This window comes from Bufo gargarizans, chromosome 3 (assembly GCF_014858855.1).
Source record: "Bufo gargarizans isolate SCDJY-AF-19 chromosome 3, ASM1485885v1, whole genome shotgun sequence".
Lineage (NCBI taxonomy): Eukaryota > Metazoa > Chordata > Amphibia > Anura > Bufonidae > Bufo > Bufo gargarizans.
Window position 1 is genome coordinate 503903023 of NC_058082.1, and position 72089 is coordinate 503975111.

Genomic DNA, 72089 nt, shown 5'->3' on the forward strand with positions numbered 1-72089 from the left:
AGGACCCGCTGATCCTTATTAGCTATTTCAAACAAACGGCAACCTCCATCGGATACCAGCTGTGGTTGGTATTGCAGCTGCACCTAGGGCCATGTAACCTATGACCGTGACGTCACTGGCCTAGGAAGAGACTGTGGCCTCTTCAAACGGGTGATCAGGGGGAGGGGTCCCAGGAGCCGAACCCCCAAGGATCAGGTACTGATTACCTATTCTAAAGATAGATCATCAGTATTAGACACTCAGACAACTCCTTTAAGTTAGATTTTTCTGGTTGTGTTGCTTTCAAATGCACATATACTACTGAAATGACCAAATATAAAATGTTTTTTTAATAAATATAAAAAACATGCGACAATAACAACCCATACACAGAGAAATGAGAATTTAACAGCTTTTTTGTTCTCTGAAAGGGGTCGTCCTCCTGAGTTAGAATAGATGTGAGTTTATGTATAGCAGAGCACTCATATACATTCATGAGCTCAAGTGGACACACTTATACACTGACATGTAAAATACATGTAGTCCAGTATAGATTACAGAGTTCACAATTGTGCCCATAAGACCATACTGATGTTACATTTTCAGGCATTTTGTCCATATTTATGTATGAAAACATGTTAGGATAAATATACTTTTTATAAAATGTATACTTTACAGGTAAAATTATTAAAAATATGGTTAAAAGATACATGAGCATATTTAACCCCTTGATATTTTGAATCACATTTTGTGCAGATTACAAAAAGGAGACTTTAAAGCAGGCATGTCCAAACTGCGGCACTGTAGTTTTGCAACAGCTGGAGGGCCGCAGTTTGGACATGCCTGCTTTAAAGAAACCTGCCACTATGAATCTGCAGGCAGCATGTTATAGAGCAGGAGGAGCTGAGCAGATTGATGTATAGTTTTATAGGAAAAGATTTAGTATAACTTATATTCCATTCATTTATGTTCCTGCTTATTCTGGGCTTTGAGGTCAAGAAGGCGGTCCTATCAGTGATTGACAGTTATCCCTATATACACAATCATAAAGGGAAGGTTATACTGAATCGTTTTCCACAATGCTATAATATTGCTATATATCAATCTGCTCAGCTCCTCCTGCTCTATAATATGCTGCCTGCAGCTCGGACCCCATGTTCAACAGGACAGGTTCTCTTCAATCTACTGCACCTGTGACTATAATAAACTATGTAAAATAAATAACTATACAAGCAGTCATCCCTTTAAATAAAATGTACCAAATGATTTGGGGAATGTTCAGACAGCAAAAATGCTCTTTGGAAAAACCTGACGTGTTTCTCCCGTGGAATCCACAGTAGAAATCCTTGGATGGATTTCTGCCATGGTTCTGCAGTTTGCACTGCTGTGGAATCTGCATGTGGGTTAGCTCCATTCAATGAGACTAATTCAACGCTGTTTCTACATTAGAAAATTTTGTTCTGTACGTGGAAAAGAAATATGCCGTATGCACTAACAGCGCGGATTCCCATTTAAATCATGGGCCGAATATTATAAGTGTTTTAGCAGGAATCTCGGCGTGGAAAAGAAATCTGCGTAAAAAAAAAAAAATCACAATGAACACATACGCTTAGGAGTCCCAACTCCAGATCGGCACCAGTACTGCGTCTTCTGACTCACACGTCAAGTAAAGTCCATCTTGTGTGACCGTTTTATCACCAGACATGTTACAGCGACACGTCAGAAGATTACAACTCTGGAAACCACAAGTGCTGTGGCTTTATAAAGCACCTAGGCAAGATTTAGAATCTCTAAGGGGTTTGGGTGATTTATAACTTGGTCCAAACTCCTGGACTCTACAGCCATTATCTTCTGATACATCTCTATGACTTGAAGGTGAATTTTGGGCAAGTTCCTTTTTAAGAACACACCTTGCAAAAGGCAACCTTTGGACAACTTGTATGTAGATTACAGAGCCCCAGTGATATGTGGAAAAGAGCTGCACATCAGGCGTTCAAGCTGTTGACTGCTCGAGTTGTAATGTTTTAGTGGCACTCAAGATGTCCTTCGGAAGGCTCTCTCTAGCCTGTTGCATTCGTCTTCTTGCTCTCTGGAAAGCATCTACAAGACATTGAACATTGTGTTAATATAACTGGAAATATACTGTACGTGCGACACCAAGCTCACTGTCACTGAAAGCCCTGGAGGACCTTTAGCAATACATATCACAATAAGGGTCCATTCACACGTCACAAGTGTTTTGTGGATCCGCAAAACACAGACACCGGCAATGTGTATTCCACAATTTGAGGGCCGCACATCACCGGCACTATATAGAAAATGCCTAATCTTGTCCGCAATCGCGGTCAAAAATAGGACATGTTCTATTTTTTTTGCGGAAACGGAAGCATGGATGCGGAACTGAGGATCCGCAAATGCGGACAACATATTCCGGCCCCATTCAAAATGAATAGGTCCACACCCGTTCCGCATAATTGCGGAATGGATGCGGACCCATTTTGCGGACGTGTGAATGGACCCTAAGACTTCATCAAGGTAATCCACAGTAAAGTGTGATGCAGTGTTTAGATAATGTAATATTCTGCTAGCAGCAGCCCTCCATCTTCTGCAGAGGTTTATATCATCTAACTGGGTCCATAACTGGAGAAGTGGAGACTTACGGATATCGTTCATGGAAAACTCCTTGAACTAAACAAGCATACTTTCAGAAATGTTGATTATAAATGAAGGAGTAGTGAGAAAGGAAATGCAAGAACGAAGGAGTAATTGGAGTAAAGGAGCAGGGACATTGGTATTGACACAGAAGGCATGAAGCCTAAAATGGAAGAGAACGGGATAACAGATCAAGAGAAGGAAATTCTGGTTACAAGTAGGCTAAGCAGCACTCAATATCAGGCAGCAGCTGCAAAAGCAAATAATATTTTAGGGTGTATAAATAAATGGCTAAAAAGCCATGATCCCAATGTAATCTTGCCTGTCTATAAATTCATTGTAAAGCCACATCTTGAATATAGAGTTCAGTTTTGGGCTCCACATTCTAACAATATAGGACAGTGATGGCGAACTTTTTAGAGACCGAGTGCCCAAACTGCAAGCCAAAACCCACTTATTTATCTCAAAGTGACAACATGGCAATTTAACCTGAATACTAATACAGTATATCTTCCATGTACTTTATGATTTAGCTATAATAGCCTGCCTGCATTCAGATTGAGGGATATTGGTACGCCATAGACTTTTTCCAGGGTGCGGGTGCCCACAGAGAGGGCTCAGAGTGCTGCCTCTGGCACCTGTGCCATAGGTTCGCCACCACTGATATAGGAGAGCTAGAAAGGGTTTCAAGGCATATGACTAGATTATTAAATTGGATGGAGGGTATCTATTGTAATGAGAGTCCTGAGAAAAATAAAAATAAAAAAGTGCCTTAGGTCAGGATACAACCAAGTGGTTGTACGCGCTGCAGCTGCCTTTAATTAAACAAATAAGACCGCACTATTCAGTCTTGAATACCGCACGGCCATTTACAATGCTGACCCACTGAACAGTGCTGTCTCATTAGATTAATAAAAGGCAGCTGCGACCCCTATGACTACAGCAGAACTCGACCACACACAACCCCCTGCACGACCGCAAAGTTTGTTCGTACCTTTATAGCTGATCTCAAATCACATGTATAAATATATATGTGGTCAATACAAAGAACTGGCACATGATTTAGGGTCCATTCACCCGTCCGTATGCGTTTTGTAAATCCGCAAAACACGGACACCGGCAATGTGAGTTCTGCATTTAGCGGACCCCACATCGCCGGCACTCTCATAGAAAATGTCTTTTCTTGTCCACAATTGCGGACAAGAATAGGACATGTTCTATTTTGTTGTGGAACGGAAGTGCTGATCCAGAAGTGCAGATCCGCAAATGTGGATAGCACATTCCGGCCCCATTGAAAATGAATGGGTCTGCACCTGTTCCGCAAAATTGCAGAACGGATGCGGACCCATTTTGAGGACGTGTGAAAGGACCCTTATTCACTCCAAGGACTTTACAAAGGACAAGGGGAAGGCGATTTAGACATCAGTATAGGAAAGGGTTCTTTACAGTAAGAGTAGTCAAACTATGTAATTCCCTACCCCAAGAGGTTGTAATGGCAGGGACTATTTTAGCATTTAAAAAAGGGCTAAATGCTTATAATTCATGTTGTATAACTGATCTGAGAAATGTGGAACTGTGTCTTTGTCCACCTATGTAACAATAGTGATATTATATCACTAGTGGTGATGTAGAAGTACTGATACAGGCGTAGTAGTTGTAGGGTATCATTAATGTACTGTACAATACAATACAGATACACAGCACTCTTAGCCCCCAGCTGCACCACGTACTATCTTTATACTGTAAACCAGTACCGACATCCCCTTTTATTAGCCCCAAGGAGGAGGGGGATCCTGAAGACATAAGAAGTATAATTGGAAATGTTTCACTTCATCGTGGACTCCTTTCCCAGTCTATGCTAAAAATACAACCTACATAAAAGAACTGTGAATTAGGCCTAAGAAGATTAATTCTGACGTCACTGCTGATCTCTTATTAGTGACTCTGCTGGAAAGAATATGGTTCACCAAGGACTGCCTCAAAGCGTAATATCTGGAACAAATATTAGAGCGTATATTAATAATACTTAAAGACAACAGGATCCCTTTAAGAAATGGCACAATTTCCACAGTGTAATATACTGTGTCACCACTAGGTGGTTCCCTGCAACACAGGAAAGTCTAGAGAAAAGAAACACGTACCAAGGACATTGAGAATAGAGCTTTGCTGGCTGGAGCCTCCCAGACGATCCAATACAGTCTGCATTCTTTTCCTCAGAGAGCTCCTGTCAAGGAAGGATCTACAGAGCAACACACACATTAATGGAGAGAAGATACCGCTCAGAGATTCAGTGAATTGCAAGTCAGATGGAAGACCTGAGCCAAGAAATACAGTCTACACTTTAGAGGGCTCTGTTATTTACTGGAATGTTTCTCCCCTCCACCCATCAAGTACTCTCAGGCGAATGAATTAATGCCAGTCACTGGCACAAGTGCTCTCTCTATGGAGAAGCCTCAAGCATGATCTATGGGCGTACTTGAAGAGTGGAGTTAAAGGAAACCTGTCATCACTTTCTAAGCCTATTTATCCATTTTCTATAAATACTTTTAAATACATTAATAATGATATTAAAATCAACTCTCAACGAACTATCAGTTCAGAGAAAAACCTTTAAAAAAAATGTTTCCGCCATATATGTAAATGCACCTTAGATGAGTCCTGTCTCCTCCATGCCACAAATGGAAAAGGCTACTTTCACACCTGCGTTAGGTGCGGATCCGTCTGGTATCTGCACAGACGGATCCGCACCTATAATGCAAACGCTTGTATCCGTTCAGAACGGATCCGTTTGCATTATTCCTTAAAAAAAAAGTGTAAGTCAAAACGGATCCGCCCTGACTTACATTGAAAGTCAATAGGGGACGGATCCGTTTTCAATTGCACCATATTGTGTCAGTGAAAACGGATCTGTCCGGATTGACTTACATTGTAAGTCAGGACGGATCCGTTTGGCTAAGCATCGCCAGGCGGACACCAAAACGCTGCAAGCAGCGTTTTGGTGTCCGCCTCCCGAGCGGAATGGAGGCGGAACGGAGCCAAACTGATGCATTCTGAGCGGATCCTTATCCATTCAGAATGCATTGGGGCTGAACTGATCCGTTTTGAACCGTTTGTGAGAGCCCTGAAACGGATCTCACAAACGGAATTCAAAACGCCAGTGTGAAAGTAGCCTAAGACACAACCTCTACATTGCTCATCTCCATCCCTTCTCTTTCAAGTCTCGCAGCTGCGCAGTATACATTAGGTGATCAGTAGTAGTGTTGATCGCGAATATTCTAAATCGCACATTTTTATCGCGAATATCAACACTTAGAGAATTCGCATATAGTGTTATATCTTTGTAATCACGAATATTCTATATTTTTTGGTGACTGGTTCTGCACATGCGCGGAATTTGGGACGCGAGTTCAGGAGGAGGGTAGGATCTTTAGATTCTGTCACTCTTATAACGTGAGGTGGGGTTAGGAATGGGAAGTGATGAGGTAAGCATTTAATATGCATAACTTAAAGGGATTCTGTCACCAAGTTTTAGGCTATAGAGATACGGACATGCACGGCTAGATCGCCGCTAGCATGTCCGCAATATACCTGTCCTATAGGGCTGTGTGCTTTTATTTTCTTTAAAAAAGGATTTTAGAGATATGTAAATTAGTCTTGTAAGATAACCAAGGGTCTGTACGAACCTTCCTGGTGCCCAGCCACGCCCGCGAAGGAGCCCAGCACCGCCTAAGTCCTTCGAATCTCCTCCTTTCGTCATCGATAGATAGCCGTAATCTCGCGCATGCGCAGTTCCTTCCCTGAGGCTGATGCCAGCACAGGGAAGGAACACTATACCGGCACTGCGCATGCGCAAGCTCAAGCATCGCGAGATTACAGCTATCTAACGGTGACGAAAGGAGGAGATTCGGAGGACATAGGCGGTGCTGGGCTCCTTCACAGGCGGGCGTGGCTGGGCACCAGGAAGGTTCGTACAGCCCCTTGGTCACCTTACAAGACTAATTTACATATCTCTAAAATCCTTTTTTAAAGAAAATAAAAGCACACAGCCCTATAGGACCAGTATATTGCGGACATGCTAGCGGCGATCTAGCCGTGCATGTCCGTATCTCTATAACCTAAAACTTGGTGACAGAATCCCTTTAAAAAAAGAGAAAGTGGACTGTAAAAGAAGCACTTAGAGGTGTTTAAAAAAATAAAATGAAAAATAGGATGATTACGGTGGGGGAGAACTCTCTCAGGATGCCGATGATTCTTATGGTTAACAACCTGTGAAAGGTTCCCTTTAATAGTCATATGGTTTTGCGTAGCGCGGCTTCCTCTTCATTATACTACGTCTCATCTCTTGTGGAGCGCAGTGTAATGAAGAGGAAGCGGTGCTCGCATGGAGCCATATTCCAGCGCCACCTCTTAGAAGTAGCTCCCTCCAACTTTCAAACAAGCTTTGGGACTTGACAAGGGGATTTAGCCAAGCCAGACAGATATCCACCCATAGACAGCTGTTTCGGGGGTGCTTGCCCCTCTTCGGTACAGAGTAGGATGCTGGCTGAGTGCGATGCTTTGAATGCAGCTTAGGCAGGCTGCAGTGTCTCTAAAGAGACCAGTCCTTCCTTGGGAGATACTTCTTTGCATATGCAGAACAATACAGTAAAACCACAGATTTTTGACATGAGGAAAAAAAATAAAAACTTCCTACAATTCAGGCAGAAAAAGATCTATGAAGAACCCCAGGCAATGATTCTTGTCTTGAAGGCTCTCTTAAATCCCATGTCTATGGCCTGTTTTACAGTATTGCTTATTTAACCTGTACAGTTAATGTTCTCATACCGTGACTGATGCATGGCGTGGAAGCGAAAAGACACTCTGCCCGTGGTCTCTGTCCTGAAACCAAAACGACTTAAACGTTCCCCCTGTACGGCACAAGACACACTTTAGTTATGGTCTATTTCGGTAAGATGCAGTTGATGTGGACAGTACGTGCAGACATAATATACAGATCAGGTTCTCAACTTTATCATCAAAATGATAATTACCTGAAAAGTTCCGGGGATTCGGATATAAGTCAGGTCCTCCAGTTCAGGGGAGCCACCTATGAAAAACCTTCTGAGCTCAGATACTGTTCCCTGTTCCACAGGTCGCCATGTCTGTGCTGTGACATTGTGCATTCCTGTAAAATATTAAGTGTTAGGGCCCATTCACACAGCAGTATGAACGGGTCTGCACCCGTTCCGCAATCTTGCGGATCCATTCATTTCAATGGGGCCGAAAAAGATGCGGACAGCACACCATGTACTGTTCGCATCCGTAGTTCCGTTCCACGGCCCCGCAAAAAAAGATAGAAACATGTCCTATTCTTGACAATAATTGCGGATTCGCAAAACACTATGGTCGTCTGAATGAGCCTTTATTCTAATCCTTCTGCATCTCTTACCCGAATATAATTAAGTAGCGTATGGGTTACTAACGACTACCAGATTTACTAATGACATATGAACTGACACAAGTGAGATACACCATACACAGGAGAACATTAACTAAGTAATTGAAGGGGTTGTCTGTTTTATTTATAATGACGACCTATACTCAGTATAGGTCATCAATATCAGATCGGCGGGGGGATGACTGCCGGCACCCCTGCTGATCAGCTATTTGAAGAGAAAGCGGCGCTCGTACAAGCGCTGCCTTCTCTTAACTGTTTACCAGCAATGAACAGGTGTAATTACATCTCAGCAGTCCTATTCACTTCAACGGGACGGCCTGCAGTATTTACTTGAATGGGAAGGAGCCAGTATTCACTTGAATGGGACGGCCGAGAAGTAATTACACTGCTCATCGATGCGGTTGTGATCACGAGCAGGTAAACAGTGAAGTGATTTTCCCGATGGTAAAGGGGTTGTGCCAAGTTTTTAAGTTATCCCCTATACACAGGATGGGGGATAACTAACTAATCGGTGTGGGTCCAACCATTGCCAGTCCCCCAATCTGATGGAGCATCAGGTTGAGCATGCGCCCTGCCACTCCATTTATTCTCTATGGGACTGCCGGAGCCATGTAGGACAGGTCACAAATATCTGACCAATGGGGGTCAAGACTCTCAGCAGCCCTGCCGATCAGCTGTTGGAAGGGGCAGCATGGCTGAGCGCTGTGGCCTTTTTCTTGACCTGACGTGAGAGGTCGCATGCCACATGTCCTTCCTGCAGCTCAGTTCTATTCAAGTGAATGGGACTGAGCTGCAATAACAAGCACAGCCACTGTCCAATGCATAGTGCTGTACCTCTATAGTATATCAGTCACTTTGCGTATCAGTGTGAAGCCTTTACAGAACTACACTAAACAGTCACGTGTATCAAAGTTAAAGACAAGGGATCTGGAATAAAAAAGGGGTTCCTGGTTCTGTGGAGTCATAGGATGTATCGCATGACCCCGCACATCCAGTCTGTTGCTCTAAGAAGAATGATATGATACAATCTTAGGCATTGTAGAGCGTATGTTACATGATCCTTTTCAGAGCTGCTTAGTAACCAGGAGCAATCTAGTCATATTCTGTGTGACACCACAGAACCAGGTCACGTCCCCGTTTAGTACTTTAGGGGCTGTCTAATGGATTCAGTTACACTCTCTAGTTCATAAAATATGCTGTACAGTCTGAGCGCAGCACCAAGTGAAATTAGCTTCTTTTTAAATTTCTGAAGAACCCTTGCCTGGGGTTTGTGGAAGCACAACCGATCCATATCCTTCACCACGATACCTCTGCCAAATGTCCAGAGAAAGAACCTCAAAATACAAAACTGGCCATTGGGGTATATCTGAAAAGAAGTGAATATTTATATTAAGAAGATTCTGTGAGCGCACATCAATTTCATTCTCTCATCCAACAACCTACCCTCAGACTCCACTTCTTCTGACAGGAACATCTCAAAACTGAAAGGGTGGCAGAAATAAGCAACATTTTCCTGGCGGACAAGAGAGGTGAAATAAGAGATAAAACGTCCGTACCAGTCTAGGAAATATGTCTCATACACACATTTTAAGAAAATTGTCTACTTACCCTTAAATCCCTTCCCTACCCCGTTGGCCACCTTGCAGGCATGAGGTCATATACATGATTCGCATGACTATTAACCACACCATCTGAGGGCTTAAATGTCCAGGATCAGAGTTCTCTCCAATCTTGGACATTACAGATAGGTGTCAGCTGCATAATACAGCCAGCAACAACCATGTATGGAGTGGTTGTTTAGCCTGATCCTCGCACACATTTGACATACATTTACATGATGTTGCCAAAGGTTTAAAGAGTCAGAGCTAGCAGAGATATCCCGAGTCTGATAAAAGAACTGCTTCTACACTTCTTCTAAAGCTCACAGGCTTTCTGCAAGTCTGATCTCCCACTCCTTATCTGTTCTGTAAGCTCCAGAGCTGAAAACAAACATAGTGGGAAGTAAGGAAAAAGACGTCACAGCAGTACAGTGCTGGCAGATTCCACAGAAGGGAGATGCCCCTGCTTGTGAGAGAGATGCATCTAGCTGTGCAGCTGAAGGAGAATAATTAGGCTGAAAAAGACATTAGGCAAGCCCTCAAAAAGATCTATTCCTTCACATAGTCATAAAAATGACTTAGTATAAATCCAATCTCTAAAAAGACCCACAAGTACGTACAGTTGTGTTAAAAATAATAGCAGTGTGTTTAAAAAAGTGAATAAAGCTCAAAATCCTTCTAATAGCTTTTATTTCCATACACACAAATGCATTGGGAACACTACACATTCTATTGCAAATCAAAACATGAAGGAAAATATATCATATTTGTGTTGTTCCTCTAACAAAAATTGAAGAAAAGTGAATATTAGACTGTTCAAAAAAAATAGCAGTGTTTGTATTCTTCTTTACAAACTCATACATTCATTATATAAACTGAAAAATGTTTCAAGATTTTGCTTTTCTTTGAATCACTTCACTAATATTTAGTTGTATACCCACTGTTTCTGAGAACTGCTGTACATCTGTGTTGCATGGAGTCAACCAACTTCTGGCACCTGTGAACAGGTATTCCAGCCCAGGATGATTGGACTACATTCCAGTTCTTCTCTATTTCTTGGTTTTGCCTCAGAAACTGCATTTTTTATGTCACCCCACAAGTTTTCTATTGGATTAAGATCCGGGGATTGGGCTGGCCACTCCATAACATCAATCTTGTTGGTCTGGAACCAAGATGTTGCACGTTTACTGGTGTGTTTGAGGTCGTTGTTTTGTTGGAACACCCATTTCAAGGGCATTTCCTCTTCAGCATAAGGCAGAATGACCTCTTCAAGTATTCTGATGTATTTAAATGGATCCATGATCCCTGGCATGTGATAAATAGGCCCAACACCTTAGTATGAGAAACATCCCCATATCATGATTCTTGCACCACCATGCTTCACTGTCTTCACAGTGTACTGTGGCTTGAATTCAGTGTTTGGGGGTCGTCTGACAAACTGTCTTTGGCTACTAGACCCAAAAAGAACAATCTTACTTTCATCAGTCCACAAAATGTCTCTTTAGGCCAGTCAATGTGCTCTTTGGCAAATTGTAACCTCTTCAGCACATGCCTTTTTTTCAGTGGGACTTTGCGGGGGCTTCTTGCAGATAGCTTGGCTTCACATAGGAGTCTTCTAATTGTAACAGTACTCACAGGTAACTTTAGACCTTCTTTGATCTTCCTGGAGCGGATTGTTGGCTGAGTCCTTGCCATTTTGGCTATTCTTCTATCCATTCGAATGGTAGTTTTTCACTTTCTTCCACGTCTTTCAGGTTTTGGTTGCCATTTTAAATTTGCGTTAATTTTAGCTGAGCAGCCTATCATTTTCTGCACTTCTTTATATGTTTTCTCCTCTCCAATCAACTTTTTAATCAAGGTACGCTGTTCTTCTGAACAATGTCTGGAACAACCAAGTTTCCTTAGAATTTCAGAGAGAAATGCACTGTAACAGGCATGTACAACATTTGCTGCCTTCCTTCCTTAAATAAGGGCAATAATTGGCACCTGTTTTTCAAATAATGAATGACCTCACTCATTGAACTCCACACTGCTATTAATTTGAACATGCCCCTTTCAATAAGTGATTGAATTACAGAGAATCAGCAGCATGCATGTCATGACTGTTGGGTTTCTATTACTGTACTACACCTGCTAGTAAATTATTTGCCATGTAGAAATATCATTTTTACCAAAAACAGTGATTGATCAGGTTAGTGATGCCGGAATGCTATTATTTTGAACACAACTTTAAGTTATGGTGCAGGAAATAAAGCATAAACTTATATAATAGTAAATAATATAGAACCAAAATTTCATGTGACAAATGAGAGCAGGTGCTTACCCTTTTGTGAGTTTTAGATCTACAGCTTTGAGTAACACCTGAAAGTTCTTGGAAGGCAGGACTGGACCAGTCTGCAGAGAAAAGATCAAGAAATGGTTTCTTCATCAAAATCTAATTTTACATGTTATATTATATTTTTTTTAACCTTTTTCACAAAAGGTTCAGCCCAGACACAAGATATTATGCAATATTTCTACTGAGGCGGTCATCAAATTACTGCCTTGGGTCATAACTTGCGGGACTATTGCCAATAATCCAAAGACACACCATCGCAAGTTCATACATGGGCTGTCTGGTTTAGAAAACTCATTTTAAATTACACTGTTTGGTAATTGTGGCTTAATAGTGGAGGGTTCCTTCATTCAGGATAACCGGGTGTCCAAAATAATAATAGGACAAGATGTTGCCCAGCTACCACTGTGAATTGGTGAAAGAAAATAGATAACACAAGATAATTAGGTATATATAAATTCCCAGGGCGTTGGTAACTTTATATTGAGGTTGGGATTATTCTGCATGATGTTATCTATTATCTTTTAAACCGCCCCCCCTGATGAACCAAAACGTGAGGAAACGCGTCGGGGTTATATATGAAATAAAGGGGTAAAACATTGACATCAACTGTATTATAAATTCCCACTGTACAGGGTTACACAGGGCTAGACAGGGTAGGTACGGGGACAGGGTGATCCCACCATCAGGGCTCATCCCTGGGCAGAGGACTATTATAGGGCGGGTACAGGGAGAGAATCATCCCTAACACCCCTATTCAAGTGCCCCACTCTCTACCTAACTCCCAACCTCAATATAAAGTTACCAACGCCCTGGGAATTTATATATACCTAATTATCTTGTGTTATCTATTTTCTTTCACCAATTCACGGTGGTAGCTGGGCAACATCTTGTCCTATTATTATTTTGGACACCCGGTTATCAGAGGGTGGTTACATTTATGCTTTTTAAATAAAAATTAATAAAAGCGATTTTTTTAAAAGGGTCCATTTCCAGGTTAAAAATTCACTTATACGGACACTTATACTAATTGTATATTTAATTCTGCAATAATTTTTTTTGATACTTCCTTCATTCAGGACCTTTATCTGTTACCCTGAACAAAGAACAGCTACTAAGTGTCTCTTATTCAGTAGGACCTTATACATCAGTGAATTACTTAGACAGTCCGCAGATTTAAACAGGAGCTGTGATTTTATTTCCCCTGTGAATTAAAGTTAATCAATGTGGTCCCTGCATTTCCAAAGTCTGTGATATAGCATCATGCATGCCACAACGGCCCATAAGATTGCAAAAATATATATATTGCAACAATCACTGTAAAACCCTATAGCACTGTGGAACCCTAGCTTTAGAGTTTATCCAGGGTTACACCCTGCTGATCAGCTGTTACCTTGTAGCTCCAGAACTACACAGCTCCGTCAGTTCTGAAATGGATAAAGCTGGTATCTGCAGTGCTGCTCGCACTCACCTCAAGCTGAACAGTGGCGCAGTTACCATTTCTGGGCTGTGTAGTTCCGGCACCAACTTCCAGAATTACAAGGAAACAGCTGATACTGGTGGCCTACTCTGACGATAGGTCACTAGAATCAAGATCCTGGACAACCCTTTAAGGAAATATGGAAAGATTAGCTTTTTCTAATGCTCTTTGCTGGTTATTGCCCAGTGTGGGGCCTCTTTCACATGTCCATGATGTCATCCATGACAAGATAGTCAGTAGTTCACCTGTTATGATGTCCGTGAAGGATCTGTGTTTGGTTCGTGTTATCTGTGTGTCATCAATACTCCACAGACACAGCAAGGCTGAAAAGGGATTTCCACAGCATGTTCTAGCAATGGTCTGTGAAAACCAATGACCGAACACGGATCATGTAGACCCACGGTCAGTGGAAAATCACTGATGTGTAAATAAGCACATTAGCATCAGTAGGTACCATATTTTTCGGAGTATAAGACACACATAGGATTTAGAGGAGGAAAATAAGAAAAAAAAAAGTTTTCAGCAGTCCTCAGATCAAACGCCCAATCGTCATCAGACACGTCATCAGACCCCCCAATCAGACCTCAAAATCAGACAGCCAAGCTCCATCAGACCCCCCAAGTTCCATCAGCCTCAGATTTGACCCCCCCGACCTCCATCAGCCTCAGATCAGAGCCCCCATCCTCCATCAGCCTCAGATGAGACCCCCATAATAAGCACCAGATGAGACCCCATGAGCCTCAGATGACCCCACTTATGAGCCTTGGATCAGACCTCCATCAGACATTAAAATAAATAAATAAACTTACCTCACTTGCTCAGGACGGTGTACTATGTCCTAATGCTGTACGCAGTCAGGACACAGTGCAGAGTGGGGCCGGAAGAAGACTAGGGAGGGTGAGCACATGCTTTCTGCATGCTAATGACCACTTCCATAATAGAAGCAGTCATTAGCATTCAGACTGTAAGATGCACTGCCATTCCCCCCCCCTCCCCCCACCCAAAAAAAAGTGTTTTCTCTAGTTCGAAAAATACGGTAAGTATATTGTCCGTGGAAAAAATCCTTAAACAAGCACCGATCACTTGCTATACACTGTCAGTTGGTGCTCATTATGGGCACAAATAAGCCTGTGATAATGGACCTTTGATCATCATCATAGTCAAGTAAGGGTTGTATCAATTAGATTTGAGGATGTATGCAGCTTAGAGTAGTTACTTTTATACACAAGCATAAGCAACATTAGATGCTGCTATATTACAGAAGAAACACTGGAATCCTGTCCAAATGTGACTGACAATCAGTAATCATGAAAATCTTCACTCTAGATACTTACGTTTTGGTAGCTCCATGAAGAAATGAACATAGAGATTATCATATTCATATTCATGTGCAGATACTGTGGCAAAATTAAAAATAGGGTATAATATTAAAATCAATGCATTTCTCTGAATAAAACAACAATACACTTAGTGATCAGTTTATCATCACCATCTGCATAATTTTTTTTTCATACCCATAAGATATAATTTACAGCATTGTCCGACCCCCTCTGTCAATCTCTGCACTGGCTCAAAATAATAAAGGGTCACATATCAAAACTTTTCACATGTTAGAGACAGATCAAAAGTTTTGATCGGTGAGTTTTGAGTGCCGAGACCCCCACCAATCGATGAAACGAGGAGAGAGGGGCACTCTCATATAGTGCGGTTGCTCCTTATTGCAGGAGATGGGATTGAATTGAAAACCAATTTGTGGGCCCATAGACTTTCTGAGTGTCTCCCTCCTGCAGAGAGGAAATAGTGTGATATGCGAGTGCTTCTCTCTCTTAGTTCTCAGCACTCAGATCCCACCAATCAAAACTTTTGATATGTCTCAATAGTTGTCTAAAAACATACAAGGCTGTCCATAACCTGTCCTCTCCTTGCATCTACCACCCACACTTGCCCCTACCTCCCCAAATCCGGTACCTCCTTCTTTACTCTTATTTTGTCTGCTCCTCATACAATCACCTCAAATAGTTTCCCCGTGCATCTCCTTATACTAGAACTCCCTACTTCAGCAAATCAGACCGTCCCCACCATCCCAACTTCTAAAAGCAACCTGAAAACCCAACTTTTCGGAGGAAAGCCTACAATAAACCTGCCTTATCTACTGTCTCCTTACTCGTTCTCTTGTAGATTGTAAGCCCTTGTGGGCAGGTTTCTCTCTCCCACTGTACTAGTTTAACCAAAATTTAATACAAAAACAAGTACAATTAGCATAAATGTATTATATATGTAAACCCTTTTTCATATGTCTGTTCTGCCCTGCCGTCACGTGACCTCAAGATTCTGGTGTTTACAGATGCAACATGATGTCCTATCTGTCCTTCATGGGATAGCCCCGTCCTCTGGCTCTACCCCCTTAACTCTTTGATGACATGGCGATATTCCATTTTTGCATTTTCGTTTTGTTTTAATTCCTGCCTTCCCAGAACCATAACTTTTTTATTTTTCCATTCACATAGCCATATGTGGCCTTGTTTTTTTTCAGCACAAGTTGTATTTTCTAATGACAACATTTGCTGTTGCATAGAATATAGTGGGAAACTGGACAAAAATAATAAAAATGGGGTGGAATTGGAAAAAATGCAATTCTGCCACGGTTTTATTTTTACGGCGTTCACTATGAAGTAAAACTGACCGGTAGCCTTCATTATGATTACGATACCACATTTATAACCTTTTCCTTGTGTTTTAATACTTATTTAATATTCTGACCCCCATAGCTTTTTTATTCTTATGTCTATGGAGCTGTTTGAGGGTTAATTTTTTGCGAGGCAATCTGTACTTTTTATTATCACAATTGGAGTGTGTAATTTGATTACTTTTTATAAAAAATTTTGGGTAAATGAAAGGAAACTGGCATTCTAAAAAAATGACGAATAGGCCATTTTCATTTTTTTTTTTTTTTACGCCGTATAGTTTTATATTTTAATAGTATGGTTATTTTGGGACGCAGCGATGCCTATGATGTTTATTTTTTATTGTCCATTTTTATGATGGGGAAAGAGGGTGATTTGAAAGTAATAATTTTTTTTATATATTTTTTAAAACATTCCACCGTTTGAAGAGGCCATCTAGTGAGGATAGGTCATCAATATTCTACTGCTGGAAACCCCCTTTAACTGACAACACAACCACTTTAATGCCACATTAAAACTAAATCATAAAAACCTGTTATTTAAGTTTATCTGTATAAGGGCTCATGCACACAAACTTATTTTTTTCCCATATCAGTTGCTTTTTTTTTTGCAGACCGTATACGAAACCATTCACTTCAATGGGTCCGCAAAAAAAACAGAAGTTACTCCGTGTGCATTCCGTTTCCGTATGTCCATATTTCAGTTCAGCAAAAAATTAGAACATGTCCTATTATTGTCCACATTACGGACAAGGAGTGTACATTTCTAAGAAGGGCCAGCTGTTCCGTTCCGCAAAATACAGAATGTAATCCGTATTTTTTGCGGATCCGTTTTTTGTGGACCACAAAATACATACGGTCGTGTGCATGAGCCCTAAGTCTAAGGGTACTTTCACACTTGCGTTGTTGGATTCCAGCAGGCAGTTCCGTCGCTGGAACTGCCTGCTGGAATCGGAAATCTGTATGCAAACGTATACCATTTATAGATGGATCCGGATCTGTCTCACAAATGCATTGCAATACCGGATACATCTCTCCGGTTGTCATCCGGAAAAACTGATCCGGTATTTATCTTTTTCACACTTTTAAAGGTCTGCGCATGCGCAGACCGCAAAACCGGATCAGTTTTGCCAGAACTGATGCATCCTAATGCATACTGAACGGATTACTTCCAATCAGAATGCATTAGGTTAAAACTGATCAGTTTTTTTCCGGTATTGAGCCCCGAGGACGGAACTCAATACCGGAAAAGTTTAATGCAAGTGTGAAAGTACCCTAATATCTTCTTTCTCAGCCCAATATCCAATAGCTCTTTCCAACATGTTCATTCCCTGTTCCTGTCTTATTCTCCCTTGTCTTTGCTCCTTCCCACCATAATCAATACATGAATTCCCTGTTTTTTGCCTTATGCTCTTGGATTTCTACTATACACACATCTAGCATTAAACACTGGTAGTCACTCAATGATTCAGTGAACACCCTCCTATACCCCACAGCAGTCTGATGTTAGAAAAATCTGTGTGATAACCACTTTGCATCAAATGTCCTCTGGTCATAAACTATGATAAAAAAAATGATTGCAATAATAATAATAAATCACTAAGTAATTTACTCACCGATCTCTCCATTGATAAATACTCGCAGCGCTCCGCTGGGCGGCTGTAAGAAAAGAGCTTATGTTACTTGTTTGATAATAAATTAAATATAATTTTTTTTTTTTTTTCATGACACCATTGTAACATTTCAATAAATATTCAGACATATTTTAAAGGGGCAGTCCAACACTAAAAAATATTTAGCAGGTCTCTGGACAGCCTTATATTCACCTTGTCAGTGTCCCGATTCCAGTGCTCTGACTCCAGTCCCCCTGGGACTAGAAGTGGTGGTGTGCCAGATACATGAACATGACCACTGTGGTCACATACTCTTCACGCACAAATCACTGCTGAGGCCACTGATTGGATGCAGTGGTCACATACATGTATACGGTACATCACCACTTCCGGTCCAGGTGGGCACTAAAAGTAAGAGGAATGGGAGCCACAGCAGTGGAACCAGGACGCTGTAAATAGATGTTTTTTTTTTCTCTTTTTACATACTGACCTGCTTCCTGCTAAAAAAAAATTGGTTTGGACATCCCCTTTAAAAAAAAAAAAAAATTCAACTGAGCATCTGAAATATAAAAAAAAAACATTTTTTATTGTGTTTGTTTCCTGTCATTACAAAGTGAGGAGCTGAATGTAGATATCACTGCAGTGTGACTGACAGCACCGCACATTACATGCAATTCTATTAAACAAGGATGCCCTATATTAGTGATGGCTAACCTCCGGCGCGCCAGCTGTGGTTAAACTACGACTCCCAGCGTGCTCCATTCATTTCTATGGAGTTTTGAGAAGAGCCAAGCAAGTGTACATATTGGGAGTGGTAGGTTTACCACAGCAGGAGTGCCGGAGGTTAGCCGTCACAGCCCTATATGAACCTACATACAAGTTAAAGGGGTATTCCGGTTACCTAATCTATTTTTCAAAAATCCAGCTATATGCTGACTGTACTGTATCATCCCTAACCTGATGTATTTCACATTCCAGTGGATCGCCTGCACCTTTTTTTTCACTGTTAGCTCTTGCTGCAGTCCTATTCCATTTTAGACTGTCATGGCTGCGGTCCAGAAACGGTCCTGAAACTACAATTCCTATAATTCACTCCTGTGGTAGTGTGCGTTCATGAGTGCCTCTGGCCATTTACTGGCTACGAGAGCCGTGCGACACCCAAATCCCAGTAATTCATCTGCATCCCAGAGACTCATTCGGTTCTCGCTGTCCATGCGTGTGTCCGTTCACATTGCTGTGCAGAGATGCTCAACTGTAGCTTAAACTGTTACATGTTAACACAATGGACACAGGATAACTTACCATTTCAAAATCTGAGCCCACCAGGTTGTTCAAGTATTCCTTATGGCGACTATACAGCTGTAAAGTAAATCATACACCAGAAAAGTAATTCATAAAACAAGGAACTGTTCAAGCACTAATCAAACGTTTCTTCTTCAAGTGACTTTTCAGAGTAAGAAGTCATGTGTGTACAGGAGGAGTAGCACTATATGTGACCATTAGATATATATCTGACCATTTACACTCTTCACAGCTAAAATCTGTGTATAGGCTCGCCGAGGGATGAGGTTAAATGCTGTCCACAGAAGTTTATGGAGTGGGGAGTGGGAGCTGCTGGACCGAGACAGAGGCAGAGAAACACACAGACACTACTGAAAGCTGTTATACATTTTTTATCTCGCTCCGGTGATGGATTCACAGCAGCACTGCCCAGAACTGCTGTATAACGTCTTCTGTGTTGCTGCTGCTTCCGAGGACATGCTACAAAACGATGGGGTAGAATGATTACCCTTTTCTGTATGAGTGCAGTGTGTGGGAGGCATCATAACAGCTAGTCCACCCCACAAGCTCAGGGCGACTGACGGTTACTGATGAAAATTGCAGAATACTAGTCATATATCAAGATGTTTCTTGTATTTGCATGTACAGTGAAAGTTCAGAGAAGAGAAAATACAAGATGACCAAAGAATATTTCTGTGCCAAAAGCATTATGAAATGAATAGTGTAAAAAATCCTAAAGAAAGAAAACAAAAAGACTATGAGAACTGTTTGCAGGATCTGATTTCTTGGAAAGAGGGTGTTACTAAGAACAGCCAAACCTTTGCACATTTCAAAGTGTAGACAAAACACAACTGCTACTGTCCTTCTCCCCTGTAAAACACAACCCTACATACAATATCAAGGAAGTGTGATTAAAATTCAGCAGATACACTGCCAAAAGGCATAAAGTAGCGCATAAAGGATAGGCAACGTGACAGAGATAGCCCCAAAAGATACTGTAAACTGTACACTAAAATCTTGACTAGTACAAGTCCATTACCTGATCGCAGTGGGTGTTCATACCTTATGGAGTGTATCTGTTAAAATGTAATCACGCTTTCTTGATACTGATATTTAATGTAGGAGTGTGTTTTATGGGGAAAGGAGCGCAGCGGCAATTGTGTTTTGTCTCAAGTTTATTATCAGTGCTTTGTGATAGGGATCGCACGCCTATAGCTGCATTCTCCTTGGCACTATAGTTCTGGGTGTCTTTTCTACATAATTGTATTTTTTCACTATGAGATATTCCGCAAATGATATTCCGCAATTCTAATTTGCAGAAATATGTCATATCTACTTTCACACTCACGTTTGGTGCGGATCCGTCTTTTATCTGCAAAGACGGATCGGCACCGATAATGCAAACGCTTGTATCCGTTCATAACGGATCCGTTTGCATTATTCATAAAAAAAAAAAAGTCTAAGTCAAAATGGATCCGTCTTGACTTACATTGAAAGTCAATAGGGTACAGATCCGTTTTCAATTGCACCATATTGAGTCAGTGAAAAACTGATCCGTCCCCATTGACTTACATTGTAAGTCAGGACGGATCCGTTTGGCTCCGCATCGTCAGACGGTCACCAAAACACTGCAAGCTGCGTTTTAGTGACCGTCTAAAAAAACGCAACGGAGACCAAACGCAGCCAAATTGATGCATTCTGAACGGATCCTTATCCATTCAGAATGCATTGGGGGTGAACGGATCCGTTTTGGGCCGCTTGTGAGAGCCCTGAAACAGATCTCGCAAGCAAATCCATAAACGCCAGTGTGAAAGTAGTCCAAGTTTGTTCCTTGTAGAGTGTTAATATGGAGGCATCTCTACACATTTACCGTACTGGCATACACTGCCTTGCAACCCCCACAGATTGACAGAATTGGCTGTAGTAATTCTTTGAGTCTTGTAATTGGAGTCGTTGTTGGGGTGTGCTATGAGTTGCAATGAGACTGGATAAACCGTACAGTGACCCTGAATATCCATGTTCATATACAATACACATACAAGAGGTAGTATGCAGATAAATCGATAAAACCGTATGTTGAAAACCCACAATCTTAGATTTAAAGCAAGCAAATTTTGCAAACAATTTGCATCAAAATCTGTCCATTTTTTTCTGTCCTGTGTGGACTTACCCCTAAACCTAGACAATATATTGGCCTCACAATGTCCAAGAGCAAGAGCCTTAAATGCCCACAGTAAGAAGGCCGAGGTTTTTTTTTGTTGGTTTTAACAAATGAATGCTACCTTAGTTACATTTAAATATCTCCCCAAGTGCGCTAGTCAACCTTTGACATTCACTCACATCTTTGTAGAGAATCTGTTCCCGCTCCTGCTCTTCTGGTTGCACTGACTCAGAGACATGGTGTAGGGTGTACCTCCATAGGTCACGCTTGTGACTCTCCACCTCCAGCCTAAAGACAAGGAAAAGGCACTTAGTAGGTGCAAAAGAGGCCCATAAGTTCTCTGCCACATCTATACAATAATAAGGCAATGATTTATTCAGGTTCCCAAAATTAAAGGAGTTCTATACAGTAAAGAAGCAATCCCCTCCCTGGAGCGAGAATAAAGATGGAGCGCATAGAATAAAGTTACACCACGTCCAAATTCACTTTTACTAGAATTTATTACTCCTTTAATATGCAAGTCGGACACTTTTATTTTATTTTATAAAGCAAATTGGGAACATCAAAAAACATTAATACAGGTGAATTAGAAAAGCCTTTACCCCCCCAAACTCCCATCCAAGATGAGCCACCAGGAGTGGACAGAGAACAAAAAAAAAAAAAAACACCTTCACATCACATCATGTAATATAGGGGGACTCACTATAATTTCAAGTTCCAATCAGCAAACTTACTCCAATCTAAAGAAACTGGTGCCAATGTCTAAAAAACCTTTGGAAAACTCCACACAAGAAGGGTCGATCTGCTCCACCAGCAGCACATCCCGGGCACTGGTCAGAATCTCTCAACGGAACACAACACAGAAATGTGGCCAATAATATAGTTTATATATCATCTTAAATTGAGTTAATCCATGGTTAGAATAGTAAAAATATCTGCAGTATAAGGTTTTGGAAGTCACTGAAGTCCACATGGACTACATTCATACTGTGCGGATCTGCAAAAGGTGCATGGGGCCTAAGGAGGCTGACAGAACCTCTGCCATTCTTACGGGTCCAGAAAAACAATATCACTTAATCATCTATCCAGCTTAGATATGAAGCTTTTATCAAGAGGAATTTTGACTATAAAAAAATAAAAAAGCATAATATACAGTAGCTGAATATAACAAAAAACTGTGGGATTCTGTTCAAAGGGGTTGTCTCACGTCAGCAAATGGCATTTATCATGTAGAGAAAGTTAATACAAGACACTTACTAATGTATTGTGATTGTCCATATTGCCTCCTTTGCTGGCTTGATCTATTTTTCCATCACATTATATACTTCTCGTTTCCATGGTTACGACCACCCTGTAATCCAGCAGCAATGGTCATGCTTGTGCACAAGATAGAAAAAAAGCACAGACCTCTCTGGTGGCCAGGACCATAGGAGCGCACATAGGCCAGTGCTTTTTCCTATAGAGTGTAAGCGAGGCCACCGAAGCGGGATTACAGGGTGGTCGTAACCATGGAAACAAGAAGTGCATAATGTGATGGAAGAATGAATCCAGCCAGCAAAGGAGGTAATATGGACAATCACAATACATTAGTAAGTGCCTTGTATTAACTTTCGCTACATGATAAAGACCATTTGCTAAAGCGAGACAACCCCTTTAAACCCTCAAAGGAAATTTAATTGCCCTCCCTGAACAACTGTGAAATCAATGTGGCTGCATTCACACTTCCGTGGAACACGGACCGTGAAATACCGGACTGGCATCCGGCTTAGTGCAGGAGCGCACAGCGTCATTGGTTGCTATGACGCTGTACACTTCCTGCTGCAGCCGCAGTACAGTAATACACTGGTATAGCTCATACGAGTGTATCACTTTACAGCGGCGGCAGCAGGAAGTGTACAGCGCCATAGCAACCAATGACGCTGTGCGCTCCTGCACTAAGCCGGATGCCGGTCCAGTATCTCACGGTCCGTATTCCACAGACGTGTGAATGCAGCCTTATAGGGGCACTTTTATTAAAACCAGCGTTTTAGTTGTCAGTCTTAAAAAGCCCCTGCGCTGGTGGTGGATCCGCCAAAGTTATGCAGAGGCGACAGTTCCTTGCTATCTTACTTTTAGAGCATTTTCTACGCCTAACCTAGGCGTACAAAATGATTAATCAAACCCCGTACCCACCCACGCCCTGCCGTGAACAGGGAAGAAGTTGCAGATTCTGCTGCAACATGGCGTGCGACAGAATCTACGCCACAAAAGTGGTGTGCATCTGTTTGTAAATGACCCCCGTAGTGTTACATTTGATATACATGTTTGTTTCTGCACTGTCGTTACCTGTATGGGCCTTTAGTGCCAGTGACATCAGGTTTCAGGGTGATGACTCCATTACTGTCTACACGTATGGTACAAAGAACATGTTCATTCTCCTTCAGTCCTAATCTGTAAAGTGAGCAGAAGGCTATGACGGCACAGCAGGAAACACATTACTACTTCTGGATTAAATGCCGAAAACATGTATGATGTTCTCAGTAAAAGTTCATAGAGATTTCTCTAATCCCCCGATTGTTGCCAATTTCTAATCCAACCAATTCTGCCGTAGCTGTGAATATACAAGTTTACCATTGGAATGGTAGGTGAACTCACTTCCCACTCGGTCCCAAATCTGCCATGATGTACATCGTCTGCACGGGTGTATTAATGATGTGACTATTCTTTATGAACTCCTCTGATGGTTTCCATGTGATAAGACGATTACGGATCCCAACTCCATCCCTTTAAAATAAAATAGTCAAAACAGAATATTTTATATCACAGATTAACTGTAAGAAAAACCTGACTGTCTGTTTCAATAAATAATTATATTCCCCATGTAATAACAATTCTGGAGCATCTATTCTTATGACTCTATGTTGTGCCATTCCTGTATTATTCCTGCTATAGTTTTCTGAATGAATTGCCAACTGGATGCTACCAGTTGGAGGCATGTCCCTCCACAGTCTGACGCCATCCCATCAGTGCTGCCAATGGCTGACTGTGCAGGGATTTGTCACGCCCAATTGGCAATTGATTCACAGACTTCTAGTAGGAATAACAGAGGAATGGCACAACAGAGTTATAGGAAAAGATGCTCCAGAATTGTTATTACATGGGGAATGCAAGTAGTTACTAAAACAGACATGTCCGGAGAGGTGACGGGGATAGTCCAGGATTTTTTTTTTTTATTATTCCTCTTCCGTCATGCGGCACCTGTAATCTAGACTTACGTATTATCTTCCGCTCCATTCTGGCTTGGTCACTCCCAGTCCCCATGTGTCAACTTTCACACAGACCGGATCATGTCCACCACTTCAGCTAATGACTGGCCGCAGTAGTGACATGTCCCCAAGTGGCACGTGACCCAGTAGTGACATGCTGCTTGAGGACAGCTAGTCAGCGGCTGCAATGGCCCACATGACCCTGTCTGTGTGGGGGGTGATAGTTGGGGACCAGAAACGCAGTGAAGAAGTAAAGACAGTCTGGGAAGTATAGATCTCTTCACAGGTACCACTGGGTGCGGGATACTGGACAACCAATTTAAAAGGGGTTCTCCAGCAATTAAATACTTAAATATTATTTTATAATAAATATATTCAAAAATACCTTTCATTACTTAGAATGGCTTGTTTTGTCTAGGGAGAAATCATTAGGAGAAATAAAATGGCCGCCGTCCGATCAGTACCCACAAAACCTGTCCTAATCACACAGGAGGACACGTTACTTCACCACAATGAGCCATAGCGCTGCCTCATCCTCCTCTCTTCTCTGCTTGTCAGGAATCATGATCCTGAATACAGGGGAATCTCTGTGAGAATGGAGATGATGAGGAGACATGAGAGGAGGTGGGGATGTGGCTAATGAGCAGCCGGACTTGAACGCAGTCTCCATTACCACAGTCTGTCCTGTCCTCCTCTCTGTACTTCATGTCTCCTGAGGAACTAAATTCTCCAGAGATTCAGCTAAAGTTCTTATCATCTGTATACAGGATCAGTAGAGCAGAGAGGAGGATGAGGCAGCGCTTTACCTCAGTGTTGTAAAGTAACTTGTGCTCCTGTGTGATTAGGACAGGTTTTGTGTGAACTAATGGAACAGCGGCCATTTTGTTTCCCCTGATGATTGCTTCCAGACAAAACGAGCCATTATAAATAATGAAAGGTATTTGAGAATATATTTATAGCAAAGTAACAAGAGAGAACCTCTTTAAGGGGGAAACAATACTGTGAGATTTAAAGGAACATTGCTCCTTTTTCCCCACTTCGATGGGACTGTCTAACAGTTTGATGTGTACGTGAGCAGGTCGATCCCTTGTTCCCCTGGTACTTTAGCGCTGCCAGAGGTGGTTTGCAGCTTCTTATGTCCCTTTCCCTATTACAATCGACATACAATGTCCTATACATACTAAGCCAAAAACACTGGTAAACATGGAGACGAGCACTTCTGGCAATCCTAAAAATGTTGTCTTTATTAAATCTTCATTAAAATATATGATAACACGACTGTCAGCATTGGAAAATCATACATAAGCTCCACTCACATGCTTCTGGCATGATTAAGGGCCTTAGTGCCAGAAACATGTAAGTGGGGTTATCGGAGAGGCAATAGCTAACCAGGCACTGCCCACATGTCCTCTCTACAAGGGCTGGCAGTGGTGAACAGCACCTCCAAGCTCAAGCTCGGGTAGAGGCAGTAACAAAAGCCAGCAACCTATGTTTTACCATTAAAGGGGTCGTCTCACTTCAGCAAATGGCATTTATCAGGTAGAAAGTTGATACAAGGCACTTCCTAATGTATCGTGATTGTCCATATTGCCTCCTTTGCTGGCTTGATTAATTTTTCCTTCATGTTATACACTGCTTGTTTCCAAGGTGGTAACGACCACCCTGCAATTCATCAGTGGTGGCCGTGCTTGCATACTAGAGAAAAGGGCCCTCTCTGTTGGACGAAACCGTGGAGGCGAGCAAAGGTACGCATGCACAGCAGCTCCTGTTCCAGCCACCTCGTATCTGCGCTGCAGCGGTGGCCATAACCCCTGAATACGAGCAGTGCGTAATGTGATGGAAAAATGAATCCAGCCAGCAAAGAAGGCAATATGGACAATTCCAATACATTAGTAGGTGCCTTGTATAAAGGGGTCATCAGTATTAGATCGGTGGGGGGCTGACATCTGGGAGTCCCACGGATCAGCTGTTCAAGAAGGCAGCGGCCGTGGCCTACTCGCAGCTTTTCCTAGGCCATGTGACGACACGTTCATTGGACACGTGGCCTAGGTGCAGCTCAGCCCCACAGAAGTGAATGGGGCTGAGCGCGATACTAAGCAAAGCCGCTATACAATGTATGGTGCTGTGCTTCGTGAGCTGCGAGAAAGGCCACGGCGCCGCTGCCTTCTCAAACAGCTGTTCAGTGGGGGTCCCGGGTGTCGGACCTCCATGATCAGATACCGATGACCTATCCCGAGGATAGGTCATTAGTATAAAAAAATCTCAGAAAACCCTTGTAACTTTGTCTACAATGATAGAGGTAATTTTCTAAAGTGAGACAACCCCTTTAAGGTGTCTTAAAGTTGGGTGAAAACCAGTGACTGTGGTTAGTTCTAAGGAGACAAACAGGCAAACCTACATGGTAGAAAATGCACAACGCTTCCATCTAATAACCTTACTGATCACTTACAATGGTCTTCTGTCTTGCCGTCGTCTCCTGACATTTGCCATACGTTCTGCCAAGAAGGTGGGCGTTTCTTGTTCAGAGGTGGTCACTGACTGACAGTGCTGTGCAAGGGGAGAATGCCCGTCAGTACAGCCGAAAATGAAACACTGCATCTATCCTAAATCCATAAAGACGCGCAAGTATTGCTTTAGGACTGGCATACCCATGTGTCACAAGCAGAGTACTTTTTCTGATGTCTCCCATTAAAGAGGACCTGTCGCCACCAAATGCAGTGCCATCTGCAGGCAGCATGATCTAGAGCAGGAGGAGCTGAGCAGATATATAGCTTTGTCGGGAAAGATTCTGTAAAAAAAGAAGCTCGACAGTCGAGTGGGCCATCTTATCACAGACTCACAGCTAGGTTGATATCGGCATTTTAAAATCTAGTATTCTGTAGGCAGGGGCGGATTGGGAACCTAAAGTGGCCCTGGAGAAAAATACCTAAAAGTGGCCCCATATGTAGGAGCGTCTAAATTGACAGGAGGCAGGGCAACCAAATTGGGGTGGGCAGCAATACCATAGTGCAAAATACCACACAATGTATTTCCCCAAAAGCTGTCCCTCTGAGTTGGCCATTTTCTCTCCTCTTCCTCTAGTTGTCTCGGATTAAGATATGGAGCGGGGTGCTTAGGAGGTGAGATGCAGGTCACAACTGTTGAATTCAGGAGGGCATGTGTGGTCGCTGGCCGAGTACCTGAGTCTCACAGCGTTAATTATCACTGAGAGCTCATTATATACCTGGCCAGTGGCAGAGATGAGGGTTTTGGTGGCCCCCTGGGGCCTGTAAGGTCTATGGCTAATCCGCCCCTGTCTGTAGGTATAGGAAAAGAATTACCCAATCTGGCATATGCTGGATACCGCCAGTGCCCGATGGATCCCATTCACTGTAAGCGGTCTACCTGGATCCTGGCATGAATTCCAGCATTCTGCCAGACAAAATACCCCAGCACGCAGCAGTATTTTGTCTGCCAGAATGCCGGTATTTATGCCAAAAACCCAGTGGACCCCATTATAGTGAATGGGAATCCACCAGGCGCCAGCAGTGTCCAGCATATGCCAGATCCGGCAATTCCAGTATTCTGTTCCTATGCCAGAACAGAATACCGGTATTGAAAATGCCAATGTGAACCTAGCCTTATACAAGGAACACTATCAATCACTGATAAAGATTAACCAATTTTGTACTGAGCTCAGAAAGAGGAGAGATTTGCATGTATAATTTACATTACTTTTTCCACAAAACCATATAACAATCTGCTCAGCTCCTCCTGCTCTATAACATGCTGCCTGCAGATTGCACTGCATTTCCTAGTGACAGGTTCTCTTTAAAGGGGTTGTCTAACCTCCAAGCCCAAATGAAAGGGGTCTTCCGGGTCTTCTATACTGGTAACCAATCCTCGGGATAGGTCATCTTTATGTGATCTGTGGGAGTCCGACTCTCAGCATCCCCTGCCAGTATTTCAAAGAGGCTGTGGCACTGCAGCGAGCGTTGCGGCCTCCTTGCAGCGCACAAAGCACAGCACCATCCATAGTATATCAGCTGTGCTTAGCATGGCAGTTCAGTGCCATTCACTTAAATGGGACTGAGCTGCAACTAAGCCATGTAAGCGATGAAAGTGACATCACTGGCCTAGGAAGTTGCAGAGCTCACCAGCACCAGAGTCTGATTACCACCGATCAGATATTGATGGTCTATCCCAAAGATAGGCCATCAATATAGAAGACCCAGAAAACCCCTTTAAATAAAAACTGGAATGTGTTTAGAATAAAGAAAGAAGCTGCTGCTGCGTTCCAGCGCTGAGGGTCCTGTCACCATTGCTTCTGTTCCCCTGTGCCATGTCTAGTGTTGTCATGTCCACAGCTGCAGCCATTCACTGGCCTCAGTGGTAATGTGTCCCTGGGTGCACATGACCACTGAACCCCCGTTTACTGCAGAAAAGCCAAAAGAAATACACTTCTGCAGGGAAAGTGGTATTTCTATTAGCGGCTCTGCAGTGAAGGGAGGATCACTACGCAAAGACCTGAGCGTGTGTGACCAGCAGCACTCAGCTGGGTACAGGGGACACGCACAATGCCATAAACTTTGAACAACAGGTGGCGCTATACTGTGTAAGTAAATGTCATTCCCAGACTAAAACTCCAAAGAAGGCTGTCCCATGTGCATAACCTTTTCTTTAAAGAAGGACTTGCTGAATGCCACAGGCCCCGCAGTTCAGACTCCTGGTGATGTGATTACCAGGAGAAGCAGCAGGAGACATAAGGTAGTAGATGCCTCGCATTTAAAAGAGTGGACGACCATGTAATACAAGGGTTAAAATCCTAAATATTGAAACCTACCTCTTCTAGGTTAGTGTATCGGTCGTAGTCTGTGTAAGTGAAGACGCGTATATTCTTCCGTCCTCCTCGCCTCTCCAAAGATAAAATGTCCTGATGATACTGACGATCCAGGGGTGTGCAACAAGCCGCCTCATTTTGGTACAGTTCATATTCAAACTGGATAAATTATATGAAAAAGGCAGAAATAACGATACCAACAGCTAAAATTCCAGAAACTTAAAACAGGTATTCCCATTTATTTATTTTATGCACTTATATAGCGGTACTATATTCCGCAGCGCTTTACAGACATTAGCATCAAGCTGTCCTTAGTGGTGCTCACAATCTAAGTTCCCTATCAGTATGTCTTTGAAGTGTGGGAGGAACCCGAGTACCTTGAGAAAACCCACGCAAATACGGGGAAAACATACAAACTCCATGCCGTCCATGGTCGGATTCAAACCTAGGACCCCAGCGCTGTAAGGCACCAGCGCTAACCACTGAGCCACCGTGCTGCCCGTCACCACAACTATTCATGGTTGAGATCAGAATACTCAGCATAGGAGGCAGTCCGAGGAAGCTGGGGTCACGGAAACACCTGAGAGGGCTACGCTAAACTGTTTCTGTAACCCCTATTCACTTCTATAGGAGTTACAGAAACGCACAGCACAGCCCGCTCAGCTGTTTCCATAACCCCAGCCAGGTGCCTACAATGGGTATTCCAATCTCAGTCATGAATGCCTGTACTGCAGGCCCCGGCCGATTCTGTACTGTGTCTGCGTCCAACACCAAAGACAACGTGCAGGCGGGAGACTTCGGGGCCAAGAGTGATTACGTCTTCACTGCCTGGCCCTGTTAGTCAAAGCGGCGGGAGCACAACGTGCAAGTAAGCGAGCGGAGCTTCTGGGTGCAATGGCACTTCCCACTTTGCACCTACAAAGCAAGATACATTTGGCGACAGATTACCTTTAACCTTCTCTAGCACATTATACAAGGTAAATCACCATCACTACTCCGTACACCTAGAAAAAGCAATGCCCATAGCTGAGTCTAGGTCATCATAAGCCTTCACATGCAACAGGCTGAACAGCCATGTCTATGATCCAGGCTGCAAAGCTTTCTCCAACGTTTCATGCTGATCTTCTGTACATACTGTAAATAAATTGTAGATATTCATGCAGGAGTGTAACCAGTATTCAGTGGGGTCCATAAAAAAATCCAGAACGGGCCTCCCGAAGAGCAAGCAGCGGTTTTTGCTCTAGTGAATTGAATGGCGGCAGTGTAATACTACCGTTCCCCTTTAAACTTCACTTCTAGAGAAAATGTATGGCTGGAGGTGGAGCAGCAGTGATAAGAGGATCACCATGGGGGCAGTCATATTAAAGCCTATGTACACCTTTGGGGGCAATGTTTTTTTATTATTGCATTGTACTTATTTTGAGCTAAAAATATATTTTTTAAACTTGCCTTAATTAAAAAAAATGGCATCCTTTTTTCCGTACAGAGCTGACATGCTCTAGTAGCACCTTTGGATTTTCAGTCTTTTCTGTCGGACCAGGACTCCTTATCTCTGCCATTATAAACACTCATTATAACTCAGTTCTTATCTAAGGCCCCTTTCACACGAGCGAGTTTTCCGCGCGGGTGCAATGCATGACGTGAACGCATAGAACCCGCACTGAATCCTGACCCATTCATGGGTCTGTGTACATGAAAAATAACAAAATTACTCACCTCATCCTCTTGATCCCGCAGCCGGCATCGTCTTCTTCTTCTTGCAGGACCTGCAAAAGTACCTGCGCTGACGTCATCGCGCTCACCACAAGGTCAGCTCGATGACGTCACCGAAGGTCCTTTTCCAGCCAGGTCCTGCAAGAAGAAAGAAGACGAGCCCGGCTGCGCGATCAAGTGGATGAGGTGAGTTAAAAAAAATATATATTTTTAACCCCACAATGGACCTTTTACTTAGCATTCTGTATTAAGAATGCTATTATTTTCCCTTTGAACCATGTTATAATGGAAAATAATAAAATATACAGAACACCGAACCCAAACCTGAACTTCAGTGAAGAAGTCCGGGTTCGGGTCTGGGTACCAACATTCAGTTTTTTTATCACGTGGATGCAAAACGCATTGCAACCGCGCGATAGAAACTGAACATCGGAACGCAATCAAAACTGACTGCAATTGCGTACCTACTCGCACGATTTCCCCTGATCGCAGACGCAAGGCATCCGGACCTAATCCGGACACCTTGTCTGCAAGGGGCCTTACTGATAAGAATGTGGCTTAAATAAGTGTTTATGACCCCTTAGTAATTTAGAGATAAGGTTTATTAGATGAGGCACAAAGTGAAAGTACCAGTCACACAGCTAGAAAAACAGTTAACCCTTTGTGAGAGAATGGCTCGATATTTCTAATAAAGGTCAATTTTTTGGCCAAAAATGTGTAAAATGCAATCATAAAAAAATTGCCTCCGAAGGTGTGCATAGCCTTTGAAGTGGCTCTGTCCTGAGACTATGCAGAACATTACACCCACTTCTCCTGCCCTTCCATAAAACATATCTTCTTTATTCAGTTACTACTTAGTGGATGACTAAGGACTAGTCCGAGTCTGAAACATGATGGCTGCTGTTTGCTATTGAAGATACGTTATGGCAGTGCAGGAGATGTGGATGGATTTTTCTGCAAGTTCTCTAGAAGCCTGATCCTGGACCAGGAATGATCTCTTTGCTCTCAGGTTTCCAGGTTGAGGACTAATAGACCGAGGTGAGCGGACCTTCAAGGTTTCTTTTGCAGTTGTTCTGTCCTAAGGCAACCCTTTTAAGGCTAAATGGACACGATCAGGATGGCGTGCGGAAAATCCGCACCATAGGTTATGTACATTTTTTTCTATGAGAATTTCAAATTCTCATGTACACAGTGCAGATTTTTTTCCGTGCAGATTTTGACCTGCGGTGAGGATTTTAAAATCTGCAACATGTCAATTTATTTTATTTTTCCTGACCGGATTTTCTCCATTCACTTCAATAGGGAGAGGAAAATCAGTATGCAGAACATCTGCATCAAATCCACACTGCCCAGTAGGTATAAGTGTGATATCTGTTATATACTCTCAAAGGGTCTCCAGCCTAGGAGCTGACAAGCCGTATGTGCCTAAAGTGTCACCCACAGAAAAAAAAAAATTCAACTCAGGTTGTTTTTTTTAAATAGGGCTCAGAGTCGGCAGACAATCCCTTTAAGGGCTCATGCCCACAAACGTAAGGGCTCTGTGCCCGTGACTGCAAATTGCGGTCCGCAATGCACGGGTATGGACCGTGAGGCAGCCACATGCGTATCGCGGACCCATTCACTTGCACTACTTTTTGCGGTGCGGAGGCATGGCAAGAAGCACCACGGAAGCACTGCATCTCTGGATTTGCGGACCCATTCAAGTGAATAGGTCTGCATCCGTGATGCGGGGTGCACGCGGCCGGTGCCCCATGTACTGCGGACCCGCAATATGGCCATGGCATGAGCCCTAAGTTAGAGATGTCTGTCCTGGTTTGAGTCTATCAGGCTTCACACCTACACCAGCTGAGCCGCCCATATTCTACATGTCTCACTGCAAACTCAACATGGAATAACTTACTGTGCTAAACAAGTTTCTCCTGCCAGGAGATCACGACTTCCTCCTCATCATCGCCTGGACGGTAGCCACCTTTTTTAAGAATAATAAAAATAAAAATAAAAGATAGAAATGTTTTTAAATGCTGCATTGAAGATCACCAAAAGCATTCCCATGATATCCATACAGGGAGGGCGCCATTTACTATTCTGCATGGCTGGCCTCTGCCTGTGTTGCCCCTTTCCTGTGGAGGGCGCCATTTACTATTCTGCATGGCTGGCCTCTGCCTGTGTTGCCCCATTCCTGTGGAGGGCGCCATTTACTATTCTGCATGGCTGGCCTCTGCCTGTGTTGCCCCATTCCTGTGGAGGGCGCCATTTACTATTCTGCATGGCTGGCCTCTGCCTGTGTTGCCCCATTCCTGTGGAGGGCGCCATTTACTATTCTGCATGGCTGGCCTCTGCCTGTGTTGCCCCATTCCTGTGGAGGGCGCCATTTACTATTCTGCATGGCTGGCCTCTGCCTGTGTTGCCCCATTCCTGTGGAGGGCGCCATTTACTATTCTGCATGGCTGGCCTCTGCCTGTGTTGCCCCATTCCTGTGGAGGGCGCCATTTACTATTCTGCATGGCTGGCCTCTGCCTGTGTTGCCCCATTCCTGACCTGAGGATATGTCAAGTAGTTTTTTGTGAAAAACGTGACTGATGTAGAACACTGATGTGATGACGGGAGTTAGCATAAAGCCTCATGGACATGGCGGATATCCATAGTGTAATTCGGTGGGATAGATTTATCAAAACTGGTGTAAAGGAAAACTGGCTTAGTTGCCCATAGCAACCAATCAGATTGATCCCAGCTCCTCTGGAAAAAAGGTGAAATCTGATTGGTTGCTATGGACAAGTAAGGGGGAAGTTCACATCATCGTTTCATTTTCCGTTCTTTTGATCAGTCAGAGGAACAGAAAAAAAGCAGGATCCTGTAGGGAAAAAAACATAAAAAAATAAATGATCCCGTGCATCAATTATACACATTTGGCACCAGTTTGAGCCATTTCCGTCCGAGATCCGTTTTTTAATAGACGAGAAAAAAAGCACTGCATGCAGAACTTTATGTCTGTCTAAAAAAACGGATCTTAGAAGAAAATGGCTCAAGCGGATGCCAAATGTGTATAAATTATGCACGGGATCATTATTTTTTTTGGTGTTTTTTTTTTTTTTTACAGGATCCTGCTTCTGATCGATCAGAAGGGAAAATTAAACGGTGATGTGAACTCCTCCTAAGCCACTTTACACGAGTATGTCTCCAACTTTAGGTGGATGCACACAGAGGTTTTTTTTTTTTTTTTTTTTTTAACACAAATAAAAAAAAAATTGCTGTCAGGGCACAATATAGGGCATATGTCTGAGCCAATCTGACATTCCAACAAAACTAAATATTACAGGGTGTCAAAAAAATACCAAGTGTTCAATAAGATGACAGCTGTCCACCTGTAAGTGGCCACAGGACCTATACAGTCCATGCATCATCTCCAGGCTGCCCAAATGAATTTGTCCGCCATGAACATTGAGTGTAGCCCCCCAGGTTTTACTATGTTTATCCCTGCACTGTGACATCATAGTATTTATTATTCCTGTACTGTGACGTCATAGTATTTATTATTCCTGCACTGTGACGTCATAGTATTTATTATTCCTGTACTGTGACGTCATAGTATTTATTATTCCTGTACTGTGACGTCATAGTATTTATTATTCCTGTACTGTGACATCACTGTTTATTATCCCAGTACTGTGACATTGCTGTGTTTATTATCCCTGTACTGTGACATCGCTGTGTTTATTATCCCAGTACTGTGACATCACTGTGTTTATTATCCCTGTACTGTGACATCACTGTGTTTATTATCCCTGTACTGTGACATCACTGTGTTTATTATCCCTGTACTGTGACATCGCTGTGTTTATTATCCCTGTACTGTGACATCACTGTGTTTATTATCCCTGTACTGTGACATCACTGTGTTTATTATCCCTGTACTGTGACATCACTGTGTTTATTATCTCTGTACTGTGACATCACTGTGTTTATTATCCCTGTGCTGTGACATCACAGTGTTTACTATCCCTGTACTGTGACATTACTGTGTTTATTATCCCTGTACTGTGACATCACTGCGTGTATGATCCCTGTACTGTGACATCACTGTGTTTATTATCCCTGTGCTGTGACATCACTGTGTTTATTATCCCTGTACTGTGACATCACTGTGTTTACTATCCCTGTACTGTGACATCGCTGTGTTTATTATCCCTGTACTGTGACATCACTGTGTTTATTATCCCTGTACTGTGACATCACTGTATATTATCCCTGTACTGTGACATCACTGTGTTTATTATCCCTGTACTGTGACATCACTGTGTTTATTATCCCTGTACTGTGACATCACTGTGTTTATTATCCCTGTACTGTGACATCACTGTATATTAACCCTGTACTGTGACATCGCTGTGTTTATTATCCCTGTACTGTGACATCACTGTATATTAACCTTGTACTGTGACATCGCTGTGTTTATTATCCCTGTACTGTGACATCACAGTGTTTATTATCCCTGTACTGTGACATCACTGTGTTTATTATCCCTGTACTGTGACATCACTGTGTTTATTATCCCTGTACTGTGACATCACTGTATATTAACCCTGTACTGTGACATCGCTGTGTTTATTATCCCTGTACTGTGACATCACTGTATATTAACCCTGTACTGTGACATCGCTGTGTTTATTATCCCTGTACTGTGACATCACTGTGTTTATTATCCCTGTACTGTGACATCACTGTGTTTATTATCCCTGTACTGTGACATCACTGTGTTTATTATCCCTGTACTGTGACATCACTGTATATTAACCCTGTACTGTGACATCGCTGTGTTTATTATCCCTGTACTGTGACATCGCTGTGTTTATTATCCCTGTACTGTGACATCACTGTATATTAACCCTGTACTGTGACATCGCTGTGTTTATTATCCCTGCACTGTGACATCACTGTGTTTATTATCCCTGCACTGTGACATCACTGTGTTTATTATCCCTGTACTGTGACATCACTGTGTTTATTATCCCTGTACTGTGACATCGCTGTGTTTATTATCCCTGTACTGTGACATCGCTGTGTTTATTATCCCTGTACTGTGACATCGCTGTGTTTATTATCCCTGTACTGTGACATCACTGTGTTTATTATACCAGTACTGTGACATCGCTGTGTTTATTATCCCTGTACTGTGACATCACTGTGTATATTATCCCTGTACTGTGACATCACAATGTTTATTATCCCAGTACTGTGACATCACTATGTTTATTATCCCTGTACTGTGACATCACTGTGTTTATTATTCCTGTACTGTGACATCACTGTGTGTATGATCCCTGCACTGTGACATCACTATGTGTATGATCCCTATATGTGACATCACAGTGTACAGTATCCCTATACTGTGACATCACTGTGTGTATGATCCCTGCACTGTGACATCACTATGTGTATGATCCCTATATGTGACATCACAATGTTTATTTTCCCTGTACTGTGACATCACTGTGTATGATCCCTATATGTGACATCACTATGTGTATGATCCCTATATGTGACATCACTATGTGTATGATCCCTATATGTGACATCACTATGTGTATGATCCCTATATGTGACATCACAGTGTACAGTATCCCTGATCCCTGTGCTTTTGGGAGATCAAATAGTTTTTCATAATTTGAAGCTGCTGCTGAAGCCATTCCTGATGCATTGGTGCCACATTACACGTTTTGCTCTGGGGGTCCATGGTTGCTTGATCTATTCTGTAACAGATCGTGATGGGCTCACTGACTTACTATGGGTTCTATTATTATTGCCCAATCTGACAAGGCAGGAGAACGGGGAGATCGCGGAGAACACCTCTTATACTCACTGGTGCCGGGGTTGGAGCCAAGAGTCCGCAGTGCGATGTCCCCTCTGCCCCCCTCCTCCTCCTGCACCCGCTGTACCAAGGCACTGACCGGAGACACCCGCTGCAGCTTCACCCTGAAGACACAAACATTTCACTAGCTGCGCTCACTATCGGCAGCCATCCACCCTCATCGCGCTCCCTTACCGGATCTTCAGGTTCTTGATGGGGTCCCGAGACCTGTACACCACCTCCCCGGTGTTCTGGTTCCACTCCTCCGCCATCAGCACACCGCGCGTCCACGTCTCCCAGGTAACCGCTACGCACGCGCGCACGGGCTTCTGCGTCCTCACGTTCTGAGCGAACGGCAATCACCCGCGCACGGCCTGCTTCCCCGTAAACAAATGCGCCCCCTGCAGGTGGAAATCCGAATGACAGGAGAAATGTAGAAGGCCTCTTTCACTCCAGCCTGACGGATAGCTAGGCTCCAGATGCGTACAGTAAAACTCGCACCATTTTGCAAGTAACTTCAGTCAGTTTTGTCTTCGATTTCGTTCAGTTTTTTCCGCGTGAGTGCAAAACATTGTAATGCGTTTTGCACGTGCGCGAGAAAAATCGCGTCTGTTTGGTATCGGGGTTCTGTAGATTGTATTATTTTCCCTTATAACATGGTTATAAGGGAAAATAATAGCATTCTGAATACAGAATGCATAGTACAATAGCACTGGAGGGGTTAAAAAATAAATAAAAATAATATAACTCACCTTAATCCACTTGATCGCGCAGCCGGCATCTCTTCTGTCTTCCTTCTTTGCTTTGTGCAGGAACAGGACCTGTGGTGACGTCACTCCGGTCATCACATGGTCCGTTACATGATCTTTTACCATGGTGATGGATCATGTGATGACCGGAGTGACGTCACCACAGGTCCTGTTACTGCACACAGCTAAGATCAAGACAGAAGGAGAACGGGGCGCGATTGTCACAAGGGTGTCAACAACCACGCCTGACTCCGTTATACCCGGGGTCAGGAAGTCGCAGCGGTTGGCTGCACGCTCTATGTAGTAAGATAGGGCTGTTTCCTTATGGTAGCTTTCTGGGTTTGCTTTGCAACCCTTTTTGGCTCACTCAGGGATCCGTAGCTCCTTCTCCTCAGCTGTTCCTTGTCCAGCACTCCCAACCTCCTTATATTCTCCTCTCCCACTTCTCTGGTTGCCAGATATAGAGCTTCCTGCCTGGACTTCTATACTGACCCACTGGAGCTGTGTTGCTGCGTTCCCTGGTTGTTGTTCCAGAACGTTACCCTCCGGATCCCTGTTGGACCTTTGTGGTCTGCTGTGGTCGCCCACCTGGGTTTATGTGTTTGTCTGTCCTCTCCTTGGTGTTTCTCTCTTAGTGTCAGTGGTGCGGACTAGCGATCCCACCGGCCCGTTCACTATCTAGGGCTCATTTTTAGGGAAAGCCAGGGTTTAGGCATGTGATCGGCGTACGGGTGAGGAACCCGTCTAGGGACGTCAGGGCAGTCAGGTGCCAGCCGCAAGGTGAGTCAGGGGTCTCCACCTTTCCCTCTCCCTTTGGCAGGGCCTTCCCTTCTCCCTCCCTTTGCGTGACGCCGGTCATTACAGCGATCAAGTGGATTAAGGTGAGTTAAATGATCTTATTTATTTTTTTATTTTTAACCCCTCCAGCCCTATTGTACTATGCATTCTGTATTCAGAATGCTATTATTTTCCCTTATAACCATGTTATAAGGGAAAATAATAATGATCGGGTCTCGATCCCGATCGTCTCCTAGCAACCGTGCATGAAAATCACACTGCATCCGCACTCGCTTGCGATTTTCACTCAGCCCCATTCACTTCTATGGGGCCGGTGTTGCGTGGAAAATGCACACAAAGAGGAGCATGCTGCGATTTTCACGCAATGCACAAGTGATGCGTGATAATCCTCTGCACAGCCCCATAGAAATAAATGGGTCCGGATACAGTGCGGGTGCAATGCGTTCATTTCACGTATTGCACCCGCGCGGAAATCTCGCCCTTGTGTAAGGGGTCTTATGACTGCAGATTTTTTTTTTTTCCAGTGCCGCCGTTCACCACAGAACCACAGATTTGTACCTATGAGACCGGCTGACCTGTTGCATGTGTGCTTGGCAGCTGGAAGCATCTGTGTTGGTCCCATGTTCATAGGTGCCCGCATTGCTGAGAAAAATGATGTTTTCATGTATGCAAATGAGCCTCTAGGAGCAACGGGGGCGTCACTGTTACACCTAGAGTCTCCTGCCCTCAGCACTATGACAAGGCCAGGCAGTGAAAACGTAATCACAACTGGCCCTGGCACAGTGCAGAGGGCACAGCAGCAGGGGTGCACCTAGCCTTTCTGCTGCCTGAGGCGAAAATTGAAAAAGCACCCCCCCTTTCATGCCAAATTCTCAACCTAACCCCTTCCCTCCGAACATTACGTATATCGCTACAGAACATACAGGCTAATACAGCGCCACATACCTCTTACATCCAGTGACGTCACTTTGATGTAGATGTTCTTTCCTCATCTTCTCCTTTCAGACCAGACCACCATAATAGTAGTACCATGCAGATAGTGCCCTTCAATAATTATTGGCGCACGGTGCCCTAAAATAACTGCGCCCAGCAAATAGTGCCCCTGATACTAATAGTGTAAACATAACGTCCCCCAAAAATAATTGTGATAAGCTGACACTGTGCCAGAACACACATGGTAGTAATAGTGCTTCTACAGTGCCCCCAACATGTCCCCACTGTGCCCCAGAAGTAATAATACTCCCATAGTATCCATACTAGTAATCATGTTTCCCATAGACCCCCCCCCCCCCCGATAGTAATAAAGCCCAGTAATGGCCCCCATAGTGCCCCCCAAAATGTACCAGTATAAAATGCCCCTATATAGTGCCCTAGTAGATGTCCTCAGTGTCCCCCATAATTTGCAAGTATAAAATACCCCTTCTTAGTGCCCCCGGTAGATGACCTCATAGTACTCCTCTTCCCCAAAGTACCCACCATAATGTGTCCCAGTATAAAATGCCCCTATAGAGCCCCCCCCCATATAAAATACCCCTCAGTAGGTGCCCCCCAATAATGTGCCAGTAAGAAGTGCCCCCATAGCGCTCCTCTCCTGTATTGTACCATATAGAAAAAATAAACACTCTTCCGGCCTGTGTCCCGCGCTGTACAGCTTAGGCTGAGTGATGACATCATCGCGCCGCCTGCACCGGCCTCTGATAGGCTGCAGGCACTAGGTCTGCAGCCTATCAGAGGAATAGGGAAGGATGACGCCTCTCCCTCCCTTGCCCCGCCGCAGCAAATCCATCTGTATCGCGGTCCTGAGGAAAGCGATACAGAAGACTATGGAGATCAGCTCTTCCACAATGGCAGCGCTGATCTCCCTGTGCCCTGCCGCCCCCCACTTGTCACCAGGGCCGCGTCGCCTCACCTTGCCTAATGCACAGCAGTTGTGGAGAGACCTGAGCCTCTAGGTGTAACGGCAACACCCCTGTTGCTCCTTTTTTTTTTTTTTTCCATTTTTCTCAGTAATGAGGGCACATATGAACATGAAACCAACACAGATGCCTTCAGCTGCCAAGTGCACACGTAACAGGTCAGCCAGTGTCATAGGGACAGATGCCCTTTAAAACGAGGCAATCCCCTAAAATTTGGATATAGGCATAGGCAAGCATTATAGTTAACTTATCAGTAAAACAACCATATGACAGGCAGCCGCAGGACAGAGAGAGAAATGGAGGGGAAAAGGAGAGGAGAAAGGCAATATTACAATGAGAAGCAGTATAGGCTTACCAAATGTGAACGTACTGGAGCCTGATGTCTGGCGCGTATCGCCCGGTGCAGATAGGTGAAGTGAGGAGGGTGGTCCGGCGTTATGTAGGAGTATTAGTGCCAAGTGGGGCACATCTCATGTAATGGGGGTGGCAGGAGACCACAGGTACGGGCTGTGCAGGCAGTGGATCCGAGCACCAAGGAAAGCCTGAGGCAGAGTGGCAAATTGTTTGTCGTGTGCGCTGTAATCAGCCTGGAGGAGTTGCAAGTAAGCATCATTATATGTGTATATTACAATATCTTATTTCTATCCACAGCGACACTTTTGAGAAAGGTCCAAATCGGGCTGAAATGTCAAGGTTGTTGTTGCCTTACAAGAATTGCCATATTGATCAATTTATACTTGTGTTCTTTCTGCTCTTTGTGTCTTCAATGTGTAAATAAACCACACACACTTTAGATACTTGACACAGAATGGTATTGAGCATTGAATCATTATGGCAACAAGCATTTTTCAAGCTAAATGACCACTGCTTTAACCACTTCAGCCCCGCTAGGTGAAACCCCCTTCATGACCAGAGCACTTTTTACACTTCGGCACTACACTCCTTTCACCGTTTATCGCTCGGTCATGCAACTTACCACCCAAATGAATTTTACCTCCTTTTCTTCTCACTAATAGAGCTTTCATTTGGTGGTATTTTATTGCTGCTGACATTTTTACTTTTTTTGTTATTAATCAAAATGTAATGTTTTTTTTGCAAAAAAATGACATTTTTCACTTTCAGCTGTAAAATTTTGCAAAAAAAACGACATCCATATATACATTTTTCGCCAAATTTATTGTTCTACATGTCTTTGATAAAAAAAAAATGTTTGGGCAAAAAAAAAAAAATGGTTTGGGTAAAAGTTATAGCATTTACAAACTATGGTACAAATATGTGAATTTCCGCTTTTTGAAACAGCTCTGACTTTCTGAGCACCTGTCATGTTTCCTGAGGTTCTACAATGCCCAAACAGTAGAAAACCCCCACAAATGACCCCATTTCAGAAAGTAGACACCCTAAGGTATTCGCTGATGGGCATAGTGAGTTCATAGAACTTTTTATTTTTTGTCACAAGTTAGCGGAAAATGATGATGATTTTATTTTTTCTTACAAAGTCTCATATTCCACTAACTTGCGACAAAAAATAAAAAATTCTAAAAACTTGCCATGCCCCTCACGGAATACCTTGGGGTGTCTTCTTTCCAAAATGGGGTCACTTGTGGGGTAGTTATACTGCCCTGGCAATTTAGGGGCCCAAATGTGTGAGAAGAACTTTGCAATCAAAATGTGTAAAAAAAATGACCGGTGAAATCCAAAAGGTGCACTTTGGAATATGTGCCCCTTTGCCCACCTTGGCAGCAAAAAAGTGTGACACATCTGGTATCGCCGTACTCAGGAGAAGTTGGGGAATGTGTTTTGGGGTGTCATTTTACATATACCCATGCTGGGTGAGAAAAATATCTTGGTCAAATGCCAACTTTGTATAAAAAGATGGGAAAAGTTGTCTTTTGCCAAGATATTTCTCTCACCCAGCATGGTTATATGTAAAATGACACCCCAAAACACATTCCCCAACTTCTCCTGAGTACGGCGATACCAGATGTGTCACACTTTTTTGCTGCCAAGGTGGGCAAAGGGGCACATATTCCAAAGTGCACCTTTCAGATTTTGCAGGCCATTTTTTACACATTTTGATTGCAAGGTACTTCTCACACATTTGGGCCCCTAAATTGCCAGGGCAGTATAACTACGCCACAAGTGACCCCATTTTGGAAAGAAGACACCCCAAGGTATTCCGTGAGGGGCATGGCGAGTTCCTAGAATTTTTTTATTTTTTGTCACAAGTTAGCGGAAAATGATTTTTTTTTTTTTTCTCTTTTTTCCTTACAAAGTCTCATATTCCACTAACTTGCGACAAAAAATAAAAAATTCTAGGAACTCGCCATGCCCCTCACGGAATACCTTGGGGTGTCTTCTTTCCAAAATGGGGTCACTTGTGGCGTAGTTATACTGCCCAGGCAATTTAGGGGCCCATATGTGTGAGAAGTACTTTGCAATCAAAATCTGTAAAAAAATGACCGGTGAAATCCGAAAGGTGCACTTTGGAATATGTGCCCCTTTGCCCACCTCGGCATCAAAAAAGTGTCACACATCTGGTATCGCCGTACTCAGGAGAAGTTGGGGAATGTGTTTTGGGGTGTCATTTTACATATACCCATGCTGGGTGAGAGAAATATCTTGGCAAAAGACAACTTTTCCCATTTTTTTATACAAAGTTGGCATTTGACCAAGATATTTTTCTCACCCAGCATGGGTATATGTAAAATGACACCCCAAAACACATTCCCCAACTTCTCCTGAGTACGGCGATACCAGATGTGTGACACTTTTTTGCAGCCTAGATGCGCAAAGGGGCCCAAATTCCTTTTAGGAGGGCATTTTTAGACATTTGGATCCCAGACTTCTTCTCACACTTTCGGGCCCCTAAAAAGCCAGGGCAGTATAAACACCCCACATGTGACCCCACTTTGGAAAGAAGACACCCCAAGGTATTCAATGAGGGGCATGGCGAGTTCCTAGAATTTTTTTTTTTTTTGCATAAGTTAGCGGATATTGATTTATTTTTTTTTTTTTGTTTTTTTCTCACAAAGTCTCACTTTCCGCTAACTTGGGACAAAAATTTCAATCTTTCATGGACTCAATATGCCCCTCACGGAATACCTTGGGGTGTCTTTATTCCGAAATGGGGTCACATGTGGGGTATTTATACTGCCCTGGCTTTTTAGGGGCCCTAAAGCGTGAGAAGAAGTCTGGAATATAAATGTCTAAAAATGTTTACGCATTTGGATTCCGTGAGGGGTATGGTGCGTCCATGTGAGATTTTTTTTTTTTACACAAGTTAGTGGAATATGAGACTTAGTAAGAAAAAACAAAACAAACAAAAAATTTCCGCTAACTTGTGCCAAAAAAAATGTCTGAATGGAGCCTTACCAGGGGGGGGGGGGGGGTGGATCAATGACAGGGGGGTGATCACCCATATAGACTCCCTGATCACCCCCCTGTCATTGATCACCCCCCCCTGTAAGGCTCCATTCAGACATCCGCATGATTTTTTACGGATCCATGGATACATGTATCGGATCCACAAAACGCATGCGGACGTCTGAATGGAGCCTTACAGGGGGGTTATCAATGACAGGGGGTGATCAGGGTGATCACCCCCCTGTCACTGATCACCCCCCCTGTAAGGCTCCATTCAGACATCCGCATGATTTTTTACGGATCCATGGATCGGATCCACAAAACGCATGCGGACGTCTGAATGGAGCCTTACAGGGGGGTTATCAATGACAGGGGGTGATCAGGGAGTGTATATGGGTGATCACCCGCCTGTCATTGATCACCCCCCCTGTAAGGCTCCATTCAGACATCCGCATGATTTTATATACGGATCCATGGATACATGTATCGGATCCACAAAACGCATGCGGACGTCTGAATGGAGCCTTACAGGGGGGTTATCAATGACAGGGGGTGATCAGGGTAATCACCCCCCCCCCCTGTAAGGCTCCATTCAGACATCCGCATGATTTTTTACGGATCCATGGATCGGATCCACAAAACGCATGCGGACGTCTGAATGGAGCCTTACAGGGGGGTTATCAATGACAGGGGGTGATCAGGGTAATCAGGGTGATCACCCCCCTGTCACTGATCACCCCCCCCCTGTAAGGCTCCATTCAGACATCCGCATGATTTTTTACGGATCCATGGATACATGGATCGGATCCACAAAACGCATGCGGACGTCTGAATGGAGCCTTACAGGGGGGTTATCAATGACAGGGGGGTGATCAGGGAGTGTATATGGGTGATCACCCGCCTGTCATTGATCACCCCCTGTAAGGCTCCATTCAGATGTCCGCATGTGTTTTGCGGATCCTATCCATGGATCCGTAAAAATCATGCGGACGTCTGAATGGAGCCTTACAGGGGAGTGATCAATGACAGGGGGTGATCAGGGAGTGTATATGGGTGATCACCCGCCTGTCATTGATCACCCCCCTGTAAGGCTCCATTCAGACGTCCGTATGCTTTTTGCGGATCCGATCCATGTATCCGTGGATCTGTAAAAATCATACGGACGTCTGAACGGAGCCTGACAGGGCGGTGATCAATGACAGGGCGGTGATCAGGGAGTTTATATGGGGTGATCATGGGTTTATAAGGGGTTAATAAGTGACGGGGGGGGGGGGTGTAGTGTAGTGTGGTGTTTGGTGCGACTGTACTGACCTACCTGAGTCCTCTGGTGGTCGATCCTAACAAAAGGGACCACCAGAGGACCAGGTAGGAGGTATATTAGACGCTGTTAGGGGTTAAAAAATTCGGATCTCCAGCCTGCCAGCGAACGATCGCCGCTGGCATGCTGGAGATCCACTCGCTTACCTTCCGTTCCTGTGAGCGCGCGTTCACAGGAAATCTCGCGTCTCGCGAGATGACGCATATATGCGTGACTGTGCGCCAGCCTGCCACCTCTGGAACGCACATGTGCGTTAGGCGGTCCGGAGGTGGTTAAAGAGGTAATTCAACACTTATACAACCGTTTGGGGTCTGAGTATAATTGTCACAAACCAGCGGGTGTGAACCCACTGTGCCATGTGTCCTACCTCTTCTAAGGGCATTGTCTAAGTGAACCCCTCAATCTTCACAGTACCCCTGATGATGGGGAAAGACTTTCCCAAGGGAAACATTAGGTCACTACCTCTTTAGGTGGATAGGCACACGGGGCAGCTAATCCATGAGGTACCTGAGAAAGGTACCAGAGATACAGGCGTTGTCAGGAGCAACAGTGCAGGACCAAAGGATGAGGCAGAGACGAAGTCAGACAGGCAAAAGATCAGGGCAGGCAATCTGGGTTGGCAACAGGAGAGTTAAGGCAAGCAGGCAGGGAGGGATCAAACGGGTAGCAGGATCACAAGTACAAGTCAGGAAACCAAGCAGAACACAAGGACCTTGCCACTGAGGTATCTGGGAAGGGGGCTGAGACACTTATATATGTGCAGGAGGGCTAGGATTGGTCAGTGAGGTCACATGACCTAACCCATAAAGCCCAGGAAGTGACGTGTCCCAGCTCTTAAGGAAGTGCTGCAGGAAAAAAGCAGCAAGCATGCTGTGGCCAGGGCTGAGAGGAAACTATGGAGTGGATACCAGAACAACAGTACCTACACAGACAGAGCCCAGGACTGCAGCGGTGAATGGCAAGCACTGGCCGCAGATCACTGCTGAACATGGCGCCCAGGACCACGGAGGGAAGCAGGGGAATAGCTGTTACAATAATTCAGTGATCGCATGAATGTCCTCCTCCTGCTTCCCAGTTACAGAGGTGTAGATATGTTGACAACACGTGACGGATGCAGCCAATCACTGGCCTCAGCGGTTCACTGCCACAGTCACGGGTTGTCAACATGACATCATTGCTGGTTGTGCCAGGTAAGTAACAATCCTCCTGAAACAGGACAACCCCTTTAAGGCTTCATTCAAACGTCCGTGTGTGTTTTGCGGATCCGCAAAACACGGACGTCGGCAATGTGCGTTCCGCATTGTGCGGACCGCACATTGCCGGCACTTAATAGAAAATGCCTAATCTTGTCCGCAATTGCGGACAAGAATAGGACATGTTCTATTTTTTTTCGGGAACGGAACTGCGGACCCGGAAGTGCAGGTATAAATCATCCGGGCATAAATCAATATTACAAGAAAATATAAAAAACTTGTAATACATAGTCTTAGGGGACTTTCACACTAGCGTTTAAGTTTTCCGGTATTGAATTGCGTCATAGGGTCTCAATACCGAAAAAAACGCTTCAGTTTTGTCCCCATTCATTGTCAATGGGGACAAAACTGAACTTAACAGAATGGAATGCTCCGAAATGCATTACGTTCCGTTTAGTTGCATTCCCATACCGGAGAGCAAACCGCAACATGTTGTATTTTGCTTTCCGTCCTGGGATGCGGATGAAAAACGGATCCGGCATTACCCCAATGCAAGTCAATGGGGACGGATCTGTTTTCTCTGACCCAATAGAAAACGGACCCTTCCCCTATTACTTTCAATGGAGTTCATGACTGATCTGTCTTGGCGATGTTAAAGATAATACAACCAAATCCGTTTAATAACGGATTCACATGGTTGTATTATCAGTAACGGAAGCGTTTTTGCTGAACCCTGTGGGATCCAATAAAAACGCTAGTGTGTAAGTAGCCTTAGAAACAAATACTTTTATCAGCAATTTCTTCTCCTTCCCTCTGCACTGACCATTCACTCTGAATTCACTGGTAAAATCTATCTTGAGAGACAATCACTGAGGAATCGGGTTACATGCTGCCCATACAGGTCTATGGAAAGGTTAAAAGGGTTGTTTTACTTCAGTAAGTGGCATTTATCGTGTAGAGAAAGTTAATACAAGGCACTTACTAATGTATTGTGATTGTCCATATTGCTTCCTTTGCTGGCCGGAATAATTTTTCCATTACATTATACAGTGCTCGTTTCCATGGTTACGATCACCCTGCAATCTGTCAGCGGTGGCCGTGCTTGCAGGATAAAAGTTAAAGCCTCTCTGGTGGCCGGGACTGTGGGAACTCACATAGGCTGGTGCTTTTTTTCAATAGTGTGTAAGCATGGCCACTAATGGATTGCAGGGTGGTGGTAACCATGGAAACAAGCAGTGTATAATGTGATTGAAAAATTAATGAAGCAGCAAAGGAGGCAATATGGACAATCACAATACATTAGTAAGTGCCTTGTATTAAAGGAAATCTGTCACCAGATTGAAGTAAAGCCATGGCCTAATAGCACTTGGTACTTATTTCCAGATGTGCCTTTGTTCCAGCAATAGATGTTTTCTAGCTTCGAAAAATCCAGTTTATTTGGTATGCAAATGAGCTACTAAGGTGCCCAGAGGGGCGTCACTCTTGCTGGAAGGAGCCCAGGTCGGCCTCCTGCTAGTGCCCAATCCCGCACTCATGATGGGAGCAGGAAAAAGGGGGGCAGAGTTATGGCTTGAATGTGATGTAGGAGGGGTGGGGGGACACATTGTGGCAGGAGGTGTGCCTGGGCTCCTTCCTGCAAGAATGACCCCCCTCTGGGCACCTTACTGGCTCATTTGCATACAAAATAAGGCTTCATTCACACATCAGTATTTTTCTATATCCCGAATTTTGGTCCGTTTTTTTTTTTGCGGATCCGTTGTTCCTGAAAATGTTTCCGTATGTCATCCGTTTTTTGCAGATCCGCAAAAAACGGAAACATGTATAAATTTCACAAAGCAAATAACGTTGTTTGGATTTCTTTGAAAATTTGAAAAAAAAGTGAATAAGTGATTTCTGTGGGCAGGATTTAATTTCCAGGAACAGATTCCGCATAAAACGGATGACATACGTAATGACATACGAATGTCATCCTTTTTTTGCGGTTCCATTGACTTTGTATTGTACCAGGATCCGATTTTTGCGGAAAAGAATAGGACAAGTTTTATATTTAATCGGACATGCGGAACGGAACAACAGAAACGGACAGCACACATTGTGTTGTCCGATTTTTTTCCAGGACCCATTGAAAATTAATGGGTCCTGAACTGGTCCTGATCTGTTCCGCAAAAAACGGAACAGATTAGGAAAGAAACAACGGACGTGTGAATGGACCCTAAACTGGATTTTCAGAAGATAGAAAACTATTGCGGAAACAAAGGCAAATCTGGAGATAAGGTACTAAGTGCTATTAAGCTATGGCTTTACTTCAATAGCGATTATCCTGGGGACAGATTTCCTTTAACTTTCTCTACATAATGCTATTTGTTGAAGTGAGAGAACCCCTGGAGGGAGAGACAGACATACACAGAGATCTGCTGCTGGCTGTAGTATGTTTTCTGTATCACCTCAGTGCTGCCTTCACAGCAACTTTCCTCGCTACTGCTGTATAGTGTCCTCAATGCTGCTGATACCTATGAGGAAGCTCTACCAGTGTGCTGTGTATAGGAGACATCAGAGCAGCTTGTTTACACCTACTCTGGAGCTGGGCTCAGGAATATCTGACAGAGTTGGAAAATGCAGAGGTCAAACTTGTGAAGAAGCTGGAGAAGAAATGGCTGATAAGTGGAAAGAATTTTTTTCTCTAATAATTATTATAATAATCTAGCTCGTTGACAAAAAAAGAATGCACCAAGGAGTTGTTGGAATCAAATGAAACGTTACACATGTGAATGTGATGATATATGTAAGTGATGAGACTAGAGCGAAAGGACAAGTTTAGTGGGGAAAACTGTACAGATGAGATACAGGCGTACAGGTTCTATATGGTATCCTGTGGCACATTTGCCCACAGATGTTGCAGCTGGGCCCGTAGATCCTGCACACTCGTAGGTTGCCGAAGTTACTGTCCCAGCTGGTCCCATAAATACTCGATTGGCGATAAATCTAGCGACTGGTCAGGCCAAGGAAGTGTTGCAATCTGAAGACATTCATGAAAAACCCTTGATGTGTGTGCATTAGGCCTCTTGCACACAAACGTATTTTCTTTCCGTGTCCGTTCAATTTTTTTTTTTTGCGGATCGTATGCGGAACCATTCATTTCAATGGGCCCACAAAAAAAGATACTCTGTGTGCATTCCGTTTCCGTATTTCCATTCCGCAAAAAAATAGAACATGTCCTATTATTGTCCGCATTATGGACAAGGATCGTACTGTTCTATTAGGGGCCAGCTGTTTCTTTCCGCAAAATACGGAATGCACACGGACGTCATCTGTATTTTTTGCGGACCACAAAATACATATGGTCGTGTGCAAGACGCCTTATCCTGCTGAAAAAGGCCAGTTGGAAGCCCTGCCATGAGAGGCAACACATGTGGCTTCAGGATGTCCTGCACATATCACTGAACTGTTAATGTCCCTCATATCACTACTGGAGGTGACCGACTGGTGTATGTGATTGCTTCCCCGATCATAACACCAGTAGTTAGTGGCAGAGGACATGTGATAGGTGTCATGACACCAAATTTCCTTCTGCTAAGCACCTTGATATGATCTGGACAGAGACAGAGGTCTGTAATGAGGTGCACTATCCAGACACAGGTGGCACAACTGAACTGTGGGAGCTGCTTGTGGTTGTCGGTGGATCAAACCATCCTCTCTACTGGTCGTCTGTATGGCTTGTCCGTAGTGTGTGTGTGTGTGCCTTTACATGGCCACTGTTCCCATCACTTCCTAACAGCTAGAGCAGAAGGGCCTAGGTGACTGTCAGTTTGTCAAAATGATCATCTTGCTTCTCTCAGTCCAATAATGTGCCCCCTGTGAGTTGGGCAAAAAGTCTGAGAGTCCCTTGTAGAGGCATGTCTGGCAGTCAATGATGTCTCACCAAGAGGTACACTACCCAAAAGTAGCTTCTGACAGCCTTTTTTTTATGGGGTAGCAGAGGAAGAACTTTTACACCCTCTTGTGGAAAGACCTAGTGTCCAATCGGATCACACCTGTAATGATTTACATGTCTACCTGAGATATTACCACATGCAGAGTTTTGCAGCAATCTGACATTTCTATCTCAGTGGGTTATTTTTTTTTGTCAATGATAAAGTTTTTTTATGTTCACTTTTACTGTTGATTTATGCAAAGTTGGTTGCCCCAATCGACTATTTCATTTTTATTTGGCTAATTATAGGCGGCAGCTTTTGCTATATAAAAGTATATATAACACAATTTTATTTTCAACCATTTTTAAATAAATCACAGAGACTACCTTAAACGGGATGGTTCATTTATTAAAAATATCTTTGTTATAATGAAACACATCCGACATCCATTGTCCAATACTAGAAAAGAACATGGAGTATAAATGTAGCATAATATAGAACTTTTCTATAAGGAATGGAGCTGTGTAATCTTATCATTCTAGATTATAAATTGAATAATTTAGAAGTGCTTGGTTTGGAAAACCTCTGGTTAATGGACAGAGAGCCAAGTCAGCGGAGTGTGCACCCATCAAGTGCTCCACGTTCTGTTAAGGCCTTCAGCATATGGCAGGGAATGGTGTGTTACATATGTGCTTTATCATTTCCTTTTATAAAGCAAATCTACAAGAGGTCGAAAGGGATAAGAATCATCCGGCACGGAAACTGTAACGCAACAATATGCTCCGCAGACTTCATAGAAGAAAAGGCAACACATGACGTTGTACAATTAGTAATGGCCAACCGGAAAAAAAGCAGGAACATGGCACAATAAGCTTGTGGCAGTTTATGGAAATGATCTAAGCATTAGTACCGTACGGTACCTCTGACGAATGTGATTAATGAAGTAGAATATTACTCTCTCGCTTTGCATTCTGGACTGGGCCTCTGTGAGGCAGGTTATCATTCCCTCCTAATTGCACAACTTCCAGCCTCCAGTGCAAACATTGTCTTCTAAGGCTTTCAAATGCTGTCAGAGCAAAAGGGTTAATGGTATATTCATTGGGCACTAGCTTTTCAGTGCAGTGGGAGGACGGGAAGGCACATCGGGACACACTCTCTTCAACGGTGGAGCTCCAGACTCATCCGGATCTTCTGCCTAGGGGTATGAAGAACAGATTTCACAATGAGAACTCACCCTGCAGTATCACACCTATCATAATCAAGTGCTTTAAAGCAATGCTAGCATTTGCATAAGGCTACATGCACACGACCGTTGTGCGTTTTGCGGTCCGCAAAACACAGATGGCGTCCGTGTGCATTCCGCAATTAGCGGAACGGCAAGGACAGCCATCATTATAGCTGCCTATTCTTATCCGCAAAACGGACAAGAATAGGACAGGTTATTTTTTTTTGCGGACCACGGTACGGAGCAACGGATGTGGACAGCAAAACTGCGGCTCGGATGCAGACCAAAAGAACGGTCATGTGCATGCAGCCTAAGTGTTGCAATACATGTACAGCTACACCCATCAGTCTCCTGCTTTGCACCCTGTTCTGACGATTAATAATTAGAGCTAAATCGTTTGGGAGAGGGGGGGGGGGCATTTATCATGAGGGTAATATCTGAAATCAATTTTCCTTGAGTATGTTTTGGGGTACGTTGTGCCAATTTTATTAAAGTGCGCACATTGTGCTATTAATAAAAAAATATCTGATTTAAAAAACTGCGCACATTGTTTGTTAAATCTGGCTTATCTAGACTGTTACTCCAATTTTGTGCACCTCCTTCCCCCTCCCCTCCCCCCCCACTGGAGTGGCTTTGGAACTTTTTGGGGGGACATTTTAAAAACTCCACTACATAGGATGTTCCTCCACTCTGAGAGGGGAAGACCCCTTTAATGTGTACCTTCGGTTTTTGACATGTTCCCAAGAACAAGAAACCGATAATAAAGGCTACAAATGCCCAGCCAATTCAAGGGTTATTGGTGAATTTTTTTTTAATGATACAACAGTTATCAAGCCTTCATTTTTCATGGTAATATTTTGCGCATTGGTGCTGTTGCATGAATACTTTACTGGGGGTCACAGCATCCCTATGGACCACCCATAATGACTCCCATAGAATAAATCACAGGCCCCAATGATGTCTATGGGATGGTTGTCGAACTTTATTCTAGCGATATGTGTAACAGCTCATGGACCTCCACCAATGAAAACTTGATATGGGATATTGGCTACTGGATATCACAAATGTTATAAAAAAAAATAGGGACAGCTAAAAGAAGAATGAGCACTGAACTTGCAGGTCACACAGGATGGCATGGCAAAAAATGAGATCTCAAAAGACCTAGCTGATTATCCACAGATATACAGTATATGACAAGAGTACATGAAAACTCATTCTTTTATAAGGAAAAACTGATGTGCCTATATGTTACAAATTAGATTTGGTATGGATTGATATGATGCATGCCTGTAAAATGAGAAATGACTAGTACCTGGGCAGCAGATAACGCAGGTTCCTCCTTAGTCAGAGTAGGGGGTTCATCTGCTACCTCAGAAGAAGGCACAGAGGGCTCTGAAAAAGATACACAGGGTATCTAACAAACAGTAACCAGAAATTACCACCTACAATAAATGGGACTGAAAGTTATGTTATCCTGTGTGGAAGCTGGATGATAAAGATGCCGAACAGGAAAGTACTGATGTCTTTCAACTCTGGTGTTGGAGAAGACCTAACAAAATATTGCTGACACCAGGAGAAACTGTGGATCCTTGACGAAATAAAAACTGAATGTATTTTGCTACTCATCACAATCTGAGAGCTTTTTCAAATGAAAGGTAAAGCATTCTGTGACACTTAGACGTTAAAGATTCTGGACACCCAGTTTGCCCCCACCCAAAAAAAAAAAAAATTCTTAATTTGCATTCTAAATGCAAAATTAAGCTCTTCACTAGAATTTGCTACCATGTTGCCCCTGCAGAGTGTGTGTAATCCTTCACCTAGCTACTGGTGCTGCTGAATCTGTCATCCATCCATCAGAGCACTGCTTATATTTCTTAAGGCTCTCTCTGCTTTCTCCCTTCCCTTCTCTCAGTGTAAGGCCTCATTCAGACATGAGTAATGTAGGCACATTTTTTCATCTGCATCCCTATCTTAGATCCCTATAATGCTTTTAGTTTGGATCATTAGTCCAGTGATTGGGATGAGATTTGTGGTTCTAACGTGGACATTAATACGCAGAAACATTATTGCCACCTGAAAGAGCCTTTCTAGTAAGGAGGAGGGAGCATCTTGTACACAGCAGATCAGAGGATGGAGAGGGAGAAAAGCAGCCAAGGCAGGAAGCTCACAACAGGCTGCAGCTAGGGAGGAAAGCATGCATACCCACATACACAAATGGCGGTTTGCAAGGAAAGAATCAGTTACAGTAGGTTCTGTGCAAGTGTACAGTGAAAGCAGAGCACCCTCAGCAAACTTTGCAGAGGAAGTGGAATCACACAGTCCTCAGCATCAGTAACTGTCCATACAAGGGAGAGCTGTAGAAGGAGAAATCGGTACAAGAATGAAACCATGCTGATACATGAGAGTTAGTAAAGACAGCATCACTCTAGACACACAGTTCTCACACCTAACATGTATTAAAAGGAGCAGGTTGCAAACAAAGTAGCAGGGGGTCTGAAAATGAATGAAGGAAGAGAGATTCGAGCCTAAACTTAGTGCAACTTTTTTTTTTTTACTCAAGGTATCCACTAACATGTAGCTAGGTATTGAAAGATGCACCACTAGGGTGTCAAATTAGACAATTTATTTGCTTGTAGCTTTCAATTTAAATTGGAAACATTGCTATGGAAAAATTAATCCATAGGAAAAGTATAACTGAAGAACATATAGAAAAAAACATTTGGATGGCTGTTTGGTGTTAGTGCAGATGTGCCAGGGCCTACCTTACAAAGATATTAGTATTTTGGGAAGACTGTATAAGTAGAAAAAAACATAACACAGCAAAACACAGGCTTATTTATTATACAGGTCGCACCCAGTAACAGACATGAACTAAACTAAATTGGCTTTAACTGCCTTTTATATACTGTCCATGTGACAAAATGAAAGCGAAGACTATACAATAATACAGACAAGTTGTGACAATATTCTGCAAATATATTGATGAGAAAATGTCAGTGTCAGCATGTGCTACATATAAGGAGACCTTTGGTTAAATACAACAATTATATCTGCATTTGTACTAATGTTCTGTGTGTATGACATACAAAACAAAAGAAATAAAAAATCATCTTCGGTACAGCGTCCATCTCTCTGGTGACAGTACAGCAATGTGATTTAGATCCGTCTCCTCGTTTTCTGACCAAGGATCTAAGTCAAGTATCCTTACCATCCAGACTCTCCTGTCCCAGTGTTGGGGGCTGGGAGTCCGCTGTGTGCACTGGACTGGGGGACTCGCTATGTGTGGGGCTTGGGCTGGAGGTGCTGCTTTCCACCTTTGGTTGGTATGCATCTGACAAGGAGCTTTGGTTACTGGTTTCATCTGTAAGGATAAAAAAACAAAACCGTTCCATGAATAAAATGATAAAAAGCACAGTCAACAGAACATTAAAAAAGCACAACCAATCCTGAGAATAGGTCATCAATATCATCACACTGGACAACCCCTTTAACAGCAATCGGACCACAGTTTTATGCTGTCCTATCTGAAGGATACGTAGACTGGCGACAGAGGCCCTGATGAAACTTTCTTGAGCGGACCCAGTCATTTTTCCAAAATTGGTATAGCTCTCTTGCCTGGGGTCTGGATTTATTCTACCATGTTATATACTTTTTATTGATGAGATGGCACTCTTATGCATGTCTTATATACTCGGCATTTACTACTGCCGTTTCTTTTACATGCTTAAATCGCAGTTTCTATAATCTTAAAGGGGTTCTGCACTTTGTTTTAACTGATGATCTATCCTCTGGATCCATTCAAGGGAACAGCGCTTAGCCCCGTCCACGCTAGTTAATACTAGTCGTGACGTCACTCGGCCAGCGGTAAACAGAGAGAAGGACGCGGCGCTGCTGGAGCGCCGCTGCCTTCTCAAACAGCTGATCGGCAGGGGTCCTGGGTGTCGGACCCCAGCCAGTCAGATGCTGATGATCTATCCAGAGGATAGATCATCAGTTAAAACAAAGTGCAGAACCCCTTTAATCCTGTTTTTTTTAGACTGTGACTTTATTACTCTGTATATCACTACTGAGCATTGTATCCTATCCTGGATGTCAAATTCCTATTTTATACTTTTTTAAATACTGGATTATTATTATTATTTTTTTGTGGAATATTAATAAGTTTATTATTATGTATAACTAGTTGGTGCATAATTTAATTTAAAGGCTGCAAAATCGGTATTGAGCAGCTGCCGCACAAGCCGAGCCTCAGTGTCCACTTATGGCATTGCACATGCTTGGGGGTCTTCGTATTCATGGGCTTCTGGCTCTCCATGTCCCCAACCACCGATTGCTTTCTAGCACAGTATAGGAATGGAGCTGCTCGATACTTACTTTAGCAAGATGTCTGGGTCAATTTAAGTCAATCACTACGCATTTGACTCAAGATCTCTGTCTCCAGTTTATGCTATCCTCTGATAGGCCAGTATAAAACTGGTGACAGTTTCCCCTAAAATGGCCATTTCTCTCAAATTATTTTTAAATGGCAGAAAAGGTTTCTAAACTTTATTTTTCTGAAAAGATGATGTTAGGGCTTGTCCACACACAGGATTTTGTGCGTGGATTTCCACCTCCCACCGTTTTCAATGGGAACCTACACTGCCATTCATTAGGGTATACAAACCAAGTCAAGATAGGACATGTCAGTTCGTGGCACGATAGCCATGCACAGACCGCCTCGAAACCACGGAGGGTGCCCACACGCGTATTAGCCCCATTGAGTTGGGCTACATTCATGGGTGGATGCATATCATGCAAAATCGTGGCAGAAATCTGACGGTCAGCCTCGGATCTCTGATGCAGACTCCACAGCGAATTATTCCAGCAGAAAAATCTGCTGTGCGAACATTATCTTATATTTGCCAGATTTTTTTTTTTACGTATTAGTACATATTTCTTACCCTGAAATTCCAGCAGAAGCGAGGAGTTGCCAGTGGATGAAGAATTTGAGTGAGTGGCACTGCCTTTGACTTTCTCCTTCTGATAAGAAACACAGAAGTCGCTGATTACAATGACTTACATATGTGACTGCACAAACACACGCAATTCTCACCACATCCCCAACTCTATAGCATTGAAGTGGCTGAAGAAATGATATGGGAAAATGCTGGCACACTACTGCCTGTATATAGTGGTATATAGCATGGTACAGTATTGTAGGAGTCACTGGCTGTGAAAATTAGGATATCCCAGATTTTCTACCCTAGCTGTAGATTCTGCTGCCCATTATCATCTCTAGGACATGTTACCCCATGCGCCTCAAAATGCCACACCAATGAAACACAGCAAGACATGTTAATCTAATTAGGGTGACCGCACGCGGTCAGGTACCCGATACCGTTTTGAAGCTAAAACCCGATACTGATCATAAAGGGATCATTAACCCTTTTGGGACACCGCCTAATTTTAGTTTTCGTTTTTCCATGCTCACCTTTCAAGGGCCATTATTTTATTTTTCAGTTATGGTGTTCACCATGCATGAAAACATCTTTGATATTTTAATACTTCAGGCATTTTAGGACACAGCAATACCAATGATTTTTATTTCTTGTCCCATAGACTACAATAGAAAACTATTACAGTCCATGGGATGCTGACGGCCTGCCTGAGAAGCCGTGCCTTGCGTACAGCCATAACAGGCCTGGGAACTTTCACAAGGCCCCAGGCTGTCATGGCAACCGATCGAAGCCCTGTGATTTTGCTGCTGGGGTTCTTATTAGAGGACAGAGGAAGCCCCTCCGATGCTGCGATCATTATTGACTTTGGCATCTGAGGGGTTAAATGACTGGGATCGATGTTCTCTCTGATCCCAGTCATTGCCGCCAGATGTCTGCTGTATTGAACAGCTGGCACCCCCTGCATATGGAGTGGGCTCAGTTTTTTCCGCATGGGTGCAATGCGTTTTGATGCGTTTTTCACGCACGTGATAAAAAACTGAAGGTTTACAAATAACATCTCTTAGCAACCATCAGTGAAAAACACATCGCATCCGCACTTGCTTCCGGATACAATGCGTTTTAAACTGAAGCCCCATTCACTTCTATGGGGCCAGGGCTGCGTGAAAAATGCAGAATATAGAACATGCTGCGATTTTCACGCAACACAAAAATGATGATAAAAAAAAGCTCATGTACACAGACCCATTGAAATGAATGGGTCAGGATTCAGTGCGGGTGCAATGTGTTCACGTCACGCATTGCACCCGCGCGGAAAACTTGCTCACATGTGCATTGCTATGGTTTGTTCAGAACATGTGGAAACAGCTACCCCCCCTCCGACTACCTCCTCAGCTGCCATGCTCGAGAATAAGAACCAAGAGGGTTAATAGCTCACACATACAAATAAAATAAGCCTACCCCTTGAAGAAATAAAGAAATCATAGTACAATATTTTCTTCAGAACATATTTTTAGCATCGACTTATTTATTCATGAAAAAAAATATGTAAATATTTCTGGATACGCACATCTCTTCCATCAATGACAGGAACCCATTTAAATATCCGCAGGGATGTGTCGCCAACTGTCACCCATTTCTTCTCCCTGAAACATAAATGATGGCATATAATACAGAAGTACATTACATGGTCACTAAAGCCGGTAGCCTTGTAGTAGTTCATCGCTATATCCATACCTAGTACTGAAAGGGTTCTCCGGGTTACAGATATTGATGTTCTAACCTTTCGATAGGCCATCAATATTAAATCGGTGGGTGTCCAACACCAGGCACCCCCGCCGTTCAGACGTTTCAGGCTGCCTCAGCACCAGAAACTAAAGGTGTCATTTATCAAACTGGTGTAAAGTAGAACTGGCTTAGTGTCCCATAGCAACCAATCAAAATCCACCTTTCATGTTTCAAAGGAGCTGTCATAAAAGAAAGCTGGAATCTGATTGGCTGCTATTGGCAACTAAGTAAGTTCTGCTTTACACTAGTTTGATAAATGAACCTATAAAAATGTACAAAGCGGAAGCAGAAGGCTCTGTACACGGTGTAGTTTCCGGAACTGCCATACTTAAACTCAGCTTAGGCTACTTTCACACTGGCGTTTCTGGATCCGCTTGTGAGATCCGTTTCAGGGCTCTCATAAGAGGCTCAAAATGGATCAGTTCAGCCCCAATGCATTCTGAATGGATAAGGATCCGTTCAGAATGCATAAATTTGGCTGCATTTGGTCTCCGTTGCGTTTTTTAGGCGGTCACTAAAACGCAGCTTGCAGCGTTTTGGTGTCCGCCTGACAATGCGGAGCCAAACGGATCCGTCCTGACTTACAATATAAGTCAATGGGGACGGATCCATTTTTCACTAACACAATATGGTGCAATTGAAAACGGATCCGTCCCCTATTGACTTTCAATGCAAGTCAAGACGGATCCATTTTGACTTAGACTTTTTTTTAAATAAATAATATTTTAAATAAATAATGCAAACGGATCCGTTATAAATGGATACAAGCGTTTTCATTATCGGTGCGAATCCATCTGTGCAGATACAAGACGGATCCGCACCAAACGAGAGTGTGAAAGTAGCCTTACACGTTCACTAGAATGGAAGGTGAGCTGCAGTACCCAGCTTAACCACTACACCATGTAAGGAGCTGTCTGCCTCCTGCTCCATACACTGCATAAGTTCTGGCCTCGCTGCAACCTGAAAAAGCTTATGTGTGAGAGTGCCGAGTGACCCACCCCCATCCGAAGAGAACCCCTTACCCTGGGTTCACACCTAAGCGTTCCTCAAACGCGCGTTTTACGCGTGTTTTTGTCGCGCGTTTTTATGCACGTTTTTTGTAATAGTAAACGCGTGTTTGACGCGCGTTTGTGTCATTGACTGCAGTGTCCTATGGCCACAAACGCGCGTCAAAACGCCCCAAAGAAGCTCAAGTAACTTGTTTGAGCGTCGGGCGTTTTACAGCGCGTTCGTACGCGCTGTAAAACGCCCAGGTGTGAACCCTTCCCATAGGGAAGCATTGGTTTTCATGTCTTAAGCGTTTTACAGCGCGTTTGAACGCGCTGTAAAACGCTCAGGCGTGAACCCAGGGTTAAGGCTGAGTTCACACGAGCATGACAGATTAGGTCCGGATGCGTTCAGTTAAACTCGCACCATTTTGCAAGCAAGTTCAGTCAGTTTTGGCTGCAATTGCGTTTAGTTGTTCAGTTTTTTCCGCGCGGGTGCAATGCGTTTTGATGCGTTTTTCACGCGCATGATAAAAAACTGAAGGTTTACAAACAACATCTCCTAGCAACCATCAGTGAAAAACGCATCGCACCCGCACTTGCTTGCAGATGCAATGCGTTATTCACGCAGCCCCATTCACTTCTATGGAGTGAATGGAGCTGCGTGAAAAACGCAGAATATAGAACATGCTGCGATTTTAAAGCATTGCAGAAGTGATGCATGAAAAAAAACGCTCATGTACACAGCCCCATTGAAATGAATGGGTCAGGATTCAGTGCAGGTGCAATGCGTTCACCTACTGCATTGCACCCGCGCGGAAATCTCGCCCGTGTGAACGCAGCCTAAGGCCCCTTTCACACGGGCGAGTTTTCCGTGCGGGTGCGATGCGTGCGGTGAACGCACTGCACCCGCACTGAATCCTGACCCATTCATTTCTATGGGACCGTGCACACGAGCGGTGATTTTCACGCATCACTTGTGCGTTGCGTGAAAATCGCAGCATGCTCCTCTTTGTGCGTTTTTCACGTAACGCAGGCCCTATAGAAATGAATGGGGTTGCGTGAAAATCGCATGCATCCGCAAGCAAGTGCGGATGCGGTGCGATTTTCACGCATGGGTTCTAGGTGACAGTCTATTCACTGTATTATTGTATTAACATGGTTATAAGGGAAAATAATAGCATTCTGACTACAGAATGCATAGTATAATAGTGCTGGAAGGGTTAAAAATAATAAAAAAGTTAACTCACCTTCTCCTCTTGTTAGCGTAGATGCCGGTCTGTTCTTTAGCTGTGGCTAAAGGACCTTTGATGACGTCAGATCACATGCTCCATCACCACGGTGATGGACCATGTGATTGGAGCATGTGATCTGACGTCACCTCAGGTCATTCAGTCCACAGCTAAAGAACAGAGTGGCATCTGCGCGAACAAGAGGAGAAGGTGAGTTAACTTTTTTATTATTTTTAACCCTTCCAGCACTATTATACTATGCATTCTGTAGTCAGAATGCTATTATTTTCCCTTATAACCATGTTATAAGGGAAAATAATACAATCTACAGAACATCAATCCCAAGCCCGAACTTCTGTGAAGAAGTTCGGGTCTGGGTACCAAACATGCGCGACTTTTCTCACGCGAGTGCAAAACGCATGACAATGTTTTGCACTCGCGCGGAAAAATCGTGCATTTTCCCGCAACGCACCCGCCTCTTATCCGGGCAAAAAACATGACGCCCGTGTGAAAGAGGCCTAAGGGTACTTTCACACTTGCGTTTTTCTTTTCCGGCATAGAGTTCCGTCACAGGGGGCTCTATACCGGAAAAAAACTGATCAGTTTTATCCCCATGCATTCTGAATGGAGAGCAATCCGTTCAGGATGCATCAGGATGTCTTCAGTTCAGTCGTTTTGACTGATCAGGAAAAAGAGAAAACTGCAGCATGCTACGGTTTTCTCTCCGGCCAAAAAAACTGAATACATGCCTGAACACCGGATCCGGCATTTTTTCCCATAGCAATGTATTAGCGCCGGATCCGGCATTCAGAATACCGGAATGCCGGATCCGTCGTTCCGGCATGCGCATATCGGTAAAAATGCGAAAAATGTACAAGACGGATCCGTCGGTCCGCATGACAAGCGGAGAGACGGATCCGTCCTTGCAATGCATTTGTGAGACGGATCCGCCTCCGGATCCGTCTCACAAATGCTTTCAGTCAGCGGCAGATCCGACGACGGAACTGGCCGCCGGATCACACTGCCGCAAGTGTGAAAGTAGCCTTAATCTCATACTTAGGGCTCATTCACACGACTGTGTAAATTTTCCGCTTCCATTACTTTTTTTTTTTTACGAACCATATGCGGAACCATTCATTTCAATGGGTCCGCAAACAAAAAACGGAAGGTACTCCGTGTGCATTCCATTTCCGTATTTCCGTTCCGCAACATTTTGAGTCTTGTCCTATTATTGTCCGCAAATCAAGTTCCATGGCTCCATTCAAGTCAATGGGCCAGCAAAAAATACGGAACACATCCATGCCCACTTTGCCCATGTGTTTACGGTTTGCAAACATTACAGTAATGATTACAAATTTTCTGTTTCCGTTTGCGATCTGCAAAAAACGGATTGAATACAGAAACCATACTGAGATTTTTGCGTTAATACAGAACAGAAACACTACGGATACAAAAAAAAAAAAAACGGATGTGTGAAAAACGGACCGCAAAACACATACGGTCGTGTGAACAAGCCCTTACCTAGCAGTGCCACTTAAAGATAAATACATATCTCCTCCAGAAGTCTGAAGCATCTTCACCTGACAGTAAGCGCTTTATTGGCGTATACTTGATGTAAAATGTACAAATTCTACCGCCATGACTGTAAGGGATGATCTGACGTCCCAAGAGTAGAAACATTAGCCCAAAAAAATGGATCCTACAAACATAACCAAGCCACTCTGCACGCCCTGGTGTCCCCCGCCAGCCTCTCCTTCTTGATTGACAGGGCCAGGTTCCTGCAAAGCCATCTCCTCTGGTCCTGTCATTCAAGAAGAGGGAGGGGCTGACAGAGGAAGCAGGAGGGGAAAGGGTGCACAGAGTGGCTTTTGCCCGCCCTCAGTGCACTTTTCTGCTAAACTGAATATGGATTAAGGGGTTTTCCAGGACGATCACCCCTTTTTTACTCCTAGAAGCTCTGCTCTCTTTGCAACTGCTGCTCCCTCTGCACTTTGATTGCCTGGGCCAGGTGTGATCACATTTTCACTGCCTGGCCGTCAATCAGAGGGCAGAAGGGGCAGCCTCTAGGAGCAATGGTAACGCCCCCGTTGCTCCAAGAGGCTCATTTGCATATATTAAAACATCATTTTTCTCAGCAATGCGGGCACATAAGAACATGGGACCAACACAGATGCCTTCAGCTGCCGAGCGCGCATGTAACAGGTCAGCCGGTCTCAGAGACAAAGCTCCTGACAGATGTCCTTTAACTTGTCCCAGGAGCGTGTGGTACCTAATAATAAATAAAAAATCATACTTCCCCCATTCCCCACTTCTCCGTCCTTGCGCCTATCTTCCAGTCCCTGGCTTGTTTACTTCCTGCCGGGGTCACGTCCGCTGCTGCAGCCAATGACTGGACCATGACGTATCCCCAAGCGATATGTGACTCAGCGATGTGGTGGGGGACATATCACTGCTGAGGCCAATCACTGGTTGCAGAGGGGCATTTAACCCTACCTCTGCCAGAAGTAAACAGGCGGAGGATATGAAGATCGCTGAATGGAGCTGCTGGGAGCAGGTACGATATTTTCATGAGGTGCCCGGCGTCACCCCGAAGGGCTACATTCCTGCAAAAACCCCTTTAAGGTTTTAAAACAAGTCTTTAAAAAAGGACAGTGGTACACAGGAGCCAATGACTATGGCAGTCTGTGTCACACGTGCACTGCCCAGAAATGGCGGTGCCATACAGCAAGGGGGCGATCCCACTCATGCACATGGTCACCACGACCAAAACCCCAGATAAAAAAATGCATTACGTCATCACATGCAAATGATATCGAGGCCAAACTGTTCCCTCATCTGCATCTCTGGCCCATTTCCATGGCAACTCCACGCACCAGATCACTTTGACAGGATAAACGTTTGCTCAGCGATCCAATCACAGAATCTCCCGAGCGCCTGACGTCCTCCAATCAGAGCCCTGCCACCTGGACACGCCCCGCCGCTAATAACAGGAGGGCTGCTGACAGCTCAGCTACACAGTGGAGGCATCCCATTGGCTGCTGGTCACGTCACTCAGCCGCTCGACCAATCAACTCATTCCCCTTGGCAAGTTATTTGCCGGCTCGGGGGTCCCTGTAAACGAGCGAGTACCTCACCCACCTAGTAGAGTAGTGGCGCTCACTTTACTGACTCTGAACTAACGCTCACCATCTGCGGACCTTCTCGATGGCCGCCATCACTTTTTTGATGTCATCTTTGGCCCGGCTTCGGGTCTCGGCTCTCACTGAACGGCCTGACATTTTCCTATCGACACCGCGGCGTGACGCCTGGAGGGGCGTGGCCTTATTGCATTCCGCTAGTGACGTCACGCAAGCTGTGTGGTTATTTTGTGAAGAGTCTGGGTGATAAATGGGCGGGAACTTTACCTCAGTCATAAACTTCTCTTACATGAGAGAGCGGGAAAGTGTGAGGGAGAGACGGCGGGCACAATAGGGGCGAATTTACACTGCTTTATACACTTGTCTTTAGAACTACGTTTTTAAGGGGTGTACTTGCATACAAGACATGGAGGTCATTTACTAAAATGTTATGCCAATTTTTGGCGTTGAATGTTACAAGACCCCTTTTTGCGACTTTTTAAACGCTTGTATGACAATATATCTCAGTTTTTGTGCTATCCTTGATAATTGGGAGTGACAAGGTCTGGTTGTCAGCCCCAGCAAATATACTAACATTTACACCTGGAAACGGGCATAAATGTTGATGAAAAACGACTCCAGTCACGGGCTGAAGTATTCCATGTGCAGGGACAGCAGAAGATGCAGCACAGCGGGGTATCAAAGATTGGCGTAAACCTCCTGTCTTTATAAATGACTCCAATTGAGTTCATGGTGCAACCTTTATGAATTTTGTATTAGGCTACTTTAAAACTTGCGGCAGGATGGATCCGAAAGGCTGTTCACCATGTCGGATCCGTCCTGCCGCTATTTCGCAGCGCTGCGTCGGAGCTCCGCCCCCGTCCCCATTATAGTCATTATAGCAGGACGGATCAGACATGGTGAACAGCCTGTTGGATCCGTCCTGCCGCAAGTGTGAAAGTAGCCTGTGTGTGTTGCATGTTCTGGCATTGTACGGATGTGTATATACGTACCTGTCCACCATTTTAACCCCTTCCAGGGGTTATCCCACAAAATATTTTACTACAGTGTACAATAAGTAGGGCATGTCAAATGTAGTATAACAATTAGTGTTGAGCGAAGCAAGCTTCAGCTGCTGCATCCGAAGTTGCTTTGTTCAAAACTTCTGAATAATACTGTACGGAGATTCGTCTCTGTACAGCATTAGAATGTATGGTCTCTGATGAGCCGAAGTAACTTATTCGCAAAGTCGTGTGTAAACTTCGGTAATTGATTTTCAAAGTGGAAAACCAATTTGAAGCCAAACTCGGCTTCAGTACAGAATAGCCGAGTTCGGTTTCAAGTGGTTTTCGACTTTAAAAATCAGTTACCAAAGTTATTCAACCAAGTCACGTGCGACTTCGTGAATAACTAACTTTGGCTCATCGGAGCCCATGCATTCTAATAATGTATGGAGACGGATCTCAGTACGGTATAGATCCAAAGTTCTGAATGAAGCGACTTCGGATGAAGCTTGCTTCGCCCAACACTAATTACAATATACATGAAATAGAAATATTGCTAGTTTTCTATGTATTGTCTTGTAGCGCCCCCTGCCGTTTATCTTTTTGGTCTACCTTCTTCTCCATTAAGAGATGGACTAACATGCCCAGTAGCTTACCTTCTGCCTCCCCTCAGTGCTGGTCCAGTGATCTCATACAGAAGCAGATGAAGGGGCCCAGACATCATCCATCCCTACTTCTACATTCATAGAAATATATAGCATGCTGCGATTTTCACACAACGCACAAGTGATGGGTAAAAATCACAGTTCATGTGCACAGCCCCATATAAATTAATGGGTCCGGATTCGGTGCGGGTGCAATGCGTTCACCTCACGCATTGCACCCGTGCGGAAATCTCACCCGTGTGAAAGAAGCCATACTGTAATACAGTCCTGATCAAAAGTTTAAGACCACTTGAAAAATGGCAAAAAATCATATTTAGCATGGCTGGATCTTAACAAGGTTCCAAGTAGAGCTTCAACATGCAACAAGAAGAAATGGGAGTGAGACAAAACATTTTTTGAGCATTCAATTTAATGAAAACAACGAATAAACTGAAACAGGCTGTTTTTCAGCTGATCAAAAGTTTAGGACCACACCTCCGTTATTGTTTATCACTTCAAAAATTTGTTTCCGCATGCTTGATGCAAGCGTTTCCATGAGGTGAGTGGGAACATTTCTCCAAGTGGTGAAGACAGCCGCACGAAGGCCATCTACTGTCTGGAACTGTTGTCGATTGTTGTAAACTTCCCTGGTCACCCATCCCCAAAGGTTCTCAATTGGATTTAGATCAGGGGAACACGCAGGATGGGCCAAAAGAGTGATGTTATTCTCCTGGAAGAAGTCCCTTGTCCTGCGGGCATTGTGTACTGTAGCATTGTCCTGTTGAAAAACCCAGTAGTTACCACACAGACGAGGGCCCTCAGTCATGAGGAATGCTCTCTGCAACATCTGGACATAGCCAGCGGCCGCTTGACGCCCCTGCACTTCCTGAAGCTCCATTGTTCCACTGAAGAAAAAATCACCCCAGACCATTATGGCGCCCCCTCCACTGTGGCGCGTAGAAACTATCTCAGGTGGGATCTGCTTGTCATGCCAGTAACGGAAACCATCAGGACCATCAAGGTTAAAAAAATTTCTCATCAGAGAATAAAACTTTCTTCCACCTTTGAATGTCCCATGTTTGGTGCTCTCTTGCAAAGTACAAATGATCAGTTCTGTGGCGTTCAAGGAGACGGTGTCTTTGAAGACGTTTTTTGTTTTTGAAGCCCTTCAGTCTCAGATGCTGTCTGATGGTTATGGGGCTGCAGTCAGCACCAGTAAGGGCCTTAATGTGGGTTGAGGATCGTCCAGTGTCTTGAAAGACAGCCAATTGGATCCTTCGGCTCAGTGCTGATGACATTTTTTGGGGTCTTTCACTTGACATTTTTTGTTCCATAACCCTCAGGATCATTTAAGAAATTCCAAATGACTGTCTTACTGCATCCCACCTCAGCAGCGATGGCTTATGCAGTTCAACAACCCGACCACGTTCAAAAAGGGAGAGGTTTTTTGCCTTTGCCATCACAACGTGTTACTTGACAGAAAATGACAATGAATCCGCATCTTTGCACAGATTTGGCCTTTTAAAGGCATGTGGTCCTAAAATTTGGATCAGCTGAAAAACAGCCTGTTTCAGTTTAATAGTTATTTTCAATTAATTGAATGCTCACGTTTTTTTTGTCTCACTCTCATTTCTTCTTGTTGCATGTTGAAGCTCTACTTGGAACCTTGTTAAGATCCAACAATGTAAAATATGATTTTTTTGCCATTTTTAAGTGGTCTTAAACATTTGATCAGGACTGTATAACAGGTCGTATTTGCTAAGGCACAGCTGCAGAAACATTGTGGATACAAAGTCAGTGATTGTACAACTAGAGACAATACTGATACAGCAACTACGACAATTCATCACTGTGCAGTATATATTCTGGAGATTGAGTGAATTAGGCAGGCATTCCTGAGTAGTGATGGACGAACATCGGCCAGGACGATTCGCGAACGCGCATTCGCGATCAAATGTTCGCGGTGGGCCCCATTCACTTTAAAGGCAGGCGAACCTGAAAACCCTTCAGGTCATATTTGCAGCCAGCAAACACTTACTAGAAGTACACAAATAGTTCCACAACATGGACAGTGATATACCAGAGGGAGATCATTGGCAAAAATTCCCACAAAAAATATGTATTTTAATCAGGGGCCATTTTTATGCGTCTTAAAGGGAAACTCTCAAAAATATGCCCTGCTGGAGCCTAGAAAAATGTTATTTTTTATTGGTTTGATGTATACAAATGTCCAGCACTCCACGTTTTAGTATCCTGCAGAGTCTATAAAAAAAATGCATACATTAACATAAAAAAAAAAAATTCTACTATGGAACTGTATGGGGAACGGACGCCACTGTACGGCATCTGTTAACGCATACATTTTTGGTATGCATTAAATGGATGGCAAAAATAGGATGTGAACCCAGCCCTAGTAGCGGAGAGGGGAGGCTGCCATGTACTGACAGAGCGCTACCTAGTCTTGGTGGTCAGGGATGAGGACTGTGTTTCCCAAGGATCATTTTCTACTGGGAAATACAGGGCACTGTATAATACACTAGAATCTATATAATATAAAGATATTAGCCCTACCCCTGAATAATAATACAATTAGGTGGTCATTCATTATATAGAAATACCTCTATGTTAGGCATATTTCTGACAAAGATTGTTGGGCAAAGGTTCTTAGGACCGCAATCTGCATATTTTTCCTGCTCATGCCAGGTATAAAAAAAAAAAGGATGGCATGGGCAGAGAAAGGGATTCAGTTATGGCCATCCAGTTATTGGATACCACCGCCATACATTGACCGGATAACACCTCTGTACAGTGACGGGGAAGGGGGCACAGTCACATGACCCCGTGACATTAGAAGGTCCTTATGGTGAATTTGGTTCATACTCTAACCATAATGAGAGGCAGAGGAGTGAGACAAGGGTGTGATTATGTGGCTAGAGATAAAAAATTTAGTACAGGCCCCAAAAATTAGGCAATAGGCATTCACCTGACAGCAAAGAACTTTGGATTCTTTGGCTGTAGGTAAATTAGGCGATCAAAGGATAAATATGTAACTGTGGGCCAGTACAGGCCCCAAAAATTAGCCAATAGGCGTTCACATGACAGCACAAAACTTTGGATTCTGTGGCTGGAAGTACATAGGTGGTCACAGGATAAATATGTAACTGTCGGCCAGTATAGGCCCCAAAAATTAGGCTTTCACCTGACATAAAAGGCCTTTTATGCCGCTGTATATACATAAGGCAAGGACCATTCTTTGTTCTGTGTTGTGGCGGATATGTGTGGGCTGGCATGAGGAAATTCAATTACACGTGGTCATCACTGGTGTTGAATTCCTCCGAGATCCATGCCTCATTCATTTAAAAAATGTGAGGTAGTCCACACTGTCATGAGCTAGGCGAGTGCGCTTATCGGTCATGATCCCCCCTGCTGCACTGAACGTCCTTTCGGACAGGACACTCAACAAGGGGCAAGCCAAGAGTTGCATGGCAAATTGTGCCAGCTCTGGCCACAGGTCAAGCCTGCACACCTAGTAGTCAAGGGGTTCCTCGCTTCTCAGAGCGTCCACATTGGCCGTTACCCAATGTAGTCGGACACCTGTCTGTCTAGGCGTTCCCTGAGGCAGGATCCGGAGGGCGGCTGTCGATGGGAATGATCTCATATCCTAAGTGACCAACACATCTTTAAAACGCTCTCTTTTTGCAGGAGCTGTAGGATTGGTACCCACACCTGTTTAGCTGTGGGTAGAAATTCCTCTGCCAGTGCCCGCAACAGCAGAATGCAGCATCTCATGTCCGCCATTTTGTGTTTGTACTCGGGGTCTAAGTACGTTGCCACGCAGTACAGGCCCTTGACCTTTATGCTTTTATACGGGGGTCCCTCTTCAAACACTAGAGCATGAAGGCCCCCATTTGTACTAAATTGGAAGTGTTGGAGCGCCCTGGCTCCTGCTCATCGCCCAGGAGAATGTCTTCCTCGGTCTCCTCTGTCCAGATATGGACAACACCAGGGATCCCCGAAAAGTTTAAATCCTGCTCTTCTTGCTTTTCCTCCTCCTCCTTCCCCCCAGCCACCATTCTCCTCTGACTCATCTTCAGACTCCGGCTCAGATGGAGTAGCCCTCCCCTGGGAATTCTTTCAGCATTGCGACTTCCTCGTCTTCCAGCTCCTGATCCTCGACATTTTGATCAATGACACGCTCATGCACGCTCCAGAAAGAAGGCGTAAGGTATGATGTCACTGATGGCGCCCTGGCTACGACTGACCAGTTTGGTGATCTCATCAAATGGCCGCGGAAGTCTGCATGCGTCGCGCATGAGCAGCCACTGGCGTGGTGAAAAGAAACCAAACTACTCAGAACCTGTCCGCAGAGTTCGTACAGGTACTCGTTAATGGCACGTTTCTGCTGGAGCAGCCTATCAAGCATATACAAGGTGGAGTTCCAGCACATTGGGCAGTCACAAATCAGAAGTCTGATGGGCAAGTTGTGTCACCGCTGAACGTCAGCAAGGCGAGCCATGGCCGTGTATCATCTGCTAAAATGGGTAGAGATTTTCCTGGCCTGCTGCAAGACGTCCTGGACCCCGGGGTATTTGGCAACAAATCGCTGCACGACTAAGTTCAGGACGTGTGCCATGCACGGCACGTGTGTCATTTTGCCCTGTTTCAGCGCGCTCAGCAGATTGGCACCATTGTCGCACAGCACTTTACAAACTGTCAAATTGTGCAGGGTTAGCCACTGATCGGCCTGTGACTGCAGAGCTGAAAGCAGTGCAGGACCAGTGTGTCTCTTGGCTTCCAGGCACAACAGCCGCAGCTCAGCATGGAGCTTGGGGGTGCAGCGGAAGAAGCAGTAGCAGTGGAAAAGGAGGAGTCACCCGAGTACGAGGCGGTGAAGAAGAGGCCAGCCTGCATGCAATCCGTGGCGGTAACACCAAATCCAGACAGATGCCACGGGTTACATGCTTGATGGCCGTCAGAAGGTTCACCCAGTGGGCAGTAAACGCTATGTACCTTCCCTGCTCGTGTTTGCTAGACCACGTGTCTGTGGTCAAATGTATCTTGGCACCAACACTGTGTGCCAGAGATATATTAACTTGCCGCTGAACGTGGCCATATAGTTCAGGGATGCCCTTCTGGGAGAAAAATTTCCTTTCGGGGACCTTCCATTGTGGTGTGCCAATGGCCACAAATTTTCTAAAGGCCTCTGAATCCACCAATTTATATGGCAGTAGTTGGCGGGCTAGCAGTTCCGACAAGCCAGCGGTCTGCCGTTGGGCAAGAGGATTATCCGGCGTCATAATTTTTTTACGCTCGAACATTTGGGCCACGGAAGCCTGCCTTGTACCAGATGAACGCGACGACGACACGGTGGAAGGTGGAGTACAAATGGGAGGAGAAAGAGAAGAGGCAGGATGTGGAGCGCTGGGAGTGTGGCTTTGTGGGTTCTGATGGCGTTGCTCCAACTGGGCTCGGCGATGGGAGGCCAGGTGCTTTCTTAAGGCGGTTGTCCCTAGGTGAGTGTTGGGCTTACGACGACTTATTCGTTGACAGCACAGGCTGCAGATGGCAACACTATTGTCAGCAGCTGACACGTTAATAAAAAGCTCACACTGCGGAGCCACGTGTCGGCGTCCTGGGAGTGCAAGATGTGACCGTGCGTGGTGGATGGCTCGCTCCAGATACATATGCAGTCTGCTTTTTGACTCCTGTACACTACGAGTTCTGCCTGCTTCTCCTCCCTATCAGCTGCTCCGTCTCTCCTTCTGAACTCCCTTCCTCTTCCTCTCTTGTGGGCACCCACGTGACGTCCATCAACATGTCATCATCGTCACCTTCACCACTACTGACATTAGAGATGACGGAGTAGGCAGCAACAGCGGGGACCACCCTCCTTGGGCTGATCTGGGTACTGTCATCAGACCGCTGGGTGGTGGCCGTTGCTTCCTCCTCTTCCTCATCCGATGCCAAGAATGGCTGCGCATCGGTAAGGTCTGGGAATGGATGGGAAAATAATTCCTCTGCCTCGAGTGGAGGGGCTATGGTGGTGGTGTATTTGGGGGTGCACAAAAGCAGAGAGTCAGGAGGGTACAGATACAGAGGATGAGGAGGGTGCAGAAGCGGAAGGCTGAGTGAGCCACTCAACCAACTGTGGTGTGTCCTTTGACATAATCGCACGCACCTCCTCCAACTTCCCACTTAGGCCCCGGCCTGGTGCACCTGCCCGACCCCTACCACCCCTGCGGAACGGCCTGCCTGTAATTTTCAAAATGACCCTGTGCCAAAGTCACTAGAGAAGAGTAAAATTTGTGGAAGCTGATATATCACCCTCAAGCAGTAATTTTGTGGACGCAGGTATATGGAAAGCTTCTATCACTATTTTGTGGAAACTGATATATGGCAGGCCTCAATCAATTGTTAGTTGAAACAGGTATATCAAAACCAGCAATCTGTATTTTGTGGACGCAGGTATATGGAAAACCTCTATCACTATTTTCTGGAAGCTGATATATGGCAGTCCTCAATCAGTTGATGAACAATTTGAGAAAAAAAGGAAATGGATCGCCCATCCACTGCAAATGCTATGATCTCATCCCTGCATTTCTGCAGGAGACAGCACTAAATAGCGCATGTGTACCACCTCCATGCTACACGCTAAATGAAGCATTAGTGTACATTTTGATCAAAAGTCATAAGCCCACTCACCGCGTCAAGGTCGCCGTGCAGCGCCGCACCAATTTTAGGTTAGGACCCACTCATTGAGGCGACCTTGACGTTGTGAGTGGGCTTATGCCTTTTGATCAAAATGTACACTAATGCCTCATTTAGCGTGTAGCATGGAGGTGGTACACATGCGCTATTTAGTGCCGTCTCCTGCAGATATGCAAGGATGAGATCATAGCATTTGCAGTGGATATGTGATCCATTTCCTTTTTTTTCTCAAATTGTTCATTACATAGAGTTTCTGTCCCTGGATCAGCACTCCTTCCACTAGTAAGGTGATTTTAATTAGCCCAGTATTCTGTAGTAAGGGTTAAATTAGCCTATCATGCTCTCAGTTGGAGTTCCTGAGAG

At 44.1% G+C, this 72089-nt stretch overlaps 2 protein-coding genes across 4 annotated transcripts; both read right to left on the reverse strand.

The window, feature by feature from the left end:
• Window positions 1-358: 358 nt before the first annotated feature.
• Window positions 359-37169, reverse strand: MKS1 (MKS transition zone complex subunit 1). 2 transcript variants are annotated; one of them, XM_044287050.1, is made up of 19 exons: window positions 37037-37163; window positions 36854-36966; window positions 32907-32965; window positions 29864-29872; window positions 29287-29442; window positions 26914-27011; window positions 23854-23982; window positions 23545-23649; window positions 21399-21507; window positions 19080-19136; window positions 17781-17823; window positions 14816-14878; window positions 11990-12060; window positions 9512-9581; window positions 9330-9434; window positions 7662-7795; window positions 7456-7538; window positions 4773-4870; window positions 359-2079 (listed from the first exon to the last, which is right to left on the reverse strand). In XM_044287050.1, the coding sequence occupies exons 1-19, from the start codon at window positions 37111-37113 to the stop codon at window positions 1973-1975; spliced, it is 1686 nt and encodes a 561-aa protein (XP_044142985.1). In that variant the 5' UTR covers window positions 37114-37163; the 3' UTR covers window positions 359-1972. The 2 variants fall into 2 exon arrangements, with proteins under 2 accessions (XP_044142985.1, XP_044142984.1); XM_044287049.1 differs by lacking the exon at window positions 29864-29872 and having other exon boundaries at window positions 32897-32965; window positions 37037-37169.
• Window positions 37170-50476: 13307 nt separating this feature from the next.
• Window positions 50477-63572, reverse strand: BCL7B (BAF chromatin remodeling complex subunit BCL7B). Of its 2 annotated transcripts, none has more exons than XM_044287051.1 (6): window positions 63441-63572; window positions 57819-57894; window positions 56255-56333; window positions 54523-54675; window positions 52627-52706; window positions 50477-51284 (listed from the first exon to the last, which is right to left on the reverse strand). In XM_044287051.1, the coding sequence occupies exons 1-6, from the start codon at window positions 63530-63532 to the stop codon at window positions 51195-51197; spliced, it is 570 nt and encodes a 189-aa protein (XP_044142986.1). In that variant the 5' UTR covers window positions 63533-63572; the 3' UTR covers window positions 50477-51194. The 2 variants fall into 2 exon arrangements, with proteins under 2 accessions (XP_044142986.1, XP_044142987.1); XM_044287052.1 differs by lacking the exon at window positions 63441-63572 and adding an exon at window positions 63047-63127.
• Between the last annotated feature and the right edge of the window lie 8517 nt (window positions 63573-72089).

What these genes read in the sequence shown, in the direction of transcription:
- MKS1 (XM_044287050.1), bottom strand. Translation starts at nt 37,113, where the DNA reads ATGGCGGAGGAGTGGAACCAGAACACCGGGGAGGTGGTGTACAGGTCT. An exon ending in ATTTATCAATGGAGAGATCG is followed by an intron (nt 14,879 to 17,780) that starts GTGAGTAAATTA and finishes ATTTTGCCACAG; the next exon opens with TATCTGCACATGAATATGAA. An exon ending in AGAAGAAGTGGAGTCTGAGG is followed by an intron (nt 9,435 to 9,511) that starts GTAGGTTGTTGG and finishes ACTTCTTTTCAG; the next exon opens with ATATACCCCAATGGCCAGTT.
- BCL7B (XM_044287051.1), bottom strand. Translation starts at nt 63,532, where the DNA reads ATGTCAGGCCGTTCAGTGAGAGCCGAGACCCGAAGCCGGGCCAAAGAT. An exon ending in ATCGAGAAGGTCCGCAGATG is followed by an intron (nt 57,895 to 63,440) that starts GTGAGCGTTAGT and finishes TTTATGTTTCAG; the next exon opens with GGAGAAGAAATGGGTGACAG. An exon ending in GGGACAGGAGAGTCTGGATG is followed by an intron (nt 52,707 to 54,522) that starts GTAAGGATACTT and finishes TATCTTTTTCAG; the next exon opens with AGCCCTCTGTGCCTTCTTCT.